Here is a 66,781-nt window from a genome sequence, read left to right on the forward strand (position 1 = left end):
GTGAGAACTTGGCCATGAAGAAGACAGGGCAGGCCCTAACTGCAGCAGGTGGAGGCAAGGACTGGGGGTGCTTGGCTATTTGTCCCCCAAAGACCCAGGATGTGGGCTCTGACTTGATGGGTCCACGTCCACCTGGGCTCACCTGGGGGGTCGTTGCAGGGATAGTGCGTCCTTGGGTGATTTCCAACTCTCCCCACATCCGCCTCTCTCCCTGGGCCCCCCTGGGCCCATTAATAGTCTTTAAATAGTGTCTCTCATCCATGAGGCCTGCGTGGGAGATTTTAATATTGTGCGGGAGTCCAGTGACCAGCGCCCATGTGTCCTGTGTGTCTTGGGAGGGGAGGGAGCCTCACTCTCACATTCCTGCCCCAGTGCACCTGGGGTCGGGGGCAGCAGACCCAGGCTCTGTTCCGGCAGAAGCTCCCTTACTGTGAACAGGTCTTCCCCCACTCCCATTATCCTCACTGGAGACTCAGGAGGCCACAGCATCGGGACACCTCCAGCACCAGGACCCCACCCTAGGGAATCTCTCAAGAGCAGGGACCAGGCCTGGAGGCGGAGGGGAGGAGGGAGCCGGCCGCTTCAGGATCCCCGGGGCTAGGAAGCCTCCTACGCAGGAGGGCCTTGGATTCAGCTTAACTACCACCCAGGGTCTCCCACCCCTCCCCTGGTAGGGGGGCCCTTCCAGGGCCCCAAGATCCTCCCCACCGACTTCTGCCCCCAACTGCAGGGCTGGGGACCCAGACACCCCCTCCCCGGCTTCTTTGTCCTTGGAGGCTCCCAGAATTCCCTGAAGCTGTTATACTCAGGGTTTATTATGGTGAAGGATGCAAGTTAAAATCAGAGAGGACAGGGGGGATGAGCAGGGTCCAGCTTCCTCGGCTGTGACAGCCCAGGGAAGCCCACCTGAGTCCTGAAGTGCAGGGTTTATTGGGGTCTGCCACGTCAATGTGGGGACCGCCATGTGCCTGACCTTGGCCTCCAGCCCCCGGGGGGAATCGGGAAGCCCCACCGTGTATCACGCTGTCAGCACAGACCAGCCTGGAGCGAGGCCCACGGAGCACGGACACTCCCGTCAGACTCAAGGTGACCTCTGGAGCCAGGACAGAGGCCCGGCCTCTCTGTGGGCAGGTGAACCCACACCGCACAGGCCCTGGTGCAGTGCCTGTTCTGTGGGGTCAGCTGGGTGCACGCAGGTCAGCCAGTGTCTGTGTCTCTCAGCCTGTAACCACAGACCACACTGCCCTGCTCTGCTCACAAGAGCGAGGCCAATGGAGGGACAACAGGGGTGGGAACAAAGCCGGGTCATGGTCAGGCTGGGTGAGAAAGGGTCCAAGGAGCGAGAACCCGGCTGCCCTTGCCTGGTGAGCCGAGAGCTGACGTCCACCCTGTGGGCAGCCCCTCTCTCCACGTCCCGAGGTAAGGCTGCCTTTCCTGCACCCTGGGGCAGGGTCATGCCTGTGTATACAGCAGGACACACAGCAGTGCACGCAGCAGGCCTGACGCCTGCCCTTGCCATGTACTTGGGGGCTTGCTGAGGGTGGAACATCCTGACAGGACACGGGCCGACCCCAGGGAGGATGTAGGGGTGAAGCGTTTGGGAGCCTCTGGAGGGGATCCTCACCTGTCTGCACAGGTGGACTGAGGACACAGACCAAGGGTGGGCAGGCGGGGAGCCCAGGAAGGGTCCTGGGTCATCCCTGAGGATGGAGGAGGGGTGTGGAGCTGGGGGTGACGACGGTGGGGACGAGGGGCTGATCGCCGGACAGTGTGGAGAGGGACCATCCAAGGCAGCGGGGAAGGTGAAGACTGTGCCGGATGGAAGGACGGAGAGACCAGCAGGCGGCGCTGTAGGGCAGGATCAGGGCTGCTCCCTGCAGGGCGGCGCCCAAGCCCCACAGGGCTGGAAACCACCCAGTGTCCAGCAGGCGGCGCTGTAGGCGCGGGATCAGGGCTGCTCCCTGCAGGGCGGCGCCTAGCCCCGCGCCGCTGGAAGCCACTGGTGTCCAGGCCAGACCCCCGCCAGGAAGAGAAAGGAAACCCTGTCTACACTGCTGAAAACACCAGTGCGGGACGTTTGCCCTCCTCTTCAGCTGGCGGGGAAACAGGCAAATTGAAGTGGAGGTGGGAAATGTGGGTGCTTGGAGCCTGGAGAGGAGGGTTCCTGAGGGGGTGAGGCCACAGGGTGCAGGAGAGGGACAGGGGGTGGGCAGGGGGACGGGCAGTGAGTGTCCAGCACTGGAGCACGTGCATCCTCGCTTGGGCCGGCCCCCCTCCCCCAAAGGCTGGGTCTATTAACACAGGGACCCTGGAAGGGGGTTTGCTGTGTGGCTGGTTCACTGAAGCTGGGTGTTCGTGGGCACATGGGGCAGTCTTAAGCCCCTGTGAAGACATTGTTCTCTCCAGGGAAATGAGGTGGACACTCAGTCCCTGGTCTGTGGATGGTCTAGTCCTCTGGGTGTCTTGTCTCTTCTTGGGGGTCACTGGGGCTTTACCCTCACTCCATGGGGTACAGGAGGGGAGGGATGCACACGCCCTGGGCTCACTGTGCCTGGGCTCCTGGGGAGGACCTCTCTGGCCCACATGTTCACAGGCCTCAGTCACCCCTGCTCGACACCCCCCCTCCAGAGACTCGGTAAGAGGACCTGCCCTGTGAAACAGGGCGCCTGGGTCGGGGGGCTTGTGGGTCCCTTCTCAGATGGCCACACTCAGGTCTCGGGGTGGGGTGGGGTGGCCTGTGGCCACTCGCCGAGGTCACCACGCCACTGCAGCTCCTTTCTGCGGCCTGAGGTGCCCCATGGATGGCTGGGTGAGGGGGGAAGGTCGCCGTGACAGGGGTGTGTGGATCAGGAGTCCTGGGCCCTGAGTCCCTCCCCGAGGAGGAGTGGGGGTCATGCCCAGAGCGGGGGCAGCCGGTGATGGTCCTGGGTGTCAGCAAGCACAGCGCCATGCCCCGCAGGCCAGGTGTGGGATTCCTGTGGCCCCCGCACATAACAGCAGACAGGGGGCGGGGTTGGGACAGGGGACACTTCCTCTCAGGCCTGGAGCCCGAGGTCAAAGTGCTGGGGGCCCGCTCCTCCGCGGGTTCTGAGGTCAGTCAGTCCCAGGCCACTCCCAGCCCCGTCTCCATCTCTGCCGTCACATCGCCTTCTCCCCTGTGTGTCTGTGTCCAAATTCCCCCCATGAGGACCCCCCGCACACAGGTCAACCTGGGCAGCTCTGTGGTGGCCCATCTGCACACAAAGTCCCAATCTGAGGTCCCAGGGAGTCCATCTTCCCGGGGGAAGATGTGGGCGGCGGGGGGGCCTCCAAGGCCGGAATCCAGGAGCCTCACAGAGGAAGAGGTATCCTGACTCAGGGAGGACAGATGGACAGGCAGAGGCGGGAGGGAGGCCAAGTGGGCGGTCACCCCTGTCCTCTGGGGGATGAGGAGTCTCTAGAGGGCCGGGCTGGAGCTGGCGGGCAGGATGCAGAGGTCAGAGGCAGGCGGCCTGGTCTGGGATGTGTGGGGTCACATAGGGCAACCATAACCCAGTCCCAGCCCTAATGCTAACCCTTCAAACCACCAACACCAAGCCAAATCTAATCAAGTCACACAAATACGTCATAAAAAAGAAAAGTACAGCAGTACACCTCACAAATATGAGCGCAAGGATCCTCCACAAAATCAGAGCAACACGAAACCAACAGAACATTAAACGGATGATGCCATAAGCAAGTATCTCCACACAGGAAATGTCAGGGTGGTCAACACATTAAACCTAAGCAATGGGGCTTCCCTGGTGGCGCAGTGGTTGGGAGTCCGCCTGCCGATGCAGGGGACACGGGTTCGTGCCCCGGTCTGGGAGGATCCCACGTGCCGCGGAGCGGCTGGGCCCGTGAGCTATGGCCGCTGGGCCTGCGCGTCCGGAGCCTGTGCTCCACAACGGGAGAGGCCACAACAGTGAGAGGCCTGCATGCTGCAAAAAAAAAAAAAAAAACTAAGCAATGTATTGAACAACTATAAAGATGTGAAGTAAAAACACATGATCGTATCAATTACTGCAGAAAAAGCTATAATCAAAATCCAGCGCTATTTCATGATACAAACACTCAAGAAAGTAGGAATAAAAGGAATTTTGTTCAATATGAAAAAGAGTAGCATACAAAGCCACAGCAAACATCATGCTCAATGTTAAAAACTGCAAGATTTACTCCTAAAATCAGGAACAAGGCCAGGAAGCTGGCCTCCACCACCGATAATAGTGTACTGGAAGTTCTACCCAGAGTTTTGAGGGAAGAAACCAAAGGCATCCATATGTGAATGGAAAAATTAAAACTGTGTCTATTCACAGAGCATAGGTCACATCATCTTACATATAAAACTACCTATAATCGGCAAAGAAATTATTTGAGCTAATTAAGCAAAGTTATAGAACAAAATATCAATTCATGAAAATCTGTCTTATATGTATACGCTAGCAAAAAATAATCTGAAAAAGAATTTATGAAAACAATTCCATTTTTAATAATGTCAACATCAATATTTAGGAGTATATTTAATCAAGGTACAAGACTTGTTTTATGTATGTAAATTTGTACGTTTGAAATTACTGTAAAGTAAATTACTTTTCAAAATATCATGTATGTCAATAGCACGCCAGAAAAGCAGAGAAAACATCAAACTTCCAGATAGAAGCCAAGCTTTACCCAGATCCAGTTCACCCAAAGTCCATGTGTCATTTAGAGGCACTGGGGGAAGGTTATATTAGGAGCCACTGTCCTCCGTGTTGTGGACGACCTGGATACGGTAGAAACAGTGGGATTTTGGAATTCCAATTTTCCACTTCATTCCACAAAAAAACTATTAGAACTAATAAATGAATTCAGTAAAGTTGCAAAATCAATACACAGAAATCAGTTGCATTTCTAAACACTAATAATGAACCATCAGAAAGAGAAAGAAGGCAACCCTATTTACACCTGCATCAAAAAGAACAAAATACCTGGGAATAAAGTTAACCAAGGATGTGAAAGACCTGCACACTGAAAACTTTAAGACATTGATGGAGAAATTGAAAAACACACCAATAAATGGAAAGACATCCTGTTCTCAGGGGACGGAAAAATTAATATTGTTAAAATACCCATTCTACCCAAAGCAATGGACACAGTGAATGCAGTCCCTCCCAAAATTCCATGGTATTTTCCCCCAAAATAGAGCAACTCCTCCTAGTATCTGTGTGGAACCACAAAGGACCCCAAATAGCCAAAGCAACCCTGAGAAAAGAGAACAGGCTGGAGGCATCTCCCTCCCTGACTTCACACTATGTTATGAAGCTACAGTCACCAAACCAGCGTGGAATTGGCACAAAAACAGGCACACGGACCAGAGCAACAGAATAGAGAGCCCAGAAATAAACTCACAGGTATGTGGTCAGTTAACTCACAAGAAAGGAGCCAAGAACATGCGCCGGGGAAAGGACAGTCCCCTCAATAAACGGTGCTGGGAAAACCGGACGCCACACGCCAAAGAACAACTCTGCGCTCTGTCTACACCACATACACAAACTGGCTAAAACCCACAATTTTCCACATCAGCTCCTTCCCCTCCTGGGTCCTCTGAAGATGGAGCCCCTCCGCGGTCAGCCACGCACAGGAACCTTCTCCCCACCTTCCCTCACCTCTTCTCCAGCTGCACTGCTTCCTGGCAGGTCCTGAGGGGACCCGGCTCCTGTCAGTGTCGATGTGACCCCACACTATCCCAGAGCTGAAGCCCTGGATGGCCCTGATGAGACCCAGATCCCATCAGCTGTGTACAAACCCAACTCTGAGTGTGGAACACGGGTCAGCAACGTGGGCTACACGCCCCCATGGGCCATCAGGGAAGTGCAGATCATGCACGCTCACAGTTCAGCGAGACCCCACTCCCAGTGGGCAGATTGGCTACACACACTAGCCTTTGGAAATTCAAACTGAAATGCAGTCAAATACCCTGCCGTTGAAAGGATGGAGTTACAATTTACAGCCACTGTTCTCCAGATCCCAAGGAGTACTGAGACCATGCAGGGTTGCAATGAAATGCTATTTTCTTTTATTCATGGGAGCATAGCTGAAGATTTCCCAGTTTTGCAAAATATACCTTAGGGGACTACAAGATGGAACAGAGCTCTGATCACCCATACTTAGTTATTCACTGTCAGTTTGTGAAATATCAAGCAAACAGCAAACCAATGCAGAACAGTCTCTCATGGTCGCAGTTCCCTAGGCCCAGAAAAGGAGATTCCCAATCAATGGCCCGTCAGTCAGAGACGAAACCAAAGGACCAAGCTTGAATCCAAAGGGGAGAAACCCAACCAATGCCCCATCAGACATGGGTCCAAACGACCAAGCCTTGGTCCCAACCAGTGCTCTGCAGTAAGCCGAGCCAAAGCAATAGGGAAGAACACCCTGGTGTCCTCACACGTGAGCTCCATTCCCAGAGACGTCTCAACCGCCCAATGCAAGTCCTGATACACACATACACACAGACAACAAATACAACCACACAGACAAGAGATCCGATGAGGCGCGGTCCAAAACTTCCATTCCCACTCCCAGATGGAGGCCTCCAAACAGATTGGCCCGGCTCCTAGAAGACAAACGGGCCCAGAATGGTTCACAACAAGCCCAGGGTGGCTCACTGCTCGCAATGGAATGAACCCAGATGGAACGGGTAGAATTCCCAGGCTGTGCAGGGTGGAGTGAATCAGCCCCAAATGACACGGAGTGTGGACTGGAGAGCTCAGGACATTCCTCATCTCCAGACAGCCTTGGGCCGGGATGGTCAGTGTCTGTCAGGGAGAGTCCCTTCGAGTTCCCTGGAGCAAAATGAGCTCTGGCAGCTGCTGGGGACTCAGGGAAGGGGATGCCCCAGCTGGGGTCCACCCACCATGGATACAGACTCCTGGCTGGCTCGACAGAATTGTTGTCAAACCCAAGTTCATGTGCCCAACACACAGTGAGGACAAACAAACTGAAACGTCAGAGTTTGGAGCAGAGAAAGGTTTATTGCAAAAGCCAAGCAAGAGAACAGGTGGCTCGTGCTCAAAAAACTGGAACTCCCTGATGGTTTGGGGGGAAGAGTTTTTAAAGGCAAAATTTGGGGTGAGGGCTGCAGTGTGTGATTTTCTTCTGATTGGCTGGTGGTGAGGTAACAGGGTGGTGCTCCAGGATTCTTGTGCTCAGCCAGAATTTACCATCCTCCGCTGGTTGGGGGCCTTAGTTCCTGCAGAAGAACTCAGAGACATATTGTTATGTACATCTCTCGAGGAGGAACCAGGACCCTGCCTTATGCTGCTCTATTATTAGCTGACTGCTCCTCCTTTATTTCTGTATTCCCTCCCCTCCCTAATTAGTAACTGTTTGAATCTGTCCTTTGGAACTCTGGGAATGTCCAGGAGGCTGAAGCCTTTTTCCTACAAACAAGAAACGGGGGACATGGAAAGGCTTTTGTAGCCAGGAGGGCCCCTCCTGCTTGGTTTCAATATTTTTCATCGTAACTTGATGAATACAGTTATTGATAAAGATATATGTAATTTGAATACAATGATGATGATGTAAAAAAAGACTTTTTTTTAAGCTTTATTACGAACAAAAATGTTAGCTCTAAACCATATAAGGTCTAGACCATTTTCCGATATGATAGTTACCCAGGGGAGGAGTCCTGCTAAGAGAATTTGACTACCGAATGAACTCTCAGTGTTTCTACAAGAAAAGCAGCCGTGTTCAGTCCTGCCTCATTAACAAGTGAATCAGACAGTCTGACATACTAACTTGTCTGATATCTTCAGTATTTAATAACCTTAGTGTTTCTGTCCCAGAACGGAATGCCACATAGTTTCATGAGGGCACCTAAGGTCATAGGGCACAAGTAAATGTTCAAGAACTAGAAGAACAGAGCCTTTGCAGGTTGCGGTGATGAGTTCCATAATTTAACAAATGTGATCTTGGTATTTGCACGTCTCTGAAAATTATGAACCAAACACGTTATGAATTGATAGAACCCAGTGGGTTTTTTCTTTTTTAAGAACATTTTGACTGTAATTTTCCATCAGAACAAGATCCATGACTAGAATGTTAATGAATGCAGAATCTATTTGTCCCTCCCCGTTAGCCAAATGCAACCTGAAGACAGAAGGCTGGGAGCCTCCTGGGGCTCAGGGTGAGATAAAGCCGAGGGGAGCGTGGTCTGAGGACCACGGGGAAGCCTGCAGCACTAGTGCTAGGGGGTGGCTTTTGTTGTGCTGTGTTCTGCTTCCAGATGGGTGACGTTACAGCAGGAGTAGATGCTGGTGATGTTACCGAGTCCAAGCTCGCTCCGCTCACCGCACGACAAGCCAGTAAATCGGAGACGAGGCGCGGAGGCAAGGAGCACGACATCATTCGGAAAGCCTGCAGACGGAGAAGATGGCGGACTCGGTGCCCCCAACCATCTTATGAGGGATCTGGGTGCCACTTTCTTTTATAGGATCAGAGAGGGAGGGGCGGTGAGGAAGTAAAGTCAAAAGGACTATCAGTCTTGCAAAACGGGTGAGGGGATGTGTTACTTTCTTCTTTCTTGCGGCCATTCACAGGTAGGCAGGGTCAGATTGTCTCCCTGTGAGCTGAACAGAGGCACTTTAACATTCAGGCAGAGGGTTCCCTGAGGCAGGCCATTATGTATGATTATAGTAACAAAAGCAACGAAAAGCAAAGGTTAACGTCAAAGAAACAGATCCAACGTGGAAACAGAATTGGCTCTTCCCTGTTACACTGAGAATGATGCAGTAGAGATAAAAACATGATACTGCAGAAAGAGATGACAAAGCCTTCATGTGGGGAGAAGTAACAGAGGAGGGTTGCCATTGGTATGCGTGAAGACAGGTCCTCTCTTGCAACAGGAAGAAACACAAACCTGGAAATGAAGGCAGGTTGATAGATTTGGTGATAAGACTATGTGTAGTTTTTTTCTGACCTATTCAGTTTCTGAGGCCCAGAGGGTAAGACAGGAGGGGCAGTGTGACAATAGCCATCTCAAAGTATGAGAGGACACCCATCCTGGGAATCTAGAAGTCGTGGGCAGCACTAAGACCCCACCCAAGGCGAGGTCTTGACATGAGGTCAGCACACCCTGCTGAGTGGGCAAGTGGAGAGGAAGAGGTGGAGTTATCCAGTGTCGGGGGAGAGGGTGGGACAGGAAGGGGGTTTGACCGTGAGCAAGGGAATGTTCTTAACCACGGTGCGGTAGATCCAGGCCAGGTGGACTGGATGTGGGTAGGACTGTGACGGTTGGCCAGAGCAGTTCCTGAGTAACTGCTGCGCACCAGAGGCAGCGAGCTGAGGGAAAGGACATGGCCAGAGGCAGGGGCACCTGAAAAAGAAATTGAGCAGGGAGTGCAGTTATTGGTATTGCAAAGACCAGGGGATAACCTTGACAGTGACTGACTGAAGCGGGTGGAGGGCAACACCACAGGAGGGGAGGAGGCCAGGGGAACGAAGGTCAAGGTGTGGGGTGGGCTAGGTATGTGCATAGCAGAGTCACCAAGAATGGTACCTGGAGGAGTGAGCAGAGCAAGACAGAACTGAGGCTCAAATCCTCAGCAACCATGAGAGATTGTTGGGGATTCCGTAACTGACGGCGCCTGTGAAGGGCTGCAGGAGCAACGTTCAATAGCATGTGATTCCAGGGGCCCGGCGTTTGGGGAAAAAGAAAAAGCGCAATCCAAACGTAGTAAAGGGGGGCACCCAGCCCACCTCCAGGTGGGGCAGCCGTTTTGTTGCGGGAGGGGGCGGCAGATCACTCTCAGAGACTGAGACTGTCTTTGCCAATAGTTTATTCAACACAGGTTCACGGCGGGAGTTACAATAACTGCTCAAGCCAGTAGCATACAGGATAATGTCTCTTTACAATAAGGCAATAAAGACATAACATAATCCAAACAAGCGACAGGTTAATTACACTGTTGTCCCACACAAGGGGAGATGACAGGAATAAAGTCCACATTTAGTCGAGGTGTACCTTTTCTGTGAGATTCTCGAGAGAGTCGGCTTAACCAGCCAGGAGCCGGCATCCAGTGCCCTGTTGCTAGGGAGTGACCCTGACACAGCTCACTTCATTCTTAAATCAAAACAACTTTTCTTCCAAAAAAAACTGTTTTTGGCCTTGGTCATAAAACAACTGGTGGATTAAAACAACTTCACTCAAGTCATAAAAAAGTGCATTTGAAATCATATCAAACCAACACACAGCACTCTGGAGACTGGGAGAAAAGTGCAGAGGAAGGGGAATAAATGCTGGGCGGACGGTCTCCACTGGGGCCGGAGGGATTCAGAAGGGCAGATATCCAGGCCCTGCCCCCGGAACCCTGCTTCCATGGGTCTGGACTATGTCACAGCCCAGGGACAGCGCCTTTAAACATCTCTCCAGGTGGCCCAGCAAGCAGCCAGAGGACCACTAAGTTAAAGAAGATGATGTGGGTCCATCAAAGCATAATCAGAGCAAGGCCTGTCCCACTGACCAGAACCCCCTGGGCCTTTGGGGACGGGGAGGGGCTCAAATTTGCCGAAAGCAGTCTCACTCATGAAGCCACATTGCTTTGTTACAGATGACCTCATTACACGTTATTTCTCCTACATTCTTGGAATTGTGAGCAGAAGTAGGTTATATCGCCCATGGATTTCCTTTCATGTTAGCAAAGGGGACTACAGACTATTTGTTATAAACAGACACTCAAGTGGATGAGAGGCTCTGAGTACTCAGAGGACACAGGACAAGGGTCTGTGGTCTGTGACAGACTCAGGGACAGCTGGGGGCAAGTGAGGGGCAGGGTGACAAGCAGAGGCAGGGTAACCAATCCGGACAAGGTTGATCTGGAGGTGTCAGTACTGAATGAGGAGCCCCTGGGGGCCAGGTAGGGCCTGAAACCCTGGATCCTCACAGGAGCCCTGTGGAGAGTGGGCCTGTCCTGCAGGATGCCATTGGCCACCAGGTGGCAGCATGGGACAGGAGAAGAGGGCCCACGGCATAAAGGCCAGACTGCAGCACTACTCTAGGGGCCGTCTAGTCATGGGCCCAGGTGTTGCAGCCCCCTTTCTCCATCATAGCACTGGACTGTCTCCCCCAGATCCTAGACTTCCTCAGGCTGGATGACCACAGAAGGAAGCTGAGTCAGACTGCAGCCCCTCCTCACTTCCTGCAAGTGACTGTAATCCCACCAGATCCCAGAGACGGCCCAGCTCCTCGCCCCTCAGTCACTCTCAGGCCCACCCTCCATCCCCTGGAGGCTGCTGCCCACTTTGGGCCTCCTGTGGCCCTGGGCCCATCTCCTACCGCCCAGATCTGCAGACCCCAGGAAGTCCCCCACCCCTGCCCCAGTGGAGACCTCCAGGCTGTCTCAGGTATCAGAGCCCAGCGCTGGCCCACAAAGCATGCTGAGTGGAGGGGGGATTCCTACCCCAAAAGAAAGGCCTGGGCCTAGCCCAAGAGCCTGCCACTCTCAGCCGCAAGCCAAGCGAGGCCAGAGGCCCTCAGCGTCCCCAGACACACCACCCTTCCTTGCTGACCAGGCTCCCGTCGCCCCCTTACCTCTGTGCACTCACCCCAAACGTTTGCCAAGCACCCCTCACAGAGCACCCCAGGCCCCTTGCTGCTCGGCAACCACTGCTGGGCAGGGGGAGAGGACACACCCTCGGCTGCCCCACCGCTGCTCGCACTGGCTGCGTCCTGACGGGCAGGTCGGACCCGCCCCCGGGACAGGTGCCTGTGAGGCGTAAAGCTGGCCCAGGCGGCTCCTGAGGAGCCTGCGCGTCCGCCATGAAGGGGGGCGGCGCCCTCCTTGCTCGGTACCCGTGCTGAGTCTGTGCGCTGACAGGTGCTTCCAGCACATTCGGGGGGCTGGTGTCGGGGGAAATGGGCGGGAATGTGGGAAGCTAGAAATCCAGGCACTGGGCCCCGCAGTGATTGGTGCCCACCTTCCCAGGCACCCCAACCCACCTCCATCACAGAACACAGATGTGGACAATGACCCTGTTGCCCTTGGCGACCCCAGTCCCCAGGCAACCCTACCCCAACCCCAGCCCAGCTCAACCTCTCTCCCAGCCCCTGTGTCACCACCAAGCCCAATGTCACCAACCCAGCCCAGCCCAGGCTGACCCTGACCCCGATCCAAGCTCCAGGTCAGCCAACCTCACACGGAGGGGAAATTCCACTGAGTCAGAGGCTTGGCTTTCCCTCCTCAGTGACGCTAGGGAACCCAGAGCGGAAAGAGGCCGCTGAGGTTAGGGTGACGGGAGGGGTCTGCGGGCAGGTGGAGCTGAGGGATGTTTTGGAGGAAGATCTGGGGCAGGTGAGGGGGACATTGATGGGGAAGGTCTGGAGACCGCTGAGGTTAGAGGTGGGAGGTCTGGGGGTGGAGCTGGAAGGAGTCCTGACCTGGCCTCATCTCATCCCAACACAGGACTGGCCACGGGGGAGGACAACAATGAGTTTTTCATCGACTTCCTGCAAATGCTGCTGGTGGGATCTGCAGAGGAGCTCTGTGAGGGGCCCCTGGGCAAGTACGACATCAGTACAGATGCCAAGGCAGCGGTAACCAAGCTCAAGTCCTGCACAGATGGCCTGCAGCCCATGCACAAGGCGGAGCTGGTCAAGCTGCTGGTACCGTGGCCAGGGGGGCACCCCACTCCCTAAAGGCCTGCAGCCCTAGCAGGACCCACAGTCCTACTCCTCAGGCCCTCCACCAAATGCCATAGCCCCTCATCACCCACCCAGTGCAGCAACCCCGTACCCCAGCACCCCACAGACACCCTGACCTGCCTCAGCCAGCAGGGGTGGACATCCCAGACCTCATTGCCTGCAGAGCAGCCCTCAGCCTCCCCCTACATGCACATACATGCATACGCACACGCTCACACCTGACACACACACAAATGCAAACACACATGAGCACACCCCGCTTCCCCAGCTGCTGGAAGGGGACCGGCTGCCATGTCCAGAGCCCACCGTCCCCCCAGAGGCTGGCCTGGGCCTGTTTGCCTGATGGAGCCGTGGCTCTCTAGTTACTCATCACCGGGCACGGGAACCCCAGGCCTCTTGGCCCACACGTGTCTGCCTCCCGGGTGCAAGTGCTGGGCAGTCAGGACGATGCCTAGTGGACCCCAGACGTGGCTCCAAGCAGCCGTAGGACCAGCCGCACAGGCAACCATGACGACGACACCCCTTCCACTTCCCTGTGCAGGAATGTATCCTCAAGCCACCCAATCAACAAAGCCTCCTGCAGCTCAGCCTCCGGCTCCTGTCTCTCCCCACCCTCAGGCACACAACTACAGGCTCACACATAGGATCATGTGAGCGGAGCACACACGTATAAGTAACCCCACACAGAGGGCAGACCCACCAACAGAAATCCAGGCAGACGCCCTTGTAGGCAGGTGGACAAAGCAAGACAGACAGATAGGCGAGACATGTAGATGCAGGGAGGCATCAGGACACAAGAAGGCCTGCGGAGGCAGAGGTCGGGGGCAGGGGCTCAGAGCGGGGAAGGGCAAAGAGCCCCAGAGAGAGGAAGTGGCCAGGGCTGAGGGAAGAGGCTGGGTGCTGGCGCTCTGCATCTGAAGGTTATCATTTTGAGACAATAAATGTGCACAATATACACATGACACGGGTCCAGGGGATTGAGAAGTCACCCAAGGAAAGAGACGGAGCCCCAGCCGGAGCCCCAAGAAGGACATGCTAACGAGGACACTCAGGGTCCGACGGGCGGGCACAGCCAGCGTGATGCAGGAGGGAGAGCAGGGTCAGGGAAAGGGCCCTCAGCAGAGCAGCAGCTTCCGATGCCAACTCCTGCCCCCACCCCAAACCAGGGCAGCCCTACTGCACCCTGGATCCCAGCATCCCCAACAGCCAGAGCCTTCTTGTGCCTCAGTTTCCCCAGCTCAGTCCTTCCCGGGGGCAGGACTGAGGAGGTTCAGCTCTGCCCCTGAGGACCTTACTCCTCAGCCACTCGGACTCTGGGTCCCATGGCCTCACCGTCCTAGTCCAGGACCTAGTTGTCCCCTTCCTGCCCTCTGCGCCTCTGGCCTGCACCCTGCAACAAGGAGCAAAGACCCGGGTCCCGAGCCAGGCATGGGCGGGGGGCGGGTTCCACGGGCTGAGGCCATTGTCTCCATCACACGGACAGTGATCTAGAACCCACCACCCCACAGAGCCACATTCTAGAGCTCAGGGGCCGGGCCCCTTCCCCAGTTCTCGAAGCCCCCAGGGGGAGAGGAGAGAGAGGGAGAGGCCTTCCTCGCCATGCTCCTTTTCTGGGACTCCCTGGCACCGAGGCCAGTGCGACGGGATTGCCTCTGAGAAGGCTCGGTCCATAGGTTGCTCTGAGCATTGCTCCTGGACTAAGGAGGTGAGGGCCCCTCCAGAGCAGACCCCTGCTCAGCCCACGGCACAGTCTCACCCCAGAAGTTCCCCACCTTTGCCCACTGCTCCTTGCCCAGTCACGTCCAGGGTCCTCTGAGCAGAAAGCACCTGCGCAGACCCCCTCAGAGCCACTGTGGGGTGGCCCGTGAGCGCTGAAAGAGACATGGGCTTGTCCACGAGGCTCTGAGGCTCCTCCCCTTGCGGGGGGACGGGTTGGTGCGGCAGAATCTCCCACTGCTCTGAAGTCTGGGCCTCAACTCAAGACCCCACTGAGGAGGCTGTGGCCTACAGTTCTGCCCCTCAGTGGGGGCAGAGGCAGTGATGGGGGTGGAGGGCCCAGGCCTCCTAGCACCTTGTCACCCTTCCATCCGTGGACAGAGCCAGGCATGGCGGAGGAGGTATGGGTGGGCACCTGGAGGCCCCATCGCCCCCGGGGACCCATCATGGCCCTCTACAGCAGCCCCGGACCCAAGTACCTGATTCCACCCACCACAGGTAAGCGCTTGGGAGCCTGGGAGGGGGCAGGAGCCAGGTCTGCGGGGAGCCCGGGGATGGCCAGGGCTCATCCCTGACTCCCAGCCCATCAACCCCTCTGGGGTCAATGGGGGGTCTGGGGGAGAAGGGCAGGGTCTGGCTCCAAGCTGCTCAGAGCCCCTGCCCCACAGGCTTTGTGAAGCACACGCCTGACAAGCTGCGTGCACCGGCCTACAGCTTCCATGGGGCCCCCATGCTCCTGGCAGAGAACTGCTCCCCGGGGCCCCGCTACAGCGTGAACCCCAAGATACTGAGGACTGGCAAGGACATCGGCCCCGCCTACTCCATCCTGGGGCGCTACTGCACTAAGACCACGCTGACCCCCGGCCCTGGTGACGGACTCTGGCCCAGCCCCAACCCCGCCCCGCCCAACCCTGCTGGTGGCCACTGCAGGCCTGGCAGGGCCAGGGTGTGAGGGGTACAGCCATCCTCACCCTCCTGACCCACCTTTCTCCTCATGAAGGGATACCATCAGGCCTGGAGGTGGAGCTGTGACACCACTGCAGCCTCTGAGACCCTAGTGCCCTACTCTGACCTGGGCCTTCCTTGGCCAAAGTCACCGCACCAGGCCCAAGTCAGACTCGCCCTCCTTCTCAAAGCAGCCCCTGCCTCCCCCCAGCCCCTGCAGCCAGCATTTCCATCGTGGACACCCGTGCACAATCCCGGTCGCCACTCACTGGGGCCCAGAGGCCCCAGGCCTGCGACGTCGCAGGTCTTCCTAGAACCGCCCGAGCAGGGCCGGGCACCTGTTTGCATCTGCTGGATGGTCCTCCCCGTCCCAGCACCCACACCATTCCTCCCCCCACCCTCAGGCCACTACTTTCCAGAGAAATCTACCAAGCATGTGTTCGACTCGGCGCCCAGCCACTCCATTTCTGCCCGAACCAAGACCTTCCGAGTGGACAGCACCCCAGGTCCGCCACAGCCCCGATGGCCCATGGCTGACCGGGTCGAGGATCCCGGGCAGGGCGGGTGAAGGGGTCTGGCCTGATGGGGGTGGAGACTCCGGGCACAGGATTCCGTCCAGCCTGAGACTCGGCACTTGTGCCCCCGACAGGCCCCGCTGCCTACATGCTGCCCGTGGTGATGGGGCCCCACACTGTCGGCAAGGCCTCCCAGCCCGCCTTCTCCATCAAGGGCCGCAGCAAGCTGGGCAGCTTCAGCGACGACCTGCACAAGGCAAGGGTCACCCGGCTCGGGCAGAGCACTGCTTACCCCTAGAGAGACGGCCCTCGGGCCCCTTCCCCCAGAACCTAGGACCCACCAGCCTGACCCCCATCCTCCCGAAGCCCCTCAGCTCCTTCATCCTCTTGGAGCCTGCCACACGTCTGTCCCCACCCCCACGGGGTTACATCCCAGAGGTGAGGAGGGGCAGACAGTGGAGGAGGACGAAGAGGCCGAGGCTCGGCATGGAGACCGATGGTGCTGAGGAGAGACGAACACCTCAACACCCAGTGTGTGGGTGCTGCCTGAGTGGGGTGCCGCCTGAGGGGCGAGGAGCAGTGTGAGACACGGTGGCATGCAGGAAGAAGCTGAGAAGAGGAGAAAAATAAGCTGTGACATATTTGGGGGAGGAGGGTTCTGGCTGCAGAAACAGCCAGTGCAAAGGCCCTGAGGTGCTTGTGTACCCGGGAGCTTGGGGAGCCTGGGGAGACTGGCAAGGTGGCATCACAGCACCGCTGACCTCACCAGCCCAAGGCCCTTGAGTCCACAACTAGGAAGAGTCCTCTCTCACACACACTCATGGAAGGGACAAGTCTGGGGCTGGCACAGACTGGGGTGTCATTGCCACGGCCAGGCTGAAGGGAAGGTGACATCCCACACAGAGAAGGGCCCCACAGCACTAGGGTACTGTCACATGGTGTGGCCATCGTTTGGAGACAGAAGAGTCCCCTGACACACAGTGACTTGGGGCCTGAAACCCAGTGTCTGATGCCAGCCCCTGCCCTCTGGGGTCACACGCCCTGGCAGGCCGAGCCTGTGTGAGCCTCTTTCACCTCCCAGACCCCAGGTCCCGCAGCCTACCGCCAGACCGATGTCCAGGTGACCAAGTTCAAGGCTCCACAGTACACCATGGCTGCCCGAGTGGAGCCCCCGGGGGACAAGACCCACAAGCCAGGACCAGGAGCCCACAGCCCTGAGAAGGTCTGGCAAGAGCACTGCCCGGAGGGGTGGGGTGGGGACGGGTCTGTAAGCCTACAAGGGTCACGGGGGCCAGGCACCATCAGAACACTGTGCGTTCCAGCACCAGCCTTCCCCAGCCGGCAGGCTCTGGGTCCCCAGTGTCCCCAAACACTGGTGACGGTGAGCGCTGCCGAGTGTCACCACACACCAGGCTCTGAGAGGGGCTTCCTGCTGGTCACCTTGGCCGGCGGTTTAGGGGGTACAGCAGCCCCAGCCCCAGTGAGGGCAGAGCCTGCAGGGTGGGGGCAGGGGTGCCGGCCCCTCACAGCCTCTCCTCTCCCAGGTGACAGTGACCAAGCCCCGCGCCCCGATCGTCACCTTTGGCATCAAGCATTCTGACTACATGACACCCCTGGTCGTGGACGTGGACTAGCCCTGGCCCCGCCCCACCCGTCACGCTAACTAAGCCTCTGCACATCATGTCCCCCCAACAACAGATTCCCTGAGCTGAGGGCTTTGGGCGGCTCCTCTACCAGCTGGGCTGCAGCCGGCCTGGCCCTGCAGGGCAGAGCATGCTTGCTCGGACAGTTGTGACCAGCTGTTTTTTCTATGCTTTCCCATTTGCTAAACTGTTTCCTGCTGTGCCCAGATATACAATAAATCACGGATTCCGTTAGCGATGGTTTGCCTTGAGGGAGGATTAACATTTTCCAGAAAGGGGCCCCCACAGGCGATCATGCCAGCCCATGTCAGGTCCCACCCTAGCTTCCAGGGCCTGGGGTCTGAGCAGAGAGGAGGGCTCAGGAGCATCAGACGCTGCTATGCCTGCCCTTCTGATTCTGCCTTGAGCGCTGCCCTCCACACCTTGCTGTATCCTCCAAAGACGGTCACACCTGCATTCGTCCCTTCCCGTGTGGTCCTCTCCCTGTGTGACTGCCTCTCCCCTGCTGAGATGGGGTCTGTGTCCCTCCCCTGGAATCTAGAGCCTGTGACCGTCCTGAATAAAGTGATGCTACGTGACTTCTGAAGCCAGGCCATGCAACATACAAAGAAAACAGCTTCTGCCTGGACGTCCCTCTTCTCTTTGCTCACTGTCACACCAGCCACCATGTTGTAAGGAAGCTCAACACATGGCAACACAGTGAACCCAGCTGGGCCCCCAGCTCACACCAGCAATGACCTATAGATGTGTGTGAGCCTTCAGCAAGTGGCAGTGCCAGTCTCTTGTCTCCAAACGGAGACCTTAACATCACAGAGACAACTATCTCCGCTCTGCCTGTCTCAAACTCCAGCAGTAACCATGAGACATAAAGTATTACTGCAACTTTAAGTGACTACATTTGAAGGTGATCTGTTAAACATCAAAGATAATACGGGAAGCATAAGATCTGTGCAGGGAAGGGGGTGTCTGAGCTGTGATGAAGAGGGGCATTTCCAGAGGATGCCCTGGAGTCCAAGGCCAGCCTTGAGGAATGAAGTCTAACCTTCACCCTAGCCCTGGGCAGGCAGCCCTGTCACCCCCGTGGGACTGTGGGCTGCAGCTGCACTAAGCATAGTACAGCTGCTTACCCTCACTCAGCTGTATCCGTGCCAGGCTACTTGTTCTAAACACCTCACCTGCATCCCTTTAATCCTGAAGAGGTAATGCTATCATCTGAGTCACAGAAACTTGCGCAAAGGAAGGTCCAGCAACAGGAAGTGGCAAGCTCACGTCTGCCCGCCTGAGGGGATGAGTGAGGAGGGGAGAAGGGACCCAGGAGAAGGAAAGCAGCAGAGTCCAGACCATTGGTGCCCACGGCCAGTTTATGGAGCAGAGTCAGTTCCAGACAAAGCTATCTGAAGCCCCCAAGGAAATGAAAACACCAAAGGCTTGGGGTTTACTCCATCACGAAGCTTTTTATTCCAAATTTTGATTGCTAAATGTGTTGTCCATGAATTACGGGATAGAACCTGGCAGTTCATCCTCACCTGGCACAGAGGGACGCTCCAAGTCCTTCTGTTTTATGGTCTCCGGGATCAACCTCGGCAAACCCCACTTACCCACAGGATTAGGTGCTCAGTGTACAGGGCTGAGCAGGGAAGGCCCCACAGGAAACCCTGCCGACACAGCGGCAGCAGGGGTGCCCTGCTCCCTTCAGGAATTCACCTAACACAATGAGAGTAGGAAGCAAGAAAGTAAACCAGAAAGAAACTAGAACCCAGACCCCCAAATAGGTGGAAGGGCTGCAAAGAGCCGTGGAGGTGGAGAGGTGGGGAGGCACAGACAGAGACCTGAGGAGAGAACACAGCAGCCGGTGTGCCACCCTGAAGGCAAACCCTAAATTCCTGGTCTGCCTTGGCAAGACAAGGGGGCACACCACATAAAAGCATCTGCGGGGGGAAGGCTGCCATGGCTGAGCCACGTTCTCAGGAAGCAAGGTTAGCAGGCCCAGACAAGGTGGGGGCCACGGAGCTCAGGTCTCGGTGTATCTGCAGGGCCTGTGGCAACCAGATGGAGACGCTGCACAGGCAGCAGCTGTTGAGCTTGGTGACCAGAGGACGAAGCCCCGCGACAAGGTTCAGCGTGAGATGAGAAGCAGGCGAAGCCAAAGCCGCAGCGCACAGGGCGCTGGGGGTCAAGGCAGGACCAGAGACCTGCGAAGGAACGTCCAGGAGGACAGGGTAACAGCCAAGCCCCAGAGACGCGGAGCCAAGCAAGGCAGCCTCACCGGGGGAGACACAAGCACACACTGGACGAGGCGGCGCACTCAGGCCGCAGGTACGGCGGAAGAGAGGGCACCGAGGCAAGCGTGCGAGGTGAAGCCAGCCTGCTGGGCGGAGGACGAGGGGAGGCGCAGCAGCGGCACCAGAGGCGCGGTGCCCGGGGCCAGACACCAGCAACGTGGGGCAGCAGCACGTGACCGCGCGTGGCACGAGCGTGCGGGGAGGCGGACGGTGAGCCAGTAGCCCTCAGGGAGTAAGGGGGGCTGACTAGGAAACCAGAAGGTCGAACAAGGGCAGGGAAGGACACAGCCGGTGACTCGTTTCTTATAAGCGTTTTTTGTGAAGACAAGGATACTGAGGTCTCAGTGGGGTAAGAAGCCACTAGTCTGGCTCGGCCTGTGGTTCAGTTCGAGGTTCGAGTGAGCAGGGGACTGACCGAGTGGGCGCTGAGGGCCCAGGGAGAGATGGGCAAACACCGCAGTGGAAGGGCCAGGCTTGGTGGAAACTGCCCGCTGACCCTCAGAAACTAACCTCTAGGTCCTATGAAGAGTCCTTACTTGGAAGCCTCCTGTCTATACCCACGAAAGTCCCTCCTCACACCCTGCCTGACTCTGAAATGCCAGATAGACTTGTTTCCAGAGATCTGGTCTCCTGGAAATAGATCTCTGGTGCTCTGGGTAGATCTTGAATCGTGAGAAAGTATCACTTTCTGCACCTGGATACATGGCCAGGAGATCACCAGAATGTGAGCCCCATGCTTTCAGCGAAGGCTGCAGTTCCCAACTCCATCCACAACCCCTGCCCTTCCCTGAGGGTCGGGCTTCAGCTGTGGGACTGGAAGGCAGGAAGAGGCCTCTCGGCAGGACCCTTGACTTCCACTGGTCCACGGATGCCCAGCAGCTCTGGGCAGGAGCAACTGCCATCTCTGGGTTGAGAACACTCGGCTGAAGGTGACAGCGATGATTTGAGGTTCACCGCCACACCCCCTTCCTATGTCAGCTCCAAGCATCTCAAATACCAGACGTGGCCTTATCCAGACAAGAACAGCGTAGAAGAGCCTGGAGATGTTCAGAAACTCGAGGGCCAGGGGAAGAGCTGCTGTTCACAGGTGACCGTGTCCAGGATTCCCAGCTGCTCTGCTTGGACCTGACTCTGCTGAGGCTTCTAGCACCCAAGGTGGCAGAGGAAGTGGGCCTTGGCTACCCCATGAAGATGGGCCCCTTGCACACATGGGACCAGCTAACACAAGCTCACTGGGTCAGAGCCTCCCAGCCACACAGGAACAAGATTCCTAAGCCACAATCATCGTTTCAAAGGAGTATTTTGTCGTTAAGTTCTCTGGCCCAGCACGCCAGGCAGAGGCGGACCATGCTTGCCCGAGGCACCCGCAGAAGCCAGCTCCCGCTGGCTCACGTCCTTGGCCTCGACAGGAGGTAGGAGAGGATGAAGAAGACCACGATCAGGCCCACGGCCATACCACACAGAAGCTTCCGGTTGTCTCGCCCAGACCGTGCCATTGTGGAAAAGCGCTTCACGCTCCCCGTGAGGAGGCCCGTCACACTCGTGAAATCTGTGTCCTGAGGAAGGAATCCCATCATCATCACACAGGGGCGGTGACCCCACAACACACACACATGTGGGGGCTGCACAGCAGGCGGTGGGGAGCAGAGGTGACCGTGACACTCGCAAAACACGGGCCTTACCATGCCGCCCAGGCTCTGGTTCTGGTCTTCCACGTCCCTATCAATGTCCAGGGCCAGCTGGTCAGAACACAGAAGAGGCAGGGTCAGACCAGGACAAACACAGTGGACAGCACCTGACCCCCAGCAAGACCAGCAAAGGTCAGGAGATCCAAATGCCACCTGGGCCGCACACAAGTGAGTGTGCCACAGACGGGACAAGGATGATGGAACTACCTGAAACCCTTCCAGGTTTTCACCCTCCCTCCGATACCCCCTCCAGGATGCTAGGTGGAGGCAAAAGGAGAGCACCACCACTGACCGATTTGAGCCTGGTGACCTTGGAGGCCAGGCTGTCAGCCATCCGCTTGTTCTCCCGGTCTAGAATCTCCTCCACAGCGCCGGGGCTCTGAGCTGCAAGTAAAGACAGAGGTTGAGGGCATGCATCCACCCACGAGCATCCCCTGCACCTCAGCCCTTTGTGGCCTCAGGGCTCTCACTCCAATCCCATCTGGCCCAGTCGGGTGTCCGGAGGTACTGGGCCCTCCTGAGTCTACTGAGCAGGTCCCGCCCTAACCCAGGATCCAACACGTGGACTCCACACACAAGACAGACTGTATAAACAAGTGTGCGTGAGCACACGTCCTGTGTACTCATCCAGGCTGGGATGCGTAGGCACCTCCAAAGGGCTCAGTCCAACCAGCACTTTCTGACATTCTGTGACAGAACCTGTACCATCCCTCCATGGATATCACCAGCGACGTACACAGAACCTGTTCTCAGAGAAAACCAGTGAACTCTGGTAAAGCCTTAGGAAAGCCTTAGTAACAATGGTTGAGACTGATCCCAAGAGCAGGGCCTAGGTCTGCTCACTTCTGCACCCCACACAGGGCCTTGTATGACACCCAGAGCATGGTGTTTGCTGAGACCTGGCCCACGACAGGGGCTGGGCTTGGTGATTTAAAATTACCATCCTATCGGGTGGGTGACAACTGCCTCCCCCAAAGTTCAGAGTGCATATCTGCCTTGGCCCAGAAACCTCAATGAGACTCATCTAATAGGAGCACAGCCCTAAGAACCACGAATGTGTACAGACCCCAAAATCAGAGGCGTTAGCGTTCTACCAACTCCTTGTATCCATTAATTCCTCAAAGGTCACAACAGCCCAGCGAAACAAGCAACAGCATTCCACTTGGCAAATGAGAAGAGGGGCTCCCAGGGGGCAAGTGGGGCACCCTGAGCCCGAGTCCGTACGCGGCCTGCTTGGGCCCTCTCATCACGCGCAGCCCCCACTCCGAGGGGGCTAGCCTCCGGGACCCGTCGACCAGGCGGCCCGGCCGAGGTCCCGGACAGAACCATCTCGCAGGGGTGGGGACTGCGGGCCTCCGGACCCAGCAGCTTCACGGAGCAGCTGGGCAGGAGCGCCCACAGGGCCCCAGGGACTCCTCCACCGTGCTGCTGGCTGCAGCCCGGCCACCCTGCCCCGTCGCCGCCCGCCCCGAGGGTCTCCCGGACGAGGCCACCCAGCGGGACGGGGGGCAGGCAAAGGCGGCTCCTGCGGGCAGCGGCGTCGGTGCCGGCGGGCCCCGCCGCCATCCGCCTCGGCTCTCCCGCACTCACCCCGAGCCCAGTCCGCCATCCCGTACAGCTCCGACCCGGGGATCCGTCACCGGCTCGGCCACAACCTCCTCTGACGTGGCACACTCGCGGGAAGGGGCTTCCGGTCCCGCCCCTTCCGCCTCAGGGCCTCCGACTTCCGGCCGAGGTCCAGGCCGCGGGGGTGCGGCAGTGGGAAGGGAAGGATCTGACGTTTCTTCCACAGCTTGGCTTGGGGCTGGGGCGAGCCCTTTGCTTTTGGGACCCCTGGGTGGTTAGTGTCTTTAATGTCAATTAGGGTGCCGACAAACACTCCCGCAGCCATTCCCGCCTAAGGCGGCTTCAGGTCCTAACTGTGAAGAGCTCACGGGCCCTTTCCCAGGCGAGAGAGGCTCCTCGCCGCGACCCCGCCCGGGTCCTGAGGCCCGACCCGGCCCGCCCGGCTGCGGTGCGGCTAAGAAGCGGACTCGGTGCGAAGGCCGGCTCCAGTTACTGCCGGCGGAACAAAGTGGAGATCAGTGCCTAGAAAGTGCCTTGAACCAGCGAGCAGTGCAGAAGTCGCAGGGGTGAAGCACTCCGAAGAAAAGAAACCAGGAAGAGGAGTGGGAGAGTAAGGGGAGTGGGGACGGTAGAAGTCAGTGCTTCTTGACTTTGCACCCGGGCACTGACAAGGGGCCTGACACAAAGTAGATACTCAACAAAGCCTTCTTGCCCAGTGGATGGACTATAAGTTACCACCCAACGTAATGGAGCATTTGCTGTGTGTCATTTAGTCCGCCTGACAATCCACTGAAATGGGAACTTTTATCATCTCTGCTTTTCAAGTAGTAAACTGAGTCCAGGCCAGACCAACAGGTGTGCCTGCTTAAACAGCAAGGAAGTCACCGCACATGACCAGGCTTTGCCTTCATCCTGACCTCCCCTCCCCACTCTCCCCTTTATCTCAGCCACAACAATGACGTTTCTATCTCCCACCACGGCCATTCCCACCTTTGTACTGGTCACTCCTTCTACCTTCCATGACCTTCTTTCAGATCCTTTCCTGGTTCACTTCTTACCAACCGGTCTCAGCAAAAATGGCACTTCTTCAGGTCTCCCTGCAGTCCATCAAGCCCCTTTTCTTATTCGATCACAACACTATGCCTAAAGTCGTCTCGTTTGCCCGTTTTTCTTGGTCTTCACCTCTGGCACATAAGCTGCACGAAGGCAGGGACCTTTGGGTCCTGTTCACCCGCATACCGGCTCCTCGCATGCAGTAGGCACTCAAACGCCTGGTTAGAAACCAAGTGGTCCCGGGGTTGCAAAATCCTTTCCACCTCGGCTTTCTCCTGGACATCTCATTCGTTCTGTGCATCAAGAGGAGTGTTGGTGTTCGTGTGATGGAAGGGTGGGGGGCTGAGGTCCTCTCCTACAGGGAATTCCGGCCCAAGAAGCGAGGCTCGCCGCTCGGTTCAGGGGCGATTCGGGCCCAGAGGTCGGACGATCACCGAGTCGGATCTTGAAGCCCAAGTTCACTTGGCGGCAAAGCCTTCGGGTCCTAGAGGGGGGCTGTTCCAGGGCTCGCCACTTTAAGGCGCGCGCAGCCCAGACTACGCCGCGCACACCCTGTCCCGGCCTTCCCCGCGCGCCTCCCAGGCCCCGCCCCGCGGCGCCGCGCACGCCTCGTCCCGACCTCCCCCGCGCGCCTCCCAGGCCCCGCCCCGCGGCTCCGCGCACACCCTGTCCCGGCCTCCCCCGCGCGCCTCCCAGGCCCCGCCCCGCGGCGCCGCGCAAGCCCGGTCGTGGCCACCCCAGTGCGCCGAGCCTGGGCGGGGCAGGCAGACGGAGGCCGGGAACCGTGAAGCGAGGTGCTTCCCGCTTTCCCGGCGCCGGGTCCCGGGCCCGCCATGGAGCCCCGGGCGGTTGCGGATGCCGTGGAGACGGGGGAGGAGGACGTAGTTATGGAGGCTCTTCGCGCATACAACCGGGAGGTGAGCGGGACGTTTAGGGAGGAGGTGAGGCCGGGTGGGGTCCGCACGCGTGGCCGGCGGTGGGGGCGTGAGTGGTGAGCGTGGCGAGGGGCTGAGGGTGGAAGGGAACGCGGCGGGGAGGAGCGCCAAGTCTCTGAGGAGTTGCTGTGGGGGCTGGTGTGTGGGGCTGGGGCGCCATCTGTTCCGAGCGGTGCCTGCGGCCTCAGGTCCCTATCCACGGAGCCCGGGTTCTGCCGCGGTGGGCCTGCGCCTTCTGAGCCTCTGGGTCTCTCTGCAGAACTGCCAGAGTTTCACGTTTGATGCTGCCCAACAGGAGGACAGGAAGGTGGGTGCTCAACGAAGGGTAGAGGGGCAGGGACGGGTGGCCCAGGTAGAGGAGCCTGGTGGAACCGCTCTTCTCCCTGCCCACAGAGACTGGCGGAGCTGCTGGTCTCGGTCCTGGAGCAGGGCCTGCCACCTTCCCGCCGCATCATCTGGCTGCAGAGCATCCGCATCTTGTCTAGGGACCGCAGCTGCCTGGACTCATTCACCAGCCGCCGGAGCCTGCAGGCACTTGCCTGCTATGCTGGCATCTCCGCCTCCCAGGGCTCGGTCCCCGAACCCCTGGACATGGATGTTGTGCTTGAGTCCCTTAAGTGCCTGTGCAACCTTGTGTTAAGCAGCCCCGTGGCACAGGTGCTGGCGGCAGAGGCGGGTCTAGTGGTGAGGCTCGCAGAGCGAGTGGGGCTGTACCGCCAGAGCAGCTTCCCGCACGACGTCCAGTTCTTTGACTTGCGTCTCCTCTTCTTGCTAACGGCACTTCGCGCCGATGTGCGCCAGCAGCTGTTTCAGGAGCTGCAGGGAGTGCACCTGCTGACCGAAGCGCTGGAGCTGACGCTGGGAATGACCCCTGGAGAGAGGCCCCCTGAGCTCCTGCCTCCCCAGGAGACTGAGCGAGCCATGGAGATCCTCAAAGTGCTCTTCAACATCACCTTCGACTCCATCAAGAGGGAAGTGGACGAGGTGAGGGCTGATCTTAGCCTGTGGGTGGGGTATGACAACTTGGACGTTTCTTGGACGTGTTGCTTTGCCAGGTACCTTCAGATTTCTCCACGTCAGAGCAGGAGGAACTTTTAGCCTGTCAAGAGAAGGCAGGGAGATGCCCATCCGGGACAGGGCCCTCAAGGAAGTTTTCTCAGGGCGGTGGAGAGCATAACTGGCTCTTGCAGCTTGGCAGGAGGGCTGTTTGGTGGGGGGAGGCTGTGAGAGACTCATCACCACGCCTCTGTGAGCATGGACCTAAAGCGCAGAGCAGCTCCAAAGGGATCCGTCAACGTTCTTAGTCAGGAGGGTGCTCTTCAGGTCGCGTGAGAGAGGACAGCATCCAGGTGTACAGTAGAGGTGTGTAATTAGCGCGCGTGGGCTTGCGGTGGGCCAGACGGTAGAACCTCAGCTGGCAGCGATGGGGGCGAGCGGGGCTCTCTCTCACAGGAATCTTTCTCTCTTTGGTCAGGAAGACACTGCCCTTTACCGGCACCTGGGGACCCTTCTGCGGCACTGCGTGATGGCTGCTGCTGCTGGAGACCGCACAGAGGAGTTCCACGGGTGAGGGTGGTGCCTGTCGTGTGGGGGGCGTTCTGCTCGCAGGTCTCCCTGGTGGTTCCTAGCTCTAGAGTCTTCTTTCACCTGGGTGAGACGGACGTCAGTGTGTTTCCGGGGAGCTCCGGCATTTACAGTACACAGCTAGGACAAGAGCTGTGAGTTCGGGGACAGGAACGTGCCAGTGGACTTTGGGTAGCGTCACGGACAGTATGGTATCTGTAAGGCAGCACGCTTGTTCACGTCCATTGTTGCTAACCTACGCATAGGCAGGTTCTGATTTTTGACTGCGTTGCTTCGACCCAGATGTGCACTAGGTCGGCCGTTCGCAGGGAGTGTTCCCCTCAGCTCTGGTACCTCGTGCTGTTGCTCAGGCCCCCAACGCTGGTTCATATCGTGGCCCCAGCAGGTGGTGGCAAGCGTTGTACCTGGGCTCGGGGATTGGATTTACCAAATGCCCCTTTCATCTGTCCCCAGCCACACGGTGAACCTCCTGGGGAACTTGCCCCTCAAATGTCTGGACGTTCTTCTCACCCTGGAACCCCACGAAGGCTCTTTGGAGTTCCTGGGAGTGAACATGGATGTGATTCGTGTTCTCCTCAGCTTCTTGGAGAAGCGTCTGCACCAGGTGGGCAGGGGGAGCTGCTGTGGCTCTGGTCCAGGCTTTCCCGAGCAGCTGTGGTCGCTGCGTTTTTGTAGTCCACGCTGGGAGGTGGAGATCAGCCCCCCCGTGTGATTCAGGTGACGCTCCAGCTCCTCCACGGTCCGGCCACGCAGGAGGCTGGACCCTTCTCCCTGAGAAGTATACGGAAACAAGTTTTCAGAGTCTAGCAAAGGACTCATTTTCTTAGATTTCCTTGTGGGTCTTTGAGTGGCCCTGAGAAGCCCGCCCACCCGTAGTCCCTGCTTGTGACCCTAAACTCAAAGTGTCACTGAGCACAAGCAGCCCTTGGTGACGAGCATCGGCCGTGCCTTGGCGTCCCTAAGGGGACCCATAGGGCCTTCAAGCCAGAGGCTCCCTGATTCCTGCGGCTGCACCCCAGGGCATTGGCCAGCCAGTGCTCTAACCAGCCCCCCTGGCGTTCGCAGATGTATCACGCAAGCCAAAGAGATTCTGTAGGGCCCCGGGGAATCCATGTTGCCTGCGTGCCCTGGGAGCTGGTTTGTGTTCTGGCGGTGTGCTAACAGCTTGGGACACTCTGTTTTCCCCACCATTGTGGTGTAAAGGGAGGGAAGTGAGACTCAAAGCAGTTGAGTGATTTGCCTCAAGTTGCAGGGCATGCAAATGGCCCTGAGTTAGGGTCCACGCCTGTCCTTTTCGAAGCTCACACAGACACCCACTGCCCTCTCTTAGCCCCTCAGCTGGGGCCCCTGTGGCGGGGCCTCGTCCCGAACGCCTCCTGCCAGGACCATCTGGTGCATGTGCCTAGCTCCCCTGGCCTCGAGTCAGATGGGCGCAGTCCAGTGACAGAGGCTCCTCTGCAGACGCACAGGCTGAAGGAGAGTGTGGCTCCCGTGCTGAGCGTGCTGACGGAGTGTGCCCGCATGCACCGCCCCGCCAGGAAGTTCCTGAAGGCCCAGGTACGGGGCAGAGGGGCCGCGGTCAGGCCCTGGTCAGAGACCCTGGTCGTTCCAGGCCTGGGCTCAGGGACAACTACATCCCCAGGTGCTGCCCCCGTTGCGGGATGTGAGGACCCGGCCCGAGGTGGGGGAGCTGTTGCGGAACAAGCTGGTTCGCCTCATGACGCACCTGGACACCGACGTGAAGAGGGTGGCAGCCGAGTTCCTGTTTGTCCTGTGCTCTGAGAGCGGTGAGTCGGGGGGCCAGCCCCTCGCCTGCCCCTCCCCAGCCACGTTTGCACACTGACCTGTGCCCTGCCCTTCAGTGCCCCGATTCATCAAGTACACAGGCTACGGGAATGCTGCCGGCCTCCTGGCTGCTAGGGGCCTCATGGCAGGGGGCCGGCCTGAGGGCCAGTACTCGGAGGACGAGGACACGGACACAGACGAGTACAAGGAAGCCAAGGCCAGGTGTGTGCCCCCCACATCCTCGGGCTGCCCTCACTCGGCCCCCATTCCTATTCCCACACCCATTTGGGCCCGTAGGGTGGGCAGGACAGGGTGACCAGCAGGTAAAACCTTAAAGAATCAGGCTGCTGTTCCCAAGTGACACGTATTCTGACATCAGGGTGTTTTGTTGAGAACACCGGCTGAAGGGGGCCGAGTAGTGCCGGGGACCAGGTGGTCCAGACGGCAGGAGCTGGTTACCTGCTGCTCCAGGAGGGAGGGCTTTTCTGCAGTTGCCTCGCCTTCCCCGCACCCAGGAAAATGGGTTTCTTGCCATTACAAGCCCAAGCAGGAAGATAAGGAACTCCACTCACCCCACACAGCCTTCTTTTGTCCTGCAAAGTCACTGATGCGTTCCCCATGCTCCCTCTCTTGTGAAACAGCATAAACCCAGTGACTGGAAGGGTAGAGGAAAAGCCTCCCAACCCCATGGAGGGCATGACAGAGGAGCAGAAAGAGCATGAGGCCATGAAGCTGGTGAACATGTTTGACAAGCTCTCCAGGTATGTGGCCTGGCAGGAGGGGCCCAGCGCTGGGACAAAGGAGAAGGACCCACGTCCTGTCTTGTGAGCCGCAGGAAGTGGGATCAGAGTGGGGGTTAGGTTCTGGCAGGGCTGCGTTACTAATGTTTGAAATCACCTGTCTTGGAGGAAATTCTCTAGCCAGGGGTTAGGGCTGAGATCAGTATTAGGTCCATCTTTACAGTTGATGAAAACTGAGGCCCAGAGAAATTAAGACACTGCCTAAGGTCTCAGAGCTTAGGTAGCAGTCAGGATTTAGGCTTGGCTGAAACAGTTCCCACCCAGGCTTCCCCAGTAAACAGGAGCAGCTTGGTGGAACAGAAGGTCGCAGCCAGGGGTGAGCAGGACCCCTGCCCTTCCCTTCCACGCCTTTTCCCCTCAGGCACAGAGTCATCCAGCCCATGGGGATGAGTCCCCGGGGTCAGCTCACATCCCTGCAGGATGCCATGTGCAAGACCATGGAGGGACAGCTCTCCTCGGACCCTGACTCGGACCCTGACTGAGAACGGCTGCTCTTCCGCTGCCCTTCAGAACTGGTGCTGCTTCCAGAGGAGTCCTGGGGGCCAGGACCTGGGGAAGCCACATCCCTCCCTCCAACTCGGAGACCCTTTTCTCTTTACTCCCACACTTCTATTCGTGATTTGCCTTTGGTCCATTTTCTTCTCTTTAGGGCTGCGAGGGTCTTGTCCTATGAACTCTGGGAACTCAGCCTTGCTTTCCGCAAATGAAGTGGTTTCTTTTATGTGTGCCTGAGGGCAGGGCTTAACTGAAGGCAGAAATGTACATGGGTTTGGGAGGGCGGGGGCTGAGTGAGACACAGCACATCCACAGCTGGCATGCAGGCCCAGAGCTGGTGTTGGGCAAGCACCACATTTCACAGGGGAAAGAACCTGCTGGAACTTTATATGCTAATGCCAGAAACACACAAGGTAGGATCTGCTGTTTTTGTCCCCACTGAGTGCACGGCTGGCAGCCTCTTGCATTCTCGGTCCTGGCTCAGTGCCCAAGTTCTCTGGTTGTGACAGTTGGGTCTCAGTCCTTCCCACTGGTTTCAACCATAAATACATGAAGGAAAATGTCTCTCCTGAAACCATAAGTCTAGATTTCTGTCATGCACCACAGAGCTTCACAGAAACATTATTCTGGAATAAAGAGTTCCAGGCAGGGATGTTTGTGTGTGAATACGTGTGCAAGATACCAAGTAAAGGCACGTTAAGCAGAAATAGAATCATGTTTTTCTTACAATTCAGCACTTTTCCCAGGTGCGTATGCGTGTCTTGTTCTTTTTTTTTTTTTTGCTGTACGCAGGCCTCTCATTATTGTGGCCTCTCCCATTGCGGAGCACAGGCTCCGGATGCGCAGGCTCAGCAGCCATGGCTCACGGGCCCAGCCGCTGCGCGGCATGTGGGATCTTCCCGGACCGGGGCACGAACCCGTGTCCCCTGCATCTGCAGGCGGACTCTCGACCACTTTGCCACCAGGGAAGCCCGCATGTCTTGTTCTTGAAGAGTGAGGCCACCAGGTCTCCTGAGGAGTCTGTCGGTGAGATCTGCTCCAGCCCAGGGGCCCAGTGGGGAAGACAAGATGCCAGGAAGGAGAAAGCACTGGGGGCAGGGTTGGGGCAACCCCAGAAGAGGCCTGTACAGAAGCAGGGAGACCACAGTATGTTCTGCCCAAACAGCAGTGTGGCCTGAGCACAGGTCAGGGAGCTAGGCGAGGTTTCCAAATGAGTACTGCCTTCTGTCTTAGAGGTTAATTCTAGCAGCATTACTGGAAGAAGGCGTGATGGGGGCGAGGAGAAACAGGGAGACAGGAAGCTGCTGGAATGGTCTGGAACAGATGAGTTTCTGGGGGTTGATGTGAAAGGCATCAGGGTCGAGTGAACAGGATGGGATGACCTTCATGAGGGGTGCTGGGTGCTCTGAAAGTCCCGTGGACTTGAGCTGGAAGAGGCCACTATGCCCATCTCCGAGATGAATTAGGGACAAATGTTCTCAGTCCTCGGGTTGTTTCAGTAGAGGAGAGACACGCACACACCCCCAAGCTCCCCTTTCCACGTTCATCTTCCCTTTCAGGAGACAAAAATGAAGGGATGCCCAGTTTCTCTATTAGTTTACTTCATGCCAGAAATGAAGGACAATCTCTCAAAATAAACCTACTAAAGAGGCCACCGCGCTAGAAAACCCTAGTGCGTTACCTGGGACCCAGGCCCACACTTGGGGTGTGACTGGGGCTGCTCGACCCAAGTGGACAGATGCTAAACCTGCCCTTCAGATGGAGTCCAGTCTGGGGTTCCAGGTTGTCTGAGTCCAAGAGGTTGACCATCAGAAGAACGCTTGTGGCATTAAGAGCTTCAGCAAAAAGTCAGGCCAGGCAGCTCCTGCACATCTGTGGCTGGGGTGGCCCCGAGTGCACAGACTCATGACCTGGGAAGACACTCCAGGGGCAGCCTCAGGTCGCATGTTCTGGTTCAGCCAAAATTTGTAAGCGTGCCCGAGCTGTTCTTCAGGCAGAGGGCTCGTCAGAAGTGGGCAGTGGCTCCCGTGTAGCCCTTTCTGGCGTGAGGAGCAGCCCTCACTCTCCTAATTTGTCCCAACCATCAAGCTGGAGCACAAAGGAGAGAGGAAACTGGTTATCTGAAAACATACCTGGGCACATCTCAGGGCCTGGAATTGAATTATTTCCTAAAACGGAAGCTTTTCTGTCCGCAAATGCTGCTGTTCAACCAAGTTAAGACGATGCCAGCAGGGCTGGGCAAAACTGGGCGGCTAAATGGAGGGCTTCGCTTAAGTAACCAGGCGAGATGCACTCACGTACGTTCACTGTTTGGGAAAGTAATCCAGCTTAGACTTCAGCTCATCCCTTAGTGTTTATTCTTGGACAGCAACTCTTTTAAAATAAGTAAACCCCTAAAATCGTAACTTTACACAAATTTCTGTGGAACTAGAAAATAGCACAGGTCAAATCCTATAGGACTATAATTCTAAACGTCTATAGAGGCTACTTGACTTTGTCTTGTTGTTATATGGAAGTAGGAAGTCAGCCACCCAAGGCTCCTGTGTAAGCTGCCAGGCGGATCTGACCAAGATCTCTACTCCCCTGTGAGCAAGGCATCTGCTACGGTTCCTCTCGAGGTGTAAAGTGTAAGCATCCGTATTAGCTGGACTCTGCTTCCATTAAGCGACCCAGCAACATGACTTTAACATTTGATGGTCTTTATTTCCTCCATATAATGAAATGAGAAATGGCACCGTCCTACATCTTATCCCTAAGAGCCAAACTCTGGATTGAAAGGCAATGATGTCTAATATCATGAAAACAATATAACTGCAAAGTCTTATATCTTTAAAAAGCCTCATATTCTTCTTGCTTTGGTTCAAATTGGTAAGAAATCAGGCTGTAGCCAGAGGCTGGGGGCTTTTGCCAGTGGAGGTGAGAGGAAAGGGCTGACTCATGGCCCTGAGTCCTGAAGCAGCCACAGCCAGAAGGTGAGAGGTTTCCCGAGATGGCAAGAATATAACTTACAGCATTCTAGTGAAGTCCACTTCCAGCAGTGTTAAACCTGGCTGTCATCATAAATAATCCTCTTTGAGACAACTGGACTTAAAATGCTTAATGCTGCCCCCTGTAGAAAAGAACCCCTCACATCAAGGCTATACGTGCTAACTGATTCTCATGGGAAACTGCATCTTCTGTAACCTCACTTGTTTATAGGAGGTTTGACATCTAGAGAGATCAAGGCTCTCTGACTTTCTACGCTCAGCAGATGATACGTCAACTCCTCTCACTCTGATTATCTCCTAAAAGCATCATCCCACACAGGTTCAGAGAACTTCAGAATCACATCTTATCCTGGAGTGCTCCTTCAGTTTAGGGTACAAAGACAGCTGAAGTGTGACGACTGCAGAACGACAGCCCTGTCTGCCTAGACCCTCATCTCCACTCTGCCACTCAGCAGGAACGAAGCATCAGTTTCTTCATCTCTAAACAGAGGTATTAAGAATCACAGCACCCGATTCATAAGCACATAGATGGCGCCAAACAGTGCCTGGTACAGGGTTAACAGCAATATTACCTATTACTGTTACTGTTTTAGCCAAAGAGGGCGCCACTCCAGGTTGACCAGACCCCAGAGTAGAAGAGATGGCCCCTCCCGTGACTCTCAGCAGTCCCTACCTTTCCAGTTTCCCGCTGGATGAGGTCCCGCATCTCCTCCGTCCAGCCCAGAAGCTCCACCAGCCTTTTCACACCGTGAACCACGTCCCCCAGCTGGACCACATCCCTGCCCCGAGGATGCCTAGCCAAGGACCCCACCAAGTCCCGGTTGATGAGCAGTCGGGGCACCGAGCTCCTCACGGCCTCAGACAAGCTGGCGAAAGGTTCCACCTGAAAAATTGCCCAAACGTGAGGAGCACAGTGCCCGCCCTCCCAAGCCCTCGGGACCTTTCTGCCACAGCCCCTGCAGCCTCGGAGGGACAGCACAGACTGACAGTGAGACCTTGGATATGGAGAAAACCCAGCATCCATTTCATTTCTTCAGTAGCACTCCCACCGCTGGGTCTCGATGCCCTTGTTCCCCCACCCCAGCCTGCCTCTCATCCACGCCCCCTTTCTCTTCCGACATCTCCTGGGTCCTGTGGGTCTCCCTGCTAAAGTTCATGCACACCACCTTACCTGCCCTCCTCATCCACACTCACCAGTGACATGACAGCTCGTCTATCTGGTCTCGCTCCCTGAGAGCAAGGGCCCGGCCCCTCACAGAGGGGCCATCACTGAGGGGGTCCTGACACACACACTGCAACAGGGCCTGGCACACAGCAGGCAGGTTCACTGAAGAAACACACAGCTCTGGGCCTCTGACTGGCTGGGGCCCCAGGCACAGGTCTTTCTGGCCCCTCTGCCCCTTGGTGCCTGCATCCAATCAGGCGCAGCCCATTTCAGGGTCTCATCACGTCCTTTAGAAGTCTCCTGAGCTTCAAATCCGGAGGCATCTCCCAGGCCCCTCAAACACACGTGTGCAGGACTGCACTCAGCATCCCTGATCCAGATTCCCCCTCCCCAGCAAAGGCCCTGACCCCCACGAAGAGACAGACACCTCTCTCTTCGGTCCTCAAAGTGACGCCAGGCTCCGAGTCCAGCCGTTCCCTCTCTGCCGTCTCTCATAGCCCCGCAGTCTGACTGTGCTCAGCCTCCTGGACATCTGCTCACTTCAGTCCCTGTCCCCAAGTCTCTCTGATCCCGAGGATGACCAGCTACATCCCTGGTTTCACTGCCTCTACACAAGGTCGGTCTCTGTGATACGACCTGGGAGACCTGCTCCCGCCTCACGTCTCCCACACCCCTTCCCCTTGCGCACGGTGCCCACCTGCACTCTGGATACCTCCAACGCTGAGCATCCTCCCTGCTCCCCATTCTAGGCCTGGAACACCTCTGCCTCCTCGCATGTTGAATCCACTCATCTTCCAGAGGTGTGGCCCCAGGGCGTCTGTCCCACCAGCCCCACCTCCTCTGCCTCGTCCCGCCAGCCTCCTCCCCACATGTCTGTGCACCGCAAGGCCTGCTGACAAACCTCCAGAGAGGTCCCAAGGATGAGCAGCAGGTCTGCCATGGGGAAGTCAGCCAGATGCAGCAGGAACCTGTGGGGCAGCATCTCCCCAAAGAATACGATGTCGGGCTTCACAACGCCAGTGCAGACCGGGCAGCGTGGGACCGTGTCCACCATCACGTCGGCCTGGGGTGACACAGACAGAAAGGGGGCCCAAGGAAGCTGTCACAACACACTTTAAACGGAAAAGGCAAAACCAGCTTCTTATTGAGAAACTGTCAAGCGTTCCACAGCTGAGACAGTAGTACAGTGAAGCCCCCTGTCTATAATGAACCCAGCTTCAGCAATTACTGACACTCTGCCAGTTTCATATAGCACCCCAGAATTTGGGGAGCTTGCAGTATTTGAAAGCAGATCATGGACACCATACGATATCCAACGCATTGAACACTACGCTCTGCACCTGGGGTGCTTATCAGAGATATGCAGGTGCTGAGGAAACACAGCTGAACTTGGAACAATACAGGGGTCAGGGGCACCAACCCTCCGCACAAATGAAAATCTATACAGAACTTAGAGTTAGTTAACCCTCTGTACAGATGGTTCCTCTGTATCTGTGGTTCAACCAACCATGGATCAAGTAGTCCTGGAGTACACAATTATTGAAAAAAATCCACATATGAGTGGACCCACACAGTTCAAACCCATGTTCAAAGGTCAACTGTACTGATTATATAGTCCTCAGAAGTACTCTGTAGGCATTTGGCCAACAACAGGCATTATTCAATTTGTCCCTGATTTTAGCTGAAGTGATCCTGACATCATCACCTTAGCCCTGAAGACATTCAGGTCGGCTTCAACTCACTGGCTGGAGTTATGAGTCACAACATTTTCCACAGACTTCCTCCTTGCAGGCCAAGGTGAAGCAGATGTAAGCTATTATTATATCCTGCTACACTTGGATTCATGCTTGGGCTAGACATTAGAGGAGGAAACTAAGGAAAAAGACACCTGGCTTCTAAGATAAACCTTTACAGCTAATGGGATTTGTTTTTGCAGGCAGAACCCAGTAAGGAGCAGCAGAAACAACAGACAAAAGAGATGGGCTGGTCAACGACTTCAGATATTCGCAGATACAGATTAGAAACTATATTATGGGTAAATTTTTAAAAAGACAGGCTTGAAATATCTATTGGAGATAGAAAGCTATACAAAATAATGTCGTGGATTTGAAAAAGAACCAGATAGAACTTCCAGTAATAAAAAGTAGAGTATCGAAAATTAAAGCTCAGTGGAAGGGCTTTATCCTCTATGACAGAACAGAATATCGATAAACTGGAAAGTAGATCATGAGAAGAACCCAGAATGCAGCACAAAGACGAGCAGGATGGGTGTAGAAAAGAGCCGCCAAGGGCTGCGGACAGTGTGAACCAGTCTCAGAGGTGTTTCACCCAAGGTCCACACAGAGAGGACACGACATGGTGAGGCAGTCACTGTCTGAAGGGATCATGACTGAAGATTTTTCAGCAAAAATGAAAGATATCAAACCTCAGATTCAGAAAGCTCTACAATTTTTAAGCAGAATAAACAAAAGGAAATCCATACGGAGACAAACCATAGTAAAGTGCAAAACTCCAAAGAGAAAAGTTTTTTAAAATATGCAGAGAATAGATAGCAACAGACTGATTCTAAAGTTGATATGGAAAGCAAAAGACTCAGAATGGCCAACACAATCTGGAAGAAGATGATCGATGAAAGAAAAATATGGTAAGTCAGGCTTCATTAAAATTAAAGACTTCTCCTCTGTGAAAGACAATAAGAGGATGAGACGACAAGTCACAGACGGGGAGAAAATATGCAAAAGACACATCTGATAAAGAACAATAAGAAAATGGGCAACCCAGTTAAAAACTGAGCCCAAGACCTCACCAAAGAAGATATACAGATGGTAAATGAGCATATGAAACAAGTTCAACATCATATGCCACTAGGAAATTGCAAATTAAACAATGATATTCCACTACACACCTATTAAGAACGGCCAGAGTCAGAACACTGACAACACCAAGTGCTTATGAGGATGTGGAGCAACAGGAACTCACATTCACTGCCGCTGGGAATGCAAAATGGGGCAGCCCCTTGGGAAGACACAAACTAAACACAGTCTTACCATAGCATTCAGCAATCACGCTCCTTGGTATTTACCCAGAGGAACTTATGTCCACATAAAAACCTGCACATGGATGTTTATCGCAACTTTATTCATAATTGCCAAAGCAATCAAGATGTCCTTTAGTAGGTGAATGGATAAACAAACTGTGTTACATCCAGCAAATGGAATATTAGCCTAAAAAAAAAAGTGCTTATCAGGCCATGAAAAGACACGGAGGGACCTTAAGTACCTAGTGCTAAGTGAGAGAAGCCAGTGGGAAGGCTGCGCCCCAACTACGACACTCCGGGGGGCAGAACTATGGAGACGGCGGAAAGGTCCGTGACTGCCAACCTAAAAGTCCACCAACAGACGAATGCGTAAAGAAGATGTGGCACATATACACAATGGAATACTACTCAGCCATAAAAAATAACAAAATAATGCCATTTGCAGCAACACGGATGGACCTAGAGATTCCCATACTAAGTGAAGGAAGTCAGACAGAGAAAGACAGATATATGATATCACTCATGTGGAATCTAATTTTTTTTAATGATACAAATGAACTTATTTACAAAACAGAAACAGACTCACAGATTTCAAAAACAAACTTATGGCTACCAAAGGGGAAACGTGGTAGGGAGGGATAAATTAGGAGCCTGGGATTAACATATACACACTACTATATACCAACAAGGACCTACTGTATAACACAGGAAACTGTACTCAATATTCTGTAATAACCTATACGGGAAAAGAATCTGAAAAAGAATGAATATATGTATATGTATGACTGAATCACTTTGCTGTACACCTGAAACTAACACAACACTGTAAATCAACTACACTCCAATAGAATTTTTTTAAAAATCAGTGGTTGCTAGGGGTTGGGGGCAGGAAGGGAATACGGTTGACTGATTAGTGGATACAGGGTTTTCCTTTGGGGTGATGAAAATATTTTGGAATTAGATAGAGGTGGCGGTTGCACAACACAGTGAATGTACTAAATACCAATAGACGGTACACTTTAAAATGGTTAATTTTATGCTATGTGAATTTCACCTCAATAAAAAATAAAAGACAGGATCCTGTGCCATGTTGATATTTCAGAATTTCATCTTTATTTAAGATTTTCCACCCTATCTTACTCTACTTAAAAACCCATTCTAGGGACTTCCCCAGTGGTCCAGTGGTTAAGAATCCACCTTCCGCAAGGATATACAACGGAGAAAAGACAGTCTCTTCAATAAGCGGTGCTGGGAAAACTGGACAGCTACATGTAAAAGAATGAAATTAGAACACTCCCTAACACCATACACAAAAATAAACTCATGGGGCTTCCCTGGTGGCGCAGTGGTTGAGAATCTGCCTGCCAATGCAGGGGACACGGGTTCGAGCCCTGGTCTGGGAGGATCCCATATGCCACGGAGCAACTAGGCCCGTGAGCCACAACTACTGAGCCTGCGTGTCTGGAGCCTGTGCTCCGCAACAAGAGAGGCCGCTGTAGTGAGAGGCCCGCGCACCGCGATGAAGAGTGACCCCCACTTGCCACAACTAGAGAAAGCCTTCACACAGAAACGAAGACCCAACGCAGCAAAAATAAATAATTAATAAACTCCTACCCCAACATCTAAAAAAAAAAAAAACTATTAAAAAAAACCAACTGTATATAAATAAATAAATAAACTCAAAATGGATTAAAGACCTAAATGTAAGACCGGACACTATAATACTCTTAGAGGAAAACATAGGAAGAACACTCTTTGACATAAATCACAGCAAGATCTTTTTTGACCCACCTCCTAGAGTAATGGAAACAAAAACAAAAATAAACAAATGGGACCTAATGAAACTTAAAAGCTTTTGCACAGCAAAGGAAACCATAAACAAGATGAAAAGACAACCCTCAGAATTGAAGAGAATATTTGCAAATGAATCAACGGACAAAGGATTAATCTCCAAAATATACAAAGAGCTCATGCAACTCAATATCAAAAAAACAAACAACCCAATCCAAAAATGGGCGGAAGACCTAACCTAAATATACATTTCTCCAAAGAAGACATACAGATGGCCAAGAGGCAGGTGAAAAGATGCTCAACATCACTAATTATGAGAGAAGTGCAAATCAAAACTACAAGGAGGTATCACCTCACACTAGTCAGAATGGCCATCATGAAAAAATCTACAAACAGGGCTTCCCTGGTGGCGCAGTGGTTGAGAGTCCACCTGCCGATGCAGGGGACACGGGTTCGTGGCCCGGTCCGGGAAGATCCCACATGCCGCGGAGCGGCTGGGCCTGTAAGCCATGGCTGCTGAGCCTGCGTGTCCGGAGCCTGTGCTCCGCAACGGGAGAGGCCACAACAGTGAGAGGCCCGCGTACCGCAAAAAAAAAAAAAAAAAAAGAAACAAAAAAAACCCATTCTAGGATAAAGATGTGGTGTATATAGATATATACAATGGAATATTACTCAGCCATTTAAAAGACTGAAATAATGCCATTTGCAGCCACATGGATGGACCTAGAGATTATCATACTAAGCAGAGTAAGTCAGAAAGAGAAAGACAAATATCATAGGATATCACTTATACGTGGAATCTAAAATACCACACAAATGAACATATCTACGAAACAGAAACAGACTCACAGAGAAAGAGAACAGACTTGTGGTTGCCAAGGGGTAGGGAGGTGTGGGAGGGATGGATTGGGAGTGTGGGATTAGCAAATGCAAACTATTATATATAGGATGGATAAACTACAAGGGCCTACAGTATAGCACAGGGAACTATATTCAATATCCTGTGATAAACCATAATGGAAAAGAATGTGAAAAAGAATATATATATGTATAACTGGTCACTCTGCTGTACAGCAGAAATTAAACACAACATTGTGAATCAACTATACTTCAATAAAATTAAAAAAAAAAATTCTATTCCCAAATATTCCCAGAAGTACACAGAGGTGTAAACATGGGTATCATTACTGTATTATTTTTAATAGTAAAAATCACAAACATCATAATATATCCCACAACAGGTGAATTGCTAAATGGAATGCTCTATAGTTACTAAAAACAGTAAGTAGAGCTGTAGTTATTGACACAAAATATCCATGAAATTTTGCTCAGTGACAAAGCATGTTGCACATTAATCTTAATGATCCCATTAATGAAAAAAAATTGTAACTGTGTGTGGGTGTAAGTACCCAGAAGTGTGCATGTATGTTTGTATATACATATCTTTCTTTTTTTAAGGCCTGGAACATTATACACCAAACTGTTAAAAGTGGGCTACAGGAACTGGATGAAGGCAGATTCATTTTTCCCTATATATTTCTCTATTGCCTTATTTTTTTTTTAATCTGAAAAGATCCTATGGCCCAATAAGTTTATATTTACAGGTACTGGGAGTTAGGACTTGCACATTTTTAAAAAACTGAAGTACAGCTGGTTTACGATATTGTGTTAGTTTCAGGTGTACAGCAAAGGGATTCGGTTATACATGTGTATATATATGTATGTATACATATTCTTTTTTTATTCTTTTCCCTTATAGGTTATTAAAGCTATTGAATGTATAGTTCCCTATGCTATACCGTAAATCCTTGTTGTTTGTATTGCCTTAATTTTTTACAAGTACATATTAAAAATATTTTCCTAGTATTACTGTTCTGTTGTCCTTCCGACATGATGCTTATGCAACACCGCTTCTCCAGCTTACTCCCAGTGAGAAAGGCAGAAGGGAGAGAACTGCCAGTGTGACAACTCACCCAAAAGTCCTCCCCTGGGAAGGGTCTTCGGCAGACGGTGCAGGTGGCAGAGGCAAAGGATCCATGAGCTTCAACGAGCTTTGAGGCAGGGATGCCAGACGCTGAAATTCAAACCAAAGCTAAGTGCTGCTGCCCCCAGCTTGGGCGGAAGCCCCTTAGTGTAACCTCTGGGCTGAGCAGGCCCTCCAGGAGTCACTGCCCTTGGTGGAAGCCCGACAGCCCCGCCTCTGTCACCTACAAACGACACCCCACTGATCAGAATAACCTCAGGGGTGAGGCTCCAACATGGAGCCGAATCACAGTTAAAACAAAGCCTGTGAAAACACAGTAGAAAAAACATTTAAGTCCAGATAAAAGTACACCCAATACTAAGAAAAACATTTTCTATGCCACAGACACCTAGTAAAAGGGAGAAAATATGATAAATACATTTCCAAAAACCTGTAGAAAAACAGACAAAAGGTAACTTATCATGAAGTTTTTGTTATCACCGTCAGCTCTGGAAGACTGTAGGTACACAGACCTGGTCCTAGCTGCAGTGGTTTCCCACTGTCCTCACTGTACATACGCCGAAGCTCACAGCCACACACTCCCGCCTTCCCACAAGGCCTGCCCTGCTGCAACTCCAGGAGAGAGACTGTCCCCATGGGGTATTCACTGCTGCCTATGTGGTTCCAAGCTGTAGAGTCCTTCTAGCAAAGAAACATTTTCCTGGAGTCGAGATAACTCCATTTTTCGAATCACAACACACCCACAGCCTGGCTGAGCTGCCGCTGGCTTGCTGAGAGTTGCCTGTCAGCACCTGTCAGCGTCACTGCACGTAAGAAGAGGCCCCGGCAACTGCTTCTCTAGGGTGCACGGCCAGGGGTCTGTATGACAGTATGACCCATGAATCACTGGTTGTGGCCGCCACCTAGACAGTCAAGAAATCACCACACACTGAGTTTGATGAACTTAAGGAATTATGAGTGATTTCTCTGTGTGACAATATCATGGTTGTGTTTTAAAAGTCTTTATCTTCTAAAGATATCCATTGCTAGATTTATGTATTAAATTTATGATGAGAGGGATCTGCTTCAAAATAGTTGGGGGTGACAGAGAGGTGGGGTAGGACACAGATTAAACAGGACTAGCCATGATGAGGTGATGAGGACATGAGGATTCATTACATTCTTCTCTTCATTTTTGTGTGCTCGGAAAATCCCATAATGAAAACTTTAAAAAGGAAATCATTAGGGGACTTCACTTGTGGTCCAGTGGTTAAGAATCCGCCTTCCAATGCAGAGGACATGGGTTTGATCCCCGGTTGGGGACCGAATATCCCACATGCCGCAGGGCAACTAAGCCCACGTGCCACGACTAGAGAGCCTGTGTACCGCAACTACTGAGGCCACGTGCTCTGGAGCCCGTGCGCCACAACTAGAGAGAAGCCCACGCACCGCAACAAAGATCCTGTGTGCCACAACTAAGACCTGATGCAGCCAAATAAATAAATAAATATTTTAAAATATATACATATAAAAAGAAAAGAAATCAACGGATCAGAAGCTCCCAATGTCAACTTTAGTTCTATCCCAAACTCACAGCCCAGAAAATGGGTCCACCAATGAGGTCCCAACAGTGATACTTAAACACACAGAGGACATTTTTTTGGGGGACAAAGGCAAAACTTTTTGGCTCAAAATCAGTCACAAGGATGGGGAATAAGCACTGGGCCTCAGCCCTACCCAGAAACAGGCACCTGAGCCTTCCCTGCAGGAGTGAGAAGATGTGAGACAGGACGGAGGTCTCACCTCTCTCAAGCCCATCGATGTTCTGTGTGTAGAGCCGCAGAAGCAGCCCCTTGTCATGGAGCAGTCGCAGGAAGTAGTGAGTGGCATTAGGCCTATAGTTCCCAGGGTACAGCTCCTTGGCAAAAGTGAAAAACGGCTTGGGATCGCGAAAGAAAAATGAGAGCTCAAAAATGGCCTCGGGGTAGGGGATCTTGTACTGCTGGAGGTTGCTGTAGTATCCGGTCCCTGGAGATCTGCAGAGAGAAGCAAGAGGCTCTGAGCCCTTCAGGAGAGAGCCCCAGGCAGCCAGGGAGGTGCATGGGGACTGCACGGCACCTGAAGTCTGGGACGCCGCTGGGTGTGCTGATGCCGGCCCCCACCATGACCACCACCCTCTGGCAGGCTCTGGTTTTAATCAGCTCAGCAATGTCCTGCAGGAGAAACTTCTGACTGTGGCCTCCGCTTCCAGAGACACTTGAGGCACCGGCAGAAAAAGATATGGGCCTTCCTCCACCTGCAACACTGACAGGAAAAGGAGAGCAGTCACGTAACCGATGATAATCCAGTTCATGCTAGCAAGAATGAGCCATGTCTCCCCTCCCCAACCCCACCACTGAGAATGACCGCACACTTCCCTCCTGCCCCCCAAACGACCACCTTTCTCACCATGGATAAAATACAAACTCAGAAATCAAGACGTATTTCAGGTTAATAGCAACTGTGCAAATAAGGAAAGTATCATTTCACAATTCCTGTTATCAAAGGCTAGTGCTGAAGGCTCAAGCTAGAGCCAAGGGCATCCCTTTGCGGGGTCTCTGGGGATACTCTCTGCAGAGCCATACACCCTAACATACCTGGGACGTGACAAATACTCAGTGACATTTAAAGAAAGTTAAACATCTCAGACTTTACACCAAATATTACCAGGATGATAAGTGGGTTCAAGAGACCATTCCAAAAACAAACATTCATATCCTAACAGTGAGCGATTCAAACTGCTGCAGAAACTTCAACGTCCGCAACTACTCAGGAGGCTGCTCATGTTACATGGCAGCCAAACAAGTCACAGAACCCAGGCAAGGCAGTGGGCAGACTGGACCTCGGGGTCTCCCTGCAAAACTCCAGAGACCAGGAGCTGAGACGCTCTCAACAAGTTTAACGGTCAGGGGTGAGGTGCTCTTCCACACACAAAAAGAGCAAGACACACAATAAACAAGTCACAGGCTTCAGAGAGGCATCAGGACTCAGTAAGTGACTCCAAACCCAGGAAAGCACCCGGAAGAAGACGAGGGCAACACAGACAGCACAGAGCCTGGAGCGACACCTGAAAAACGTTCCACAGAAGCAAGTCTGCAGCCACTGGGGGCGCGCAGGCTAGAGACAAGTGCGGGCCTGAAGGCCTTCTGGGTTTACTGATCTGCTCTCTGGGCCCTCATCTGGCAGCTGCCTGAGCTGCACAACTTCATCACCGCCTGGCATCACTCTGGCAGCTCACCCAGAGTTCAAGACGGCCCGCCCCACCACACAGGGCACCTTCCTCACACCCCAAGGGCTGGCAGCTACCACACCCATCCCCCAGGAGAAGGGCCTGATGACCCGCCTCCAGGACATCGCCCTCCACCCTGACAGGAAAAGAGATTAAACCAACTGAAACGACAGCCCTCCCCAAATGATTGATAAATCTAAAGTGAATACAGACATAAAAACAGGAAACAGAGTATTTATTTTACTCATTTGTGATACAAGCAAGAAATAGGCACGCTAAAAGCACATCTTTACATACAGGCCAGGACAACCCAGAGCTTATCTTCCAGGAGTGCGACCCTAACTCACTCCCTTGTTTGCTCTGTCTTTGGTTTTTCTCTTGTTCCTGAAAAATCTGCACAGACCCACCTGCTTACGCACGGCTGGTGAGGTTTGCCCAGACGCCCTCTGCCCGCCAGAGCACCCTAACATCTTAGCACAACACACCCCGCCCCAGTGATGGCTTCAACCCCGCTACTCCCTCTCACAGACCCCTCCTCTCCTGGTTCTCGTATACACCCCAAACCCAGCTCCTTTGCCTGAAAAGCCCTTTTTCCACCTCAGCGTGTCCAGAGTCTCCCAGAGTCAAGGCCACCTCCTTCATGAAGCCACTGATGAACCCGGTGAGGAGTCACTTCGCCCTCCTCTGAAAGGTGACAGTGCTGGCTCCCCCTCCTCCCTTTAGGGTGCCTGTCACCCCTTCCCTTCCTGCACTCTCACACTCCACTCTGGGGTAAATGACAGTGCAACTCAGGGGCTTGCTGGCCACTCAGTCCATTTGTGATGCCTCTCCTGACACACAAAGCATCATCTTGGTTTTCCAAAGAACAGACCTCAGAAAGGTGTGTGATGAGAAAGAGGAACGTGGCAAGGGGAGGCAGGGCCGAGGGCACCAAAAGGAGAGGCACAGCCCTAGCTCACTGCCTGTCTCACCAAGTCGCTCAAGCACCCTGAGCCTCAGCTGCCGAAGCTAAAAGCAAGGGAGCCAGAGACGATTCCTACAGTCTTTTGAAAAAAATCCATAGCTGTAAACCTCCCAGCAGAAAGTACAGGAAATAGATGCAGCAGGGAAAACAATGCTTCCCCACTCCTCCCCAGGCTCTTGCAGAGAGGCCCCGAGATTCTGAAGAAAGTTCTGCTGCATCAAAGACTTGCATGAAATCACCTGTGAAGGCAGCTCTTCTGAGCGCAAAAGTCAATGAAATCTCCAAAGAGGGTTTTCCGATGGAAACCAGTCAGAGGGCTAGGAAGGAGAGAGAAGGTTCTGGTTCCAGCCACAGCTATTAAATGCCCCCTGCGCACAGCAGCAACAGCGTCTATTCACCTAAGGTCCTCACCCAAACATTTACTGAGCTCCTCCTAAATGCAAATTATTATGAGAAATGCAAAAGGAATGAGAGGGAAGTTGTGATACTGTGATTTATAATAAATATGTATTTTGGTCTCTGTCCCAGAACTCTCTGAATTTCCTAAGAGCAACGGGAGCATCTTTCGTTACAATATTTGGCCTTTTGGCCTCAGTTCCTAAAATCACTTCAGAGCCGTGAAGGTGAAATGGGTGTCTTGTTATTCATAACAAGCCTCTCACAACTACACTGAGTTTATGTTAATGAGGTGACTATTGGAAATCCCCTAAGGATGGGGATATAGTTGCCAGGGGGACCGACCACAATTAGAGGGTTGGAGCCTCCATGAAAACCCAAAAGGAGGGGGTTCAGAGAGCTGCCAGGTTGGTGAACCAGAAAGCTTCCACGTGCCAGGCCCTAAACTCCACAGGGACAGAAGCTCCTGTATTGAGAACCCTTCCAAACCTCGCCCTATATACATATCTCTCCATCTGGCTATTCATTCATATCCTTTAATATCCCTTATAATAAACCCGCGATCTAGTAAGTCAACTGGTTTCCTGAATTCTGTGAGCCGCTCTAGCAAGTGAATCCAACCAGAGGAGGGGGTCGTGGGAACCTCCAATTTGCAGTCAGTTCGTCAGAAGGACAGGTGAACCTGGATTGGCGGCTGAAGTGGTGTCAGTCTTGTGGGACTGAGCCCTTAACCTGTGGAAGCTGGTGCTATCTCCAGGCTGACAGAGTCAGAATTCAGTTAAATTTGACACCCCGTCGGTGTCTGTGGAAAAGCGGAGAGTTGCTTGCTGGTGTTGAAAAAATACCCATGTTGTAGAAGTCATTACCATTGTTGAGTGCCTACTTGCATGCAAGGTATTACTCAGGGTACTTGATGTGTATTTCTCATCTACATCAGTAAAACGTCTGTCGCTGAAAAACACCCGGCAGAATTTTGCCGAATGTCTAGAACATACTGAATGACTTAAAGTATATGCTACATGGAATGAGAGTTACTGGGAGTAGGGGTGCTCTGAGGGGCAAGCATGGGTGCTGCCTGGGAAACGGCAACAAAGGACAATTTCTTATAAGAGCCCTAAAAAGGCACAACTTCCAACTTGCAGACAGCCTGTGCAAACGGACTGCTCCTCGCAGGCACCCTCCAGCCTTCTGCTTGATGGTGGGAGCAGCGGGGTGGGGAGAGTGGGAGCAGGGTTTACTGAATGATGGCGGTCTCCTGATCAGCACCTGGTGGTCCGGGTCACTGTTTAGCCATGCCCCACCCACACAACTGCCTGCAGATTCTGCAACTGGAATAAGCTCCATGGAGGCAACAGTTTGTCTGACCCCGGCTCCATCCTAGCATCTAAAACAGTCTGGTAGATAATGAGTCCAATTAAAAGTTTCTTGGATGAAAGAAAGACTCCTCCTTGGTATTTCTTTATGAAACTCTTCGATATTTTTGGTAGTCGTGTAAGAAGGCATTAAATGAACGTACCATTATTTACGTAAACACTTGACCATTAGTGGGCATTTAAGTTAGTTTCCTAACTACTCTGATTAGCAACTATGGGCCTTAAGATTTTTCCACTTGTAGGTTCAGTTCCTAGACAAGAACTCAAAATGTGCAATTATTGTGTATGAACCTGTGAAGGGGTATGAACATACGCTGGTGGGAGTATTAACTGCACCACCTTTATGTGGGGCAATAAAATGTAGACGCAGGAGTTCCACTACTAGAAATTTATCCAAAAAGTGAGGTACAAATAAGGTTATTCAACACAGCATTATCTGTAATAACTAAAGATTAGAACCCATTTCAACAAGAGACTCGTTAAAGTATGAAACATCCATATAATGGAATTCTACAGATTAGTATAAAAGGCTCAGAAAACATTTGTTTAGAATGGAAGTAACTCCAAGACATGTTAAGTAAAAAAGGACAGGTACAGAATAGAATCTAACTAAAAAGGGGGCGGGATGTCAAGAATAAACAAGTAATGTTGCTTATACACGCCCAAAATACCCCGGGAAGAAACGAGAAACCAATGCCATGGGTGTCTCCGGAACACCCTTCAGGGCCGCGTGAGCAGGGACTTGCCATTTTCAGGTCCTCCAATCGTCCCGCCGACCACGCAGGGGGAAGCCTGACTCCCTCGCTCCCCTGAGCGGGTCAGTCTCCGCCCTGGGCCCCGCCCGCCACCCCCGCCGCCGCCGTCACCCGGAACAAACCAAGGCCGGCGGGTCCAGGGCCGCGCACCTCCCAGGCCCCAAAGCCTGAGGGCGGGAACAACCGAACAAGCCCACAGCGCCATGTTCCTCCAGAGCCCGCAGCATCAGGCGCCCAGGGGTCACGTGCGCGCTCCGCCCCCGAGCACGCCCCACCCCCGAAAGTCCCTCCCCTGCAAGGCCTTATCACACCCTCGCGCTCTCTTTCCCCACCTCCAGCGCGCCCCGCCCCTCTCGGTGCACCCTCGCCCCGCCCCAGCGCGTCCTTACCACACCCTCGCGCTCTCTTTCCCCGTCCCCCAGCGCCCCGCTCCCGCAAGCCCTTACCACAGCCTCGCGCTCTCTTTCCCGGCCCCGGCAGCCCAGGTGGAGGTGGACGGAAGGTGGGGCCGGTTTCCTAGTCTGATGATCTCCCTCCTCTGGTACCCGAGACCAAACCAGGAACCTGCATTTCTCTACCCTCGCTCCCACCTTTTTTCAGTTGAGATGGCGATGATAACTAACACTTTGGGAGTGCTTTCTATGGACAGGCATCATATTTATACTTAGTCCTCGAAAGCCACTACTAGGAAGGTAGTATTGTTATCATCCCACTTGAATCGGGAACACTGGGTCACAAAGGCCGAGGCCACACAGCCAGTCGATGGCTGGTTCGACCCAGGCGCCCGTACTCTTCAACGCCAGAGTAGCACGGCCAGCTGCCAGGGGATTCCGGTACAAATCTTGAGGAGAACTCTGCCCGAAGGAAATAGGCACGGTTACCATGACAACCAGGAGCGCCCCACGTCGCGTATGGCGTTCCCGGCCTGCCCCGCGCGACGCGGCGCCGGAAGTGAGTGAGCATTTCTGGCAGCCCTACCCCGCGGCCTGGCCGTCCCCGCAGTACCGCTGTCCCGGCGTCTTCCTCCCGTCATGAAGGACGTACCCGGCTTCTTACAGCAGAGCCAGAGCTCCGGTCCCGGCCAGGCCGCCGTGTGGCACCGTCTGGAGGAGCTCTACACTAAGAAGTGAGCCCCGAGCCAAGGGGACCTGGGCGTTCTGGGATGGGAGAGCGACACGGAGTGGGTACGGGGGAGGCCCGGGACCTTGATGGACTGAGGGCGCTCAGACCCGTGTGGAGAGAGTGGGGACAGGCTAGACCGAGGAGGTGCGCTGAGGACCCCGGAAGGCAGGGCCGACGAGGGAGAGGGGTGACATCCCACAAGGACCGAGGAGGAGAGCCATAGGCTGGGTTTTGGGATCTAGGGTTCACTGCCTTCCAGACCGAGGGGCTGTGACTGAGGCTTCGAAACTCCCCTTCCTTCTGGTCTTACGAAAACGGTTCAGGGCTCTGATTTTACCTCTTGATTCCAGTCAAACAAGCAAAACACCCTTTCGGGGTCAGGCTGCCATACATTTTTATAACAGATACCGGTGTCTTGTACTTAGCTTTGTCATAGTGGCACTGTAGCTACAGTTATCTTTCTCGGCAGTCTGGAGCAGATAAACCAGAGGCCAGTGCAGTTTATTTTTTTTCCCCCCTGTTGATTCTGCCTCAGGTTACACGGTGGGGTGCAACCACTTCTCCCCTCTCCCATGGCCCATACTTTTTATTGCATTTCATGTTGGGCTTTGTGCCCCTAGAGAGGTCTCAGTTTTGCTTAGAAACGGTGAATTTCAGAACAATTAAATTATCAGTTGCTGAGCAATAATCTCTTTTTAAATGAATCGAATGAGTTGCTGGCATTGGTTTGGTGATGTTCCATAGAAAAATACACCTCTTGTAATACCTCCCTGTTAACAACCCTAGCTTTTAGCATAGTGCCTTTCACATGGATATTCAGTATGTGTTGGTTTTTTTGTTTTTGTTTTTGTTTTGCGGTACGTGGGCCTCTCACTGCTGTGGCCTCTCCAGTTGCGGAGCGCAGGCACCGCACGCGCAGGCTCAGCGGCCATGGCTCACGGGCCCAGCCGCTCCGCGGCATGTGGGATCTTCCCGGACCGGGGCACGAACCCGTGTCCCCTGCATCGTCAGGCGGACTCCCAACCACTGCACCACCGGGGAAGCCCTCAGTATGTGTTTTGATGATGTTCAGCAGCCTTCTGCTATTAGCAATTTTTGAGAGAAAATTCTTAGTTTTTGGCAAATAGTTGCATGTGTAGCACTTTGTATTTTTCAGAGCATTTTATCTGCACTCTTAGAAATTAGCCTTTGGTTTCAAGTGTGCTATGTCATTGTTCTAGAGGCTTTCTGTATTAGCTCATTCAGTCCTTCATCCTGTTTAAAGATGAGGAAGCTGAAGCTCAGTTTAAGCTCCTTCCCTGAGATACTCAGCTAATAGGTAGAAGAGCCAGGAGTTCAAATTAGGTATGTGTGATTCCAGAGTTCTTGTTTCCAGTCAAGCCTCTCAACGCTTTGAGGTAGTCTGGAAAGGTGTTCTCCATTCATAGCTGAGGAAACTGAGTCTTGGAGAGGTTAAGTGATCTCAGGGTGACATAACCACTGAGTGGCAGAGCCAGGGAAAGAACTCAGCTTTAAAACACATCCGCTTTAGCATTCTTGTGTTACACAGTAGAGACTGGTTAGTATTTGTTATTTGATAGGACCATCAAGGGTGAAGATGTCTGTGACTGACGCTAGGTTATAGGTCTTAAGAGCCTTGTGTTTTTCAGGTTGTGGCATCAGCTGACACTTCAGGTGCTTGACTTTGTGCAGGACCCATGCTTTGCCCAAGGAGATGGTCTCATTAAGGTAAATGATTTGCCATGCTAGGTTAGAGTATATAAATGTGTTCAAGTACTTTTTAAAATAATAGGTGGGCTTTACAATAATAATATTTATAACAATAAGCCTATTCAGCCACCACTTTTTGTCAGGTGCCGTTTGTTCTGAGTGCTTTACACATTTACTCATTCACCTGTAACAGCATTGGGAGATAAGTACTACTGCTGTCCTATTTCTGTCCTGTTTTTTTTTTATGTAGAGGCAGACACCAAGAGATTAAGTGACTTGCCATAGATCACAGCTAATAAGTGACAGAAGAGGATTCAAACACAGACATTCTGGCTCCTTCTAAAATCCCGACCTAAAATGCTCTCTCTTAGCATGCCCCTGTATCTTATTGTTTATAGATTTTTTTATTTTAATTTATTTGGCTGCGCTGGGTTTTAGTTGGGGCATGAGGGATCTTCGTTGCCACGTGCGAGATCTAGTTGCAGCATGCGGGCTCTTAGTTGTGGCATTCGGGATCTAGCTCCCTGACCAGTGTTCAAACCCGGGCCCCCTGCACTGGGGACGCGGAGTCTCAGCCACTGGACCACCAGGGAAGGTGGACAACTGTTATAACTGCCGTCACTCCTCTTCCCTCTCCCCCACTGACGCTGCTTGTTTGCCCGAACGCTTTGTCCTGGGCAGTGTGGAGGATGTGCTTCACTGGGGGACAGGAGGCTTGGAGGGGGAGTGCTGCTTAGTATCATGCTGCCTCTGTAATAGAGCACTTCTAGAATTTTGTCAACAGAAAAATACACTCTCTGCCCCAGCCTTTCCCAGATCCCCTGACAAACCCACCCCACCCCAGATTTGTTCACTGGTAGCCTACTCTTTGAAGTCTTTCCTGACATCTCTCCTTGTTGTCTTTCTCTTGGATTCTGGATGAATCAGAGGAACTGATTCATGCATTGGAACTGCAAGCTAGTTCATAATGGTAGTTTGAATTATTTGCCCTGAATACATTACTTTAAATGTGCTCACAGTGAAGCTTACCACTTCGTTATTCCACTGTCTGGGCTTCTAAGATTTTCTTGTGGTTTATATCTACCAGTTTGACATTTTACAAGTTCAAAGGAACTTGTAATCGTCTGTAAGTCTGGAGATTTTGCTGGGCATGCTGTCTTCTGGAATATGTGGGAAAATGATAAATTAGAGCTGTCTTAATATTTGTTCCCTAAGGTTCTGTATCATCGTTATGGATAATTCATAATTGTTCGTCTCTCTTCTTTGGCTTCTTGTCTTTAAATCACTTTCTACTCATAGCAGAATATTTGCAACCTCTCTCATTGGCTGCTCCAGCTATGTGCTTTCTTCTTTGCTTTTTAACTCACAGTGTTGTCACTTATTTGTTTGCAAGTCTCTCTTCTCTACTAGGCCAGAAGCTCCTTAAAAGCTCAGTTTTTGTCTTGTACATTCTCTGTCTGTAGTGCCTAGCAAAGGGTCTGAGTAAGTGCTCAAATGTTTGCTGAATGGCTAAGCTATTTGATAATGGGACGTAATTAGCCGGCCACCTTCTGACCTCTGTCAGGTTAGTGAACCTTTCAGACTGATAGTCTGTTTACTCAGCATACTTTGGAGGACAAATAGAGAAGTTGGTCTTCGGGAGATTCTCACAGGGTAGGGTTCTAATTCCCAAAGCCAGAAAAAAAAAAAAAAACATAGCTTTCTTCAGTAATTGATTGGTGATCATTTATGTGAACTTAATAAGCCCCAATATGGGTCTTCTGTCATTCAGCAAACATGTACGCAATGCCTGCTGCGTGTGGGCATCATGGTAGTGTCTGAAGTTCTGCTTTTGCCGAGTGAAAGACGTCCTGTAATTACTCTCCATGTTTTGGTTCTACAGCTTTATGAAAACTTCATCAGTGAATTTGAACACAGGTAAAACTCTTGTCAGTTTTTGTTTTTGAAAATGGATACATTGATATTTGTTGACACTCAAAGATGTGGTTTTTATTTCAGGGTGAATCCTTTGTCCCTGGTAGAAATCATTCTTCATGTAGTTAGACAGATGACTGGTGAGTCTCACTTTGTTTCATAAAGGAATAGATCCTAATGGTAATTTAAATGATCTTGAAGTATAAGTTATTTGAACTTTTGCATTTCAGTAGAAAATGTAAAATTCTAAGTTTTGTATTTTACGGTCTAAACCTAAAGATTATCCCACCTAAAAATGTCCTGGTTGGTCGAAACTAATCTGTAAAGATACTCTGTTGGTGGTTCTTCTGACTTTGTTCTCTCTTTTCTAGATCCTAATGTGGCTCTTACTTTTCTGGAAAAGACTCGTGAGAAGGTAAATGTGAAGTTTGAGCCAGATCTTTTAAAATATGTTTGACTTATAGTTTGTGTCTGTGCTTACTGTTCACAACTCTAGAGACCAGTGTGTCTCTAGTCCTGCAGGTTAAATCAGTGTACAGATACCTTCCTTGTTAGTCTGCTGCCCACAGTTCTGAGGCTCCCTTGTTTCTGATTCTTTAGGTGAAAAGTAGCGATGAGGCAGTGATCCTGTGTAAAACCGCAATTGGAGCTCTAAAATTAAATATCGGGGACCTACAAGTTACAAAGGTGAGATTGCCGCAGTACAGATTATCGTTGTTTAAAGTTGTAGGGGGCAAAAATCCTATTTTTCTTCTTTATTTATTTTTAAATAATTTTAAATTACAAGAAAGTTGCAAAAATAGCAAAAGAACTCTCCTCTACCCTTACCTCAGACTCCCATTGTTGACATTTCACCACTTTGCCTTGTTGTTCTGTGTGTATGTGGTTTTTTTTTTTTCTTTTCAAAACCACTTAAGAATAAGTTGTTGATACGATGCCTGTTGCCCTTAAACAGAGTTCTCCCCTGTGTGACCACAGCACGCCCATCCAGCAGGAGCCCACACAGCCTCCAGTGGTCCACAGCACGTGGGTTCTCGCCATTCACCATTGACCCAGCCCTTTCTGCTTCCTAATTATCATTGTTGAAGATTCCTGTCTGTGTTTATGCCTTTCTTACTTTCATTTTAGTGTAATTTTGGGGATAGGTGTGAGTATGGATAGCAGACCAACTTCTGTGCTCAGTGCATCATACAGACACTCCCGACGCGCCATCCCTTCAACACTTGGCATTTTCAGCTGCTCAGCTCTTACTGATCTGTTGAGATGAGATGGTGTCTCACTGAAAGTTTACTTTACATTTCTTGATTACTGATTACCACTCTGCTCACGTCTCCACTTCTATAAATTGCCCGTTTTATCTTTTCTTTTGCCCATTTTTTTGTGTTGTTTATCTTCTCTTGATTTTTAAGAGTTTTTTACTTAGCCTTGGTCATATTCCCCTATGGGTTGCATGTGCTTTAAATATCTTTTCATAGTCTATAGCTTGTCTTTGTTCTTTTTTCTGTGTTTTGGATGAACTGAAGTTTTCCATTTTAACGTAGTCAAATTAGTCATTTGTGGCTTTTGCTTTTCATCTTGTCATATGTTACTTGAAAAATGTTTCAAGTTACAAAGAAAGGCAATTTCACTTCCTGTGTGTAGGAAACAATTGAAGATGTTGAAGAAATGCTCAATAACCTCCCTGGGGTGACATCCGTTCACAGTCGTTTCTACGACCTCTCCAGTAAATACTATCAAACAATCGGAAACCATGCATCCTACTACAAAGATGCGCTGCGGTTTCTGGGCTGTGTTGACATCAAGGATCTGCCAGGTAACGTGGCCAGAAAGTCCATGTCACACGAGGAACTCACTCACACGTCATAGCAGCTGTGACATGCCTGAGGCAGCCAATCTCAGGAATTATTCAGATGTGTTCATTCCTTTTAGAAGAAAGTCCATGTGGTGGGAAGAGTTGTTTAAGCTTCGTTTCTGCATTGTATTTGTCTTCAGCGTTTAATTCAGGTGAAAATGAGGCTCGCACCTCGTAGCCCCTTTACTGCCCCTTCTCCAGGTCTCTGTGTTCTCTGAGTCAGAGGCCTCTGTGAGAAGGACAGTGATGCAGGTGCCTTAACCCCTCGCAGGATGGAGGGCACGGTGAGATCCCTGAACCTGGGACTCTTGTCGTAAAAACTGAAATGCTGGACCCAGGGGAATAAATTATGGAATTTTCAAGGGTTTGAGGGTGGAAAGAAAAGTGGCCAGTGACTTTTGGGAAAAGTGCAAAAGGAATATGTGTTTAGAAAAGAAATATAGCCTATTTCAGCATATTTTAGATGTTTTCCACAATATACTGTTGAAGCTAAGGGGACCAGCAACTCCTAAAATTGTTAGTACAGTTTCAATTGCTGCATCTCAAGAAAAATATATTGGAAAAAGCAACTAATGTGTCAAGAGAATAAGGGAACAGAGTTCTAGTCAAAAGAAGCTAAATGTGGTGGCTTGAAGGTAAATAAGAAGTGGTGCTGCTTCCCACGCAGGCGAGGGGATGAGGGGCACACCCGCCAGGCAGCAGACAGGCTGAAAACGTATAGTTCGGTGAAGATAAGCAATGAGTGCCTTTCCCACAAAAGCCATTTATGTGGTTCCAGGTATGATCTAAGTCAATCCAATACTTTACAAGAGATGGCTAATCATAGGGCTTTGTAATATAACCATTACACAGAACAGTGTCTTTACATTTTATGTGAGACTTCTAAGCCAAACGGGACTGATTCTCGTGCCTGGCGTGTAACCGGAGCTGTGTTGTTGCCGTAGTGTCTGAGCAGCAAGAGAGAGCTTTCACGCTGGGACTAGCAGGACTTCTTGGCGAGGGAGTTTTCAACTTTGGAGAGCTGGTAAGTGGGCCTGGGGTGCAGATTCCTTAACACAGGGGACACTGTGACTTTTTGTCAGCTGACCATCTCCGTCCTCACAGCTCATGCACCCCGTGCTAGAGTCACTGAGGAACACTGACCGGCAGTGGCTGATTGACACCCTCTATGCCTTTAACAGCGGCAATGTAGAGCGATTCCAGACTCTGAAGACCGCCTGGGGCCAGCAGGTCAGTCACAGGCGGGGCTGGTGGAGTTCATCCGTGTGTCCGCTGTCTGTTGAGCGCCTTCCCTCTACACGCCACTTTGCTCTCATTGAGCAGGTGGTTCGGTCGCTGATTAGTTGCTGTGGTAACTCGGTTACTGTGGCAGTGCTCAGGGCCACAAGCAGAGAGAGCTTCCCCTGTGTTGGGTGGAGGGGGTGTGACCGAAAGCTTCCCCAAAGAAGGACTGCTCTGTGTGTGACCTTAGGAATGAGTAGGAATTAGCTAGTGACCAGTATGGAAGAGCATATGCCCAGCAGAGGGAGAGGAAGCTTTCCGCATGTTGGCAAAGTGAGACAGGGCGTGTGGGGCTAGAGCGCGTGAGTGACTAGAGAGTGGGGAGATCATGGGGTGGGGAGGGGACAGGAGCAGAGGTGCGGGGAGTGGGGGGAGAGGGGTCTGCATGGGGGAGGGGCCGGGGAGAGGGAAGGAGCCTGTGTTGAGTGGGAGTCAGTGAGGAGAGCACTTAACAAGGATTTGAAGTTTAACAGTAAGGTTATTCTTTTTAAATGAAATTATTAGAAGCAAATAATTACTAAAATGTTAATGGTGATAGGAATTATGGTTGTGTTATAGTCTTTGTACTTTTCTGGAACTTTCCATCTTCTCAAAGTTCAAGGTGAACTTGTAGGACTCACACATAAGGGCACAGAGTAGATAACAATGGGCTGTGAAGAAAGCAGATGCAGCCAGCCTAACGAGGCCTGTGTGTTGGCGTCTCAGGAAGGTGTGCCACTCAGAAAGAAAGACGGCTGGCACGGAGATGTCAGGAAGGTGTGCCACTCAGAAAGAAAGACGGCTGGCACGGAGATGTCAGGAAGAGTCGGAACTTGAGAGGTGCTTGCCAGCAGTATCTGTCCAGGCAGCAAGAGCTCGTTCAGGGGGAGGGGCCCTTTCTGAAGAGCTTGACTTGTCCATGGCTGTAGCAGAAGTGTCACTGTCAGGGCTGCCCGTGTCGGGGTCTGAGCTACTAAACGTCTGAGTCAAGGAAGCCGCTCTCCACGGTTTGGCTCTGTGCTCAGCAAATAGCCTTTAGACACAACTGCAAGGAGATTGTACAGGTTGTGCAGAAGGTGCATTCTGGTTCTCATGACAGTGCCACTTTTCGTGACAAATTAGTAACTTGCTCTTTCAGTTTAGAATAAGTCTCCGGAACTCCAGCGGTGTGTCCCTCAGAGGCCCCATTGACACCCAGCTGACTGAGCAGGCAGTGCACCCAGACCCGCTCAGGCGTCGGCTGTGCCCTCCCCGCCTTTCCTCACGAGGAGCCCTCCTGCAGCACCTGCATACACCCTGTGGCCCTGCCCCCTGGTGTTGGTGACAGCAGCACAAATCCTACCTTGTAAACTCCTTGTCTTGGAAAATCCTTAGGCCTTCAACTAAGCACTCTTCTAATGATTTCCTGAGAAAAGTGAAGTTCAGATCCCTTGAAGCAAATGATGAGCCTCAGTGATCTAAAGTGTTTGGACCTGCCCAGTTTCTTTTTGTTCAGTTGACGGCTGTAGAAAAAATTTCAAAGCCAGGTCAGGTAACTGGTACCCTTTCGCTTTGCAGCCTGATTTAGCAGCCAGTGAGGCCCAGCTTCTGAGGAAAATCCAGTTGCTGTGTCTCATGGAGGTAAGCGAGGCCCCGCCCACTTCCAGGCCCTCGGGGCGCAGCCTGAGCTGGGCTGCTAGCTCTCCTGTCCCGCACCCTCTCCAGCACCTTTCCTCTTCCTCTGCCACCACTTGCTTTTTTAGTTTGTGTTTGGCTCTCAGCTTAGATGACGCCGCCTCCGAGAGGTATTCCCCGACCACCTGCGCTACGGGAGCTGCCACCTCATTGCACTTGCCGTTCTTTGCATGCTCATCCGGTTTCCCACACTAGAATTTAAGCTTCTTGAGAAAAGGGACTTTGTGTTTCTAGTTCCCCATGGAATCCCCAGCTCCAGGTACAGCCCTGGCACATGGCAGCCTCACGTACTTGTTCAGGAAACGAATAGTGACTCTTGTAGAAAACTACCATAAAGCGTGCTTCACCTTCTTATCTAGGAATTGAAAGCTTAGTGAGATAAGATATATGACTAATATTAAGAAAGTTTTAGTATGTGTGGTACTGATAAGATCTGTATTTTCAGAGCAAGTATTGACAGACATATCCCTTATCAATCAGTTCTCTGACAATCTTTTTTTGGAAAAATAGTTAATAAACAAAAATTTTTTTCAGATGACTTTCACACGACCTGCCAATCACAGACAACTCACCTTTGAAGAAATTGCCGAAAGTGCTAAAGTCACCGTGAACGAGGTACAGAGTTCTTAGACTCGGGATGTGCAGCAGCAAAGCTGCTCCTCGGGGGCGGTCAGGACTCCTGTGTGAGATCACAGAAAGAAACTGCTCCTCGTTCCCCTCGTGTTTCACAGCTGGCGGGGTCCGCAGGTACGTGCGTGTTGGCACCAGGGTGTCTTACACGACCCCCTCTCTGCACAGGTGGAGTTGCTGGTGATGAAGGCCCTCTCGGTGGGGCTGGTGAAAGGCAGTATTGACGAGGTGGATAAGCGGGTTCACATGACCTGGGTGCAGCCCCGCGTGTTGGATTTGCAACAGGTGATGTGCTTGAAATACATAGTTCAGCTTTGCGGGTGTTTTGGGTTGTATCTGTGCTGCCTTTGTTTCATTTGGATGGAAGCCATTTAGGAAGAAAGCATTATTAGACAGGAGATTTCGGAGAATGAATTACTGCTCTAGGGACTAAGGGCTTTTCAAAGAACCTAATTGAATGCAAGCTTGAGATTTGAGCCCTGCATTTAAAGCGTATTGTGACAACAGTGCTGGTTGTGCTGATGATGTCTTTTAATCTTTAATTTGGTGCTCCGATCAAATACTTTCCTGGTTCCGTGATTTGAGCTCATATCCATCTTATTTATATTTGCTGGAAATTTAATCCTGTGGCTTTCCTCTATTCTTGCCTGTTTTCTTTCATGCAAGTTTTTCCTCATGTCCTTCTGATAGAATTGGCTGGGATAATCCCATCTCACACACCCCGCTTTCCCAGCTCTGATGTCCTTTTTATTAATGCTGCCCGAAACGATTAGCTGGAAATTTAGGACTGCCCCGTCAGGTGCTGTGATTCCCAAGGGCCTTAACACACGTGTGTCCTGGTTTGCCCTCAGATCAAGGGGATGAAGGACCGCCTGGAGTTCTGGTGCACCGACGTGAAGAGCATGGAGATGCTGGTGGAACACCAGGCCCACGACATCCTCACCTAGTCTCCCCTGCCCTGACCTGTCTGGAGAGGTGTTTCACGGCTGATAAAACTGGCAGCTGAGAAGACCTGCCTTTAATTGGGGGTGGGGGTGGGATTCAGTTTGGAGTAGGGACTGTTGTTCTTGCTGTGAAGACTGTCACAGAGCACTGTCATCGATGGGGGTGCCCAGCCACAGGCAGACGCCTCCTTTGTGGCTGTCACCATAGCCTGAAGTGGGGAGGAGCCGCCAGGCTGAGTGATGAGGTAGCAGGAGTGTGGGCCCCCCGCCCCCGGAGTCACAAGGGGTAGCCCTAGTGTGCAGGGGGCCCACTCCAGGGTTGGCCTCCATTACATCACCTGTGTGAACATGTTTTCCAGCGTGGTTTGAGAATGTTTCTATAACTAATGCCTTGCTCTGTCCTTTCCGTGGTTCTGTTTCCTTAGGCTTAGCGTCCAGGTCAAGCCTATGCCTAAAGTGATTAAAAAGCAGGAGATGGAACCTAGGGAGGGCTTGGTGGGGATTTGGCCTTGGTTTTCCTCACCCTCTGCTCTGAGGAAAGGGCATCCCTGCCCACACAGGGCACAGGGCAGAGCCACAGCAGAGGGCGGTGGGCACGGCAGCCAAGGAAGCGAGTCCTGCCTTTATTGTTGCTCAGAGAGACGTGGTGTCTATTCCTTCTGACAGGTGTCTACCCCATTGCCACCTAGTTGGCAGCTTCTGTGGCCTCAGTGCCCGGGTGCTGACAGGAACCAGCCCGCAGACAGCCGGGTGCTGGGCGTCGGGGTGGGCGGTGCGGGGTGGAGATGCACATACACAAAGAATCACTAAGGAAACGTTAGGAGGAAGGATGGTTTAATCCGATCTTCCAGTCTGTGCCTGGAGCGGTGACCATGAAGGCTTCATGCTATGGAGCTCTTCTTGTAGCTCTCCAGGTGGTACATGACCCAGCCCGCGGGGATCAGGAACCCGAGGAACATCACAGAGAGCCCGATGGCCTGCTCCTGCGTTGAGAAAACGCATGAGTCCACTAGGCCCAGGCTGACTGCCTCTGAACCTGGGGCCTAACCAGAGCAGGGTGGAGAGCTAGACAGGCTGCCCTGGACCCTCGGCCCAGCCATGTTCACGCCGTCTGCCCCAGACAGACTTACCGGGTGTCAGGTGGAGAGACCTGCGAGGTGTGAGCAGTGACCCCTGCGGTCATGAGGGAGGACAGCCTACTGGGCTCCAGTCTGTAGGTGGGGCCTCTCATCACAGCCCCACCCCCTGCCCAAGAGCCTGGCCTGTGCCTGGGCCTTGAACTCCTTCCCACCAGGCATTACATGCACCCTCCCTTCCGGTCACCTGCGGACTGCGTGTCAGGCATGTGTTAAGTTGCTGAGTGGCGGTCCTGTTTGAAAGCCTGGGTGGGATTCCCTGTGTGTGTGTGTGCGTGCGCGCGCGTACACATGCATGCATGTGTTCAGAGGCCATCCCACCCGCCACCCTGTGTTTTTTCTCAGTGACTGCACCCTCAGAGCCAGGCTCTGAAGCACTAGCTATATTTCACCTTCATTGTTTCTTCCTGAAACAGCCTGGACCAGTCGCCCCACCCCTCCCCCAAGTGAATCAGACACCAGGTTGGAGACCAATCCTTCCTTTAGACTTTCACTCCCAGAGGTTTCAGAGCGACGTTTCCAGAACAGGAAACGTGTTCAGTCCTAGTCCTATGACCTTGGGCAGATGACCTTCTAGACCTTGGTTTGTTTATGCTTAAAATAGAGATAGTTGTTGACTCTCCTGGAGCTCCAGGGTCACAGGTTTGCATTTTCACCTGTACTCTCACAGACCCTCAAACCAGCCCACTCTTCCCCTTTAACGGGTTGTAAACGAGATGCACTGAGCGCCCTCCAAGCCCAGCCGTCAGCACCACTGTTTGCCAGACGGCAAGTAGGGGCCTGAGAACAGAGAGCCTCCCACCCCCCAACTGACTCTGCAGGCTGCCTTGGGAGTCTGGCCTGCAGGTGATGGCTGCAGGGACCCCTTTCTTGGACTTGGGACACTGTTCCAGCCAAGGGAATGAGACCTAGCACCAGGATCCCCTCTACATGCAGGCCTGAGAGGACACCCCTCTCCCCTCTGTGTCCTGCCCCAAACCCACCTCATCCTGAGAACATCTCAGGACTGCCCACTCCCCCTGCCCAGGTCAGGCCACCCCCCCCCACCCCCGCCCCCCATGCCCCACTGCCTTGGCGGGACCTACCGTTGGAGAAGTGGGTGTTCTGGCCGGCTTGTCAGAGATGTGTGCCTTGGGGACCACCCAGCCCCCCAGGGGTGCTTTCAGCAGCCTGACGGCGGGAGCCAACCTCAGCATGCTTGCGGGGCCGAGCTCCTCCCTAGCCTAGTGAAGTCCTGGTGTGTGCTTGGCATGGCCTCTGCTCACTTGCTTGTTGGGGCTTTTTATAGCTCAGGGAGGCAGCCTCAGCTGTCCACTCCTGTCACAGGGCTTGGCAGAAGGAGACCTGCTTGGAACTGGGAGAGAAGGGGCCTCAGACCAGCAGCCTCCAGGCCCAATCCCTGCTGTGGCCCCTCTCCACCCGATGCTGGTGCCTTAGCCTGGGAGCCCTTCCCTCATGTTTTCATGTGTTTTCAGGTCATGCAGGCCCTGATCAAACGATGTCTCCTCAGACGTGTCTTGTTTTAGCTGGCGTGTCAGCCCCACAAGGTCGGGGACTGGTGTGTTCACCACGGAGTCTTTGGGGCCTAGATCAGGTTTTCAATGTTGGATGGATGGATGGATGGACGGATGGACAGGTGGGCAGCTAGGAGGCTGAGTGGAGCCGGGGCTCTATGCCAGGCATTGGGTTAGACTGGAGGAATGCAGAGTTGAATCAGACATGACAGGAGACTGCGGGATCACACTCCACCGTCAGAATGACTAAGAGGTATCGGTGAGAGTGATAAAGGCCACATCCCAGAGCGTGCTCCTCGGCTGTCTCCAGACCAGATCAGCGTCGGGGCGAGCCCAGGAGCCAAGCAGCAGCAGGACATAATGACCACGTCAGTCCTAAGCCCCCAGGCTCAGCCACAGTCTCCATCCTCACGAAGGATGATCACACCCGAGTCAGCCTGCTGGCGAATCGGTGATGTGACTACATTCCGCAAGGAACACCATCTTACCTTGCCCTTCCCTAGAAACCACGCTTGTTCTAAATGCGGGACTCGCTTCTGGGCTCCCAGCCCCGCCTTCCAGGGCCCCAGCCTGACCGTCTTCCTGTGACTTGGTTTCCCAGGAAGGAGCCAAGTCCTGGGAGGCCAGAGGTGGGAGTGTGTCCTGAATGTTAACTCAGCCACGCTGGGCCTCGGTGCCAGCCTCAGGCTGTGGGGGGCTCTCCCGCTCCTCTCGAATAATCCCTTCGCCTGAACCTTTAACTATAGCTTTGGGGTCCAGCTGGGGATAAGGCTGTGGATCAGAGGGTCAGTCACCCGGCCTGCGGTGTTTCTTCTTTCAGAGATAAGACCTCCCGCCCCCCTCACGCAGGCCTGGTTCTGAGGCAGGCCTCCTTCTCCACCCATCCCGGCTTGAGTGGGGTGGGCGTGTAGGCGGGGGTTGGGCAGCAGAGTGCCCACTGTGCTCCGGGGTGTCAGCCCCAGTCTAGCAAGCGAGGCCCTGGCCAGCCCAGCGCTGATGGGTGAGGCCTGGGTGAGCACCAGGACCGGGGAGCTGGGGGCCGCCCTCCAGGGGAGAGAGACTTCGCAGGCCTGTGCTCAACCTAGCCACGCCAGCTCCAGCCCCTTCACGTCCACCTCCCTCCCACCAACCTTTCCAAGCGCAAACCTGCCCTGCTCGCCTCCCATTCATGCAGCTTCTGGGGCTCCTACCACCCATGGCAGTCCGCTTCAGGCCACACCCCAACCAGGTTTTTAGTCCCCAGAACCAAACTCTCTGCAGATCCCTGCTGCCCGCACCCACACCCAGGCTGCCAGGGGTGGGAAGCCTGGCCCAGCCTCTCCCTCATGCCCACAGCCGTGCTGACCACCCCCCCAACCAGAGTGCAGCCCTGTGTACTGGACCAGCCTTCTCCACTGGGGTCTGCCTTTTCCTGGAAAGAAAACGATGTGCCCCATGGAGAAAGCAGTGGTGGCCAAGTGGCGGTCACATTGAATAAGGTAGTGAAAGGCCCTGGGGGTGCAGGGTGGGGACGAGGGCCCCCTGTAACAGCTGGACAAACTGAGCCATGGAGAGGGAACAGGGCTTGGGGCCAGCCAGGCCTATTCTGGCCTGTCCTGGACAGGTTAGGGTTAGCAAGAGCTCTCCAGGGCTCTGGTGGACAGAAGTGTCCCTCCTTCATCCTCAGCACGTATCTATGGATCCAGCTCTGATCTAGATCTAGACCCTAGACCTGTCCCTGCTGCCCATGGGTGGGGAGAGGCGGGGATGGGGGGTAGACCAGCCACCGTGCACACCCTCCCCTGCAAAGCTGCGAGGCCATCTGGAAGTTCTGGGGTGGACACTGTGGACACATGGCACCGCCCTGTGTCCACACTAGGAACCACAGAAGCTCTTGAAGAAAGGCACTGACCGTGTGGCGCCGCCCTCTGCAGCAGGCATCTTTAGCGTCAAGGACCCAGAAAAAATGCACACAAAATGCAAACATTCGCATCTTACTTTTATCGCATTGGAAATCCACTTTCACCACATAAAACGCAGGTTCTCAAAGTGTGGTCTCTAGACCAGCAGCAGCAGCATCACCTGGGAACTTGTTAGAAATCAGTTAGAAACTCCAGGGTGGTCCCAGTCATCTGTTATAAGACGTTCCCCCACCCGGGGAATTCTGATGCACAGTCAAGTTTGAGAACCATTTTCATGTCATATAAAAACTTTATGCTTCATAACTTCATTCAAAACTAAATGAGCACTTTCTGAAAAATTAAAATCTCATCCAGGTTGCAAAACTCAGCCCCCTCCTTTAATCTAGAAAAACACACTTCCACTAAGTACTTCTTAGGTTTTGCAGAATTTACCGAAACTGAAGCTCATGGGTAGAGACCCTGCAAGAGGCGGGCTGCCCCCTTCCTCCCCCCTCCCTGCTTTGCATGCCCCTCCTCTGAAACTCAGCTTCTGCCCTCTTCATACGGCACGTGCCCACAGAGAAACATGGAGCCAGTCGGTAGGGCATTTTCACAGTTCTCTCGGTGTGATGGTTAATTTTATGTGTCAGCTTGGCTAGGCCATGATGCCCAGTATTTGATCAAACATTGTTCTGGGTGTATCTGTGACGGTGTTTCTGGGGGAGATTAACATTTGGTGGACTGGGTAAAGCAGGTTGCCCTCCAAAATGAGGGTGAGCCTTGCCCAATCGGAGGACTGAATAGAACAAAAAGTTGACCCTCCCATGAGTGAGAGGGACTGCTGCCCAACTGCTTAGTCTGGGACACTGGTCTTTTCTTAGCTTCAGACTCAACGGAAACATCAGCTCATGTAGGGTTTCAAGCCTGCCGGCTCTCAGGACGGAGCTAATGGTCGGGTGTCCTGAGTCCAGCTCTCCAGCTGCAGCTCTCAGGACTTCTCAGCCTCCATAACCATGTGAGCCGATCCCTTATAATCAATCTCTACCCATATCTATATCCTGTTAGTTCTGTTTCTCTGGAGAACCCTGACTAATACAACTGTATGCTACACTTGTCACGATCAATGAACCAATATTGATACATCATTATTAAGTAAATAAAGTCCATACTTTATTCATATTTCCTCAGTTTCCCTCTGATGTCCTTTTCCTATTCCAGGACCCTATCCAGGGCCCCACATGACAGTCACTCGTCACATCTCCTTAGGCTCCTCTGGGCTATGATAGTTTCGCAGGCTTTCCTTGTCTTTGGTGACCTGGACGGTTTTGAAGAGAACTGTTCAGGTATGTCATAGGGTACCCCTCTATTGGAACTTGTCTCCTGTTTTGCTCAGGATTCTCTGGGGTTATGGGGTTTGGGAGGACGACCACAGAGGTAAAGCACCCTTCTCATCACATCATGTCAAGGGCACAGACTATCAAGGGCACAGACACATCAGTATGGACTCATGGGTATTTGTCTTATGCCTTGGATTATAATCAATAGTACTTCATTTTCTTGCTCAAATGTTTCCAGACTTGGTGTTGGGAGTTCTTTCTTTTGGCATCTGTGTCCCTTTGGCATACCCTTTTCATTATGGAGTTTCTTGGGTTTTTTTTTTTAATTTGTTTTGAACACTTTCTTACTTACTGGCACTGTAAAATGCTCCAGACTCTCCTTGTATATTTTCTGCCCCAGTGCTAGAATAAGCCAAGGAACCCTGGTCCCTTTTATTGGTGAATGGCACTAGAAACCAGGACCCGGGCACCACGTAGATATACAACATTATGCACCTGTCAAAATTCATAGAACTATACAGCACAAAGAGTGAACATTAATGTCTGCAAACTAAAAATACCACTTGGGATGTCAGGGGATCCAAGGGCTAACACAGTGTATGTCATGAAAGAATCTAACCATATTACATATGTACGAATGAATCTCAGGGAAGGGAGTGGGGGAAAGGTGGTGACTTAAGTAACTTCAGAAATGAGTGGAGTCTGGGACTTCCCTGGTGGTCCAGTAGTTAAGAATCCACCTTCCAATGCAGGTGATGTGGATTCGATCCCTGGTTGGGGAACTAAGATCCCACATGGCGCGTGGCAACTAAGCCCACGTGCCGTAACTGCTGAGCCTGGGTGCCACAACTAGAGAGAAGCTGGCGCACGGCAGTGAGGAGCCCTCACGCCGCAACCAAGACCAGACACAGCAAACAATAAATAAATACATAATATTTTTTAAAAATGAGTGGAGTCTGTAAGAATAAAGGCAAAAGAAACTGCAAATAAGCACTGTACTCTAGGTTATAAAGTAGTTTCCCATGGGGGAGTGTGTGTGTATGTTTATATATAGTTTTATATAAAATAAATATATAGGGCTTCCCTGGTGGCACAGTGGTTGAGGGTCCGCCTGCTAATGCAGGGGACATGGGTTCGTGCCCCGGTCCGGGAAGATCCCACGTGCCGCGGAGCAGCTGGGCCCGTGAGCCATGGCCCCTGAGCCTGTGCGTCCGGAGCCTGTGCTCCGCAACGGGAGAGGCCACAACAGTGAGAGGCCCGCGCACCGCAAAAAAAAAAAAAAAAAAAGAACTCACACTGTGGAGAGAGAAAAGTGAATGTGCATTTAGGAGAAACAGCCGCGGCCTGTGTGCGAAATCCGTCTGCGCAGCATCTCAGGCTCAACGAGGGGATCAGTGAGGGCCGCCCTGGGTCTTCAGGATGGGGCTGTGGCCAGGGGCCCCGTGATGGCCCAGCGCTGTGCAGGGCCAGATCCTGTCCACAGCTGAGCTCTAAAACATCTGCTTTTGCGGTCTAGGCTGCTGCTTTCCCTGGCAAAGCCCCCTCTGCAGAATCCCAGCGTGTCAGAGGAGCTAAGTCAGGGGCAAGTCGAAGCATCTGGGACCCCACACAGGGCTCACAGCAGTCGTCCCTCTGGCAACTGAGGCCAGACTTTGCTCAGGGCTTGTCTCCAGGACCCTAACTCTTCGGAGACCCTGCCCCCTCCTCTGCTTTGCTGGGCGCTGCCCACCCTGTGGTCTGGAGGGAGGGTCTCGTCCCTGCTCTGGGCCTGGCCCAGGTGGGGCCGCTCCAACACACCAGGCAGGCACACGGCTCCGTCCTCTCAGGCCTCTGTGGGAACAAGAGAGACTTGTTCACGTTCTTTAAAAAGCACAGAGTGCCCCTCCCACCAGGAAGTGTGCTGGCGGTGTGTCCTTCAGGCTCTCCCGTCACCCATCCTGCTCTGTGCCCGGGAGGCTGCCCATGTGGAGGGCAGCAGCAGGAGTTTAGGAGCAGGAAAGAGCGAGGAGGGCGCCCTGGGGGAGGTGTGAGTGCGGATAAACAGAGCCTGCCTCGCCTTCTCCCTGCGCCTTCCTCGGGGAGAGGTGGGGACTGTCTGTCTTAAATAGAAACAAAACTCGTAGGTAGAATGGGAACCTCTGTGGACCCTTTCCTCCTGGGGAAGGGGCAGCAGAACAGAGGCTCCCAGGACTCTGGGTTCCCTCCCCAAGGGCAGCTCTCAAGGCTCCTGAAGGAAGCAGAACTGAACACAGGGATGACCTGTGGAGCCTGAAAGGCAGTGATGATGCCGCAGCCCCTGTTCTTGCAGACACACTCTCACAGAAATGCACACTCAGAGACATACTGTGTTCGTTTCCTGTGGCTCCTTAGCCATTACTACAAACTCGGCGGCTGAAAACAACACACAT

General features: G+C 53.0%; 6 protein-coding genes across 18 annotated transcripts; 4 read left to right on the forward strand and 2 right to left on the reverse strand.

Moving 5' to 3' along the window:
* The first annotated feature begins 1,307 nt into the window (after positions 1-1,307).
* Positions 1,308-12,863, forward strand: SCGB1C1 (secretoglobin family 1C member 1). The gene is made up of 5 exons (XM_049713409.1): positions 1,308-1,419; positions 2,629-2,635; positions 11,337-11,397; positions 12,048-12,174; positions 12,456-12,863. Exons 1-5 carry the CDS (start codon positions 1,308-1,310, stop codon positions 12,686-12,688), a joined length of 540 nt encoding a protein of 179 aa, XP_049569366.1. The 3' UTR covers positions 12,689-12,863.
* On the forward strand, positions 12,519-17,868 carry ODF3 (outer dense fiber of sperm tails 3). 4 transcript variants are annotated; one of them, XM_004278116.3, is made up of 7 exons: positions 12,519-12,655; positions 14,792-14,908; positions 15,079-15,279; positions 15,760-15,861; positions 16,005-16,126; positions 16,952-17,092; positions 17,415-17,868. In XM_004278116.3, exons 2-7 carry the CDS (start codon positions 14,800-14,802, stop codon positions 17,502-17,504), a joined length of 765 nt encoding a protein of 254 aa, XP_004278164.1. In that variant the 5' UTR covers positions 12,519-12,655; positions 14,792-14,799; the 3' UTR covers positions 17,505-17,868. The 4 variants fall into 4 exon arrangements, with proteins under 4 accessions (XP_004278164.1, XP_049570394.1, XP_049570395.1 ...); XM_049714437.1 differs by having other exon boundaries at positions 16,952-17,868; XM_049714438.1 differs by lacking the exon at positions 12,519-12,655 and adding an exon at positions 14,045-14,399 and having other exon boundaries at positions 16,952-17,868.
* A 1,079-nt stretch (positions 17,869-18,947) lies between these two features.
* BET1L (Bet1 golgi vesicular membrane trafficking protein like) lies at positions 18,948-24,655 on the reverse strand. Of its 2 annotated transcripts, none has more exons than XM_049714440.1 (4): positions 24,040-24,655; positions 21,776-21,867; positions 21,478-21,534; positions 18,948-21,351 (listed from the first exon to the last, which is right to left on the reverse strand). In XM_049714440.1, the coding sequence occupies exons 1-4, from the start codon at positions 24,068-24,070 to the stop codon at positions 21,184-21,186; spliced, it is 348 nt and encodes a 115-aa protein (XP_049570397.1). In that variant the 5' UTR covers positions 24,071-24,655; the 3' UTR covers positions 18,948-21,183. The 2 variants fall into 2 exon arrangements, with proteins under 2 accessions (XP_049570397.1, XP_004278163.1); XM_004278115.4 differs by having other exon boundaries at positions 23,074-24,655.
* Positions 24,656-24,793: 138 nt separating this feature from the next.
* RIC8A (RIC8 guanine nucleotide exchange factor A) lies at positions 24,794-30,430 on the forward strand. 2 transcript variants are annotated; one of them, XM_004278114.3, is made up of 10 exons: positions 24,794-25,019; positions 25,297-25,344; positions 25,431-26,021; positions 26,512-26,603; positions 27,075-27,225; positions 28,083-28,178; positions 28,264-28,408; positions 28,484-28,628; positions 29,048-29,167; positions 29,568-30,430. In XM_004278114.3, the coding sequence occupies exons 1-10, from the start codon at positions 24,936-24,938 to the stop codon at positions 29,686-29,688; spliced, it is 1,593 nt and encodes a 530-aa protein (XP_004278162.1). In that variant the 5' UTR covers positions 24,794-24,935; the 3' UTR covers positions 29,689-30,430. The 2 variants fall into 2 exon arrangements, with proteins under 2 accessions (XP_004278162.1, XP_033258600.1); XM_033402709.2 differs by having other exon boundaries at positions 24,796-25,019; positions 25,842-26,021.
* An 850-nt stretch (positions 30,431-31,280) lies between these two features.
* On the reverse strand, positions 31,281-48,206 carry SIRT3 (sirtuin 3). Of its 7 annotated transcripts, none has more exons than XM_004278113.3 (7): positions 47,523-47,628; positions 42,763-42,948; positions 42,448-42,680; positions 40,655-40,755; positions 34,755-34,916; positions 33,362-33,571; positions 31,281-31,789 (listed from the first exon to the last, which is right to left on the reverse strand). In XM_004278113.3, the coding sequence occupies exons 1-7, from the start codon at positions 47,603-47,605 to the stop codon at positions 31,760-31,762; spliced, it is 1,005 nt and encodes a 334-aa protein (XP_004278161.1). In that variant the 5' UTR covers positions 47,606-47,628; the 3' UTR covers positions 31,281-31,759. The 7 variants fall into 7 exon arrangements, with proteins under 7 accessions (XP_004278161.1, XP_033258594.1, XP_033258597.1 ...); XM_033402703.2 differs by having other exon boundaries at positions 31,281-32,751; XM_033402706.2 differs by lacking the exon at positions 47,523-47,628 and adding an exon at positions 47,847-48,206 and having other exon boundaries at positions 31,281-33,571.
* Positions 48,207-48,336: 130 nt separating this feature from the next.
* PSMD13 (proteasome 26S subunit, non-ATPase 13) lies at positions 48,337-58,893 on the forward strand. Of its 2 annotated transcripts, XM_004278111.4 has the most exons (13): positions 48,344-48,526; positions 50,172-50,250; positions 52,115-52,149; positions 52,231-52,286; positions 52,518-52,561; positions 52,747-52,833; positions 53,788-53,959; positions 54,943-55,022; positions 55,103-55,228; positions 56,816-56,878; positions 57,467-57,547; positions 57,731-57,847; positions 58,414-58,893. In XM_004278111.4, the coding sequence occupies exons 1-13, from the start codon at positions 48,432-48,434 to the stop codon at positions 58,507-58,509; spliced, it is 1,131 nt and encodes a 376-aa protein (XP_004278159.1). In that variant the 5' UTR covers positions 48,344-48,431; the 3' UTR covers positions 58,510-58,893. The 2 variants fall into 2 exon arrangements, 1 of the variants encoding a protein (XP_004278159.1); XR_004475884.2 differs by lacking the exon at positions 57,731-57,847 and having other exon boundaries at positions 48,337-48,526; positions 57,467-57,679.
* The last annotated feature ends 7,888 nt before the right edge of the window (positions 58,894-66,781 follow it).

Source organism: Orcinus orca, chromosome 8 (assembly GCF_937001465.1).
Source record: "Orcinus orca chromosome 8, mOrcOrc1.1, whole genome shotgun sequence".
Lineage (NCBI taxonomy): Eukaryota > Metazoa > Chordata > Mammalia > Artiodactyla > Delphinidae > Orcinus > Orcinus orca.

Excerpts from the sequence above, each read along its gene's own strand:
- RIC8A (XM_004278114.3), top strand. The coding sequence starts at position 24,936 with ATGGAGCCCCGGGCGGTTGCGGATGCCGTGGAGACGGGGGAGGAGGAC. Across the intron at positions 26,022-26,511 it reads TCAAGAGGGAAGTGGACGAG|GAAGACACTGCCCTTTACCG; the intron begins GTGAGGGCTGAT and ends CTCTTTGGTCAG. Across the intron at positions 28,409-28,483 it reads TGTCCTGTGCTCTGAGAGCG|TGCCCCGATTCATCAAGTAC; the intron begins GTGAGTCGGGGG and ends CCTGCCCTTCAG.
- PSMD13 (XM_004278111.4), top strand. The coding sequence starts at position 48,432 with ATGAAGGACGTACCCGGCTTCTTACAGCAGAGCCAGAGCTCCGGTCCC. Across the intron at positions 52,150-52,230 it reads ATCAGTGAATTTGAACACAG|GGTGAATCCTTTGTCCCTGG; the intron begins GTAAAACTCTTG and ends TTTTTATTTCAG. Across the intron at positions 53,960-54,942 it reads TGACATCAAGGATCTGCCAG|TGTCTGAGCAGCAAGAGAGA; the intron begins GTAACGTGGCCA and ends TTGTTGCCGTAG.
- ODF3 (XM_049714437.1), top strand. The coding sequence starts at position 14,800 with ATGGCGGAGGAGGTATGGGTGGGCACCTGGAGGCCCCATCGCCCCCGG. Across the intron at positions 14,909-15,078 it reads CCTGATTCCACCCACCACAG|GCTTTGTGAAGCACACGCCT; the intron begins GTAAGCGCTTGG and ends CCTGCCCCACAG. Across the intron at positions 16,127-16,951 it reads TCAGCGACGACCTGCACAAG|ACCCCAGGTCCCGCAGCCTA; the intron begins GCAAGGGTCACC and ends TTCACCTCCCAG.
- SCGB1C1 (XM_049713409.1), top strand. The coding sequence starts at position 1,308 with ATGGTCAGGCTGGGTGAGAAAGGGTCCAAGGAGCGAGAACCCGGCTGC. Across the intron at positions 11,398-12,047 it reads AGACCTCCAGGCTGTCTCAG|TCCCCAGGCAACCCTACCCC; the intron begins GTATCAGAGCCC and ends TGGCGACCCCAG. Across the intron at positions 12,175-12,455 it reads GACCCCGATCCAAGCTCCAG|GACTGGCCACGGGGGAGGAC; the intron begins GTCAGCCAACCT and ends ATCCCAACACAG.
- SIRT3 (XM_033402702.1), bottom strand. The coding sequence starts at position 47,605 with ATGGCGCTGTGGGCTTGTTCGGTTGTTCCCGCCCTCAGGCTTTGGGGC. Across the intron at positions 42,681-42,762 it reads AGCGGCGTCCCAGACTTCAG|ATCTCCAGGGACCGGATACT; the intron begins GTGCCGTGCAGT and ends TTCTCTCTGCAG. Across the intron at positions 34,917-40,654 it reads TCCCAGGGGAGGACTTTTGG|GCCGACGTGATGGTGGACAC; the intron begins GTGAGTTGTCAC and ends GTGTCACCCCAG.
- BET1L (XM_049714440.1), bottom strand. The coding sequence starts at position 24,070 with ATGGAAGGTAGAAGGAGTGACCAGTACAAAG. Across the intron at positions 21,868-24,039 it reads AAGGAGTGACCAGTACAAAG|CTCAGAGCCCCGGCGCTGTG; the intron begins GTGGGAATGGCC and ends CTTTACTTGCAG. Across the intron at positions 21,535-21,775 it reads AGGTCACCAGGCTCAAATCG|CTGGCCCTGGACATTGATAG; the intron begins GTCAGTGGTGGT and ends TGTTCTGACCAG.